This window comes from Zootoca vivipara, chromosome 2 (assembly GCF_963506605.1).
Source record: "Zootoca vivipara chromosome 2, rZooViv1.1, whole genome shotgun sequence".
Classification (NCBI taxonomy): Eukaryota; Metazoa; Chordata; class Lepidosauria; order Squamata; family Lacertidae; genus Zootoca; species Zootoca vivipara.
The window spans coordinates 18729398-18799789 of NC_083277.1; the positions used below are offsets into that span (position 1 = coordinate 18729398).

Here is a 70392-nt window from a genome sequence, read left to right on the forward strand (position 1 = left end):
GGGTTCGGGGTGAATTCGTAATTGCAAATGTTTTCGTTTGTTTTTAATTAATTTATTACAGCCATGGCAGACTAAATTCTCTGCCCCCTTATCTATGGGTGATATGGCCAGAGCAGACTTAATGATATTCAACATTCTCACTCATCTCAGCCTCACCATCTTCCAGACTAATTCTTCTGGCCTTTATGTACAGGGATGGTCAAGGCTCATTCTGCTTGATTATGAATTTGTATGTGCTTGAACTGTTGGGTGGAGTTTTGCAGTTAAAAAATAGCTGACAATATGGTGGGGGGGGGGGAAAAACACCAGACATTCATTTCCAATGTATGATATACCATCTCTACCTCTTTCTAAGTGGCACCTCAAACTCTTCATGCCAAACTTTAAAAATCTGTCTTTCCATCCTTCTCCACCAAAGAGTAAAGCTTGACTGAATTCAGGCCATTTCACTAAGCCACCAGAGTTTAAACTCACTTTTCAGTGCTTGAGTAATCTAGTCCACCCCTTCTGAAATATGGGGATCTCAACACTATCACCGCCCTTAGGATACACATACATTTGAGTACAGATGCCTGACTGGGAAGGAAACACGGGCTATGCCCTATCACGGAAGCACACGTGTGTACTAAGGGAAAAATAAGGAAGGGGAAGATTAAAAGTACCAACGTTATATAGAAGCCTTTAGCAAATCTTAAGATTGGATAAAGATTGGGAAATGTTCAAGACTTTCATATGTGCTTAAACTTTAAACCTTAATAGAGAAAGTGATAAAAACTTATATAATCACTCCATAACAACAATGACACTCTTGTTCCAACTCTGAAAACCAATAATCTTTCCTTGCCAGAAAGCAGAGCTGGGCTGAATTTCAACCCATCACCACATCAGACACATTGCCTTTCACATAGCTCTAAAATGGAAGTTAGAAGGGACCCTGAGGTCATTTAGTCTAACCCTCTAAGATACAGGATTCACAAGATTTGAATGAAAATACCAACTTTATACAGAACCCTTTAGCAGATGAGTTTTTTTCCTTAAGAGACTGATATCAGGAGCCCGACAATAACCCTTCTGTCCAACACAATCAAAGTTAAAACTAGACTCAGATAGACAATTCCTGGCTATGGAAGCTCTACTTTTGACAAACAAATCACCTTTATAGGAATAGCTGTTCAATTTTCCTTTAGTCAATATTCCTCTAGTCACTTGGAGAAAGACTCCCCTTTGTAGCCTCTCTCAATAACAACATTTGCACACCTCATTCTCATATTTATCATGTTTAAGATTGATTGGTTCAACATTGTTTCTTTATACTAGAAATTTAAAACAAGTTGGCAGTTTTAACTATGCACACTTAAGAAGGCAGTCTATGGATGTTGTGGCCAATCTAAACACAACCCCACAACATTTCTAAACATTGAGTACATCTCTTATCCACTTATAGCTGGAGTTTATGAAGTGAATATTTTCAAGTTTCGAAATTTTTTTCAAAGCATTGAGCAAGCATTTTCAAAGTTACAACTCTTTATTTTCTTCCATCCTGCCCCTCTTTTCTGTTGAAAAATGGGTAGGTACACACACACACACCTCTTTATACTTTTGGAGAGAGAAAAAAAACCCTTCTACAGCCTCTTTAAAACAAACCTTTACACACTACTTCCACTCTTTTTAATATTTGCCATGTTTTTGGGTTGATCAAGCCCTTACATAAAAATTATTTAAGCAAGCTTGCATTTTGTTTTGGTTTTTCCTTTTGTTTTTTTTTTAGACCCTGAAACATTTCTTAAATACAATTGGAGGCGTTTATCAGAGTTCAGACGGGAAGTAAGCTCTCCTTGGGCTTATTTCTCCCCTGAAGCCTGCAGAGTTGTCTCTTTGGACAGGGGTGCACCCATTTTTGCCCTGGTCAGTCTCCGAAGGGGCACTTGCGCAAGTTCTAGCCCTGGGCAGTCTCCGACGGGGCTGTGGGGTCTCTCGGGGTTCTGGGGACTCCTTGGGAACGTGGGGCACGTCTAAGGAAAGTGGACAGACTCCGATAGGAAAGTGGACCGACTCCGATAGGAAAGTGGGCTTGGGAAGGTTTGCTAAAGGGCTCTCTAAGGGAAAAATGGGGTTTGGAAAGTCTCCTTAGGAAAACGTTCTAGGAAAGTGGGCACACTCCGAGGAGGACTCTTATTCCCACCCACAATTTAATAGTGCCACAGCAATCTCCCTGCCTCTTGCTCTCTAGACTCAGGTCCTACTGAATGCTTGCCTACGCAATGCCAGATCGGACCTGAGGAATGAAAAGTAGGAAAAGGGAACGGGCGCACTTGCAATCTCTGGTCATGGGTCATACCTAACAAAAGGTCGCCATGGCAGAGGGGCGTCTTCACCCGGGATAGCTAAGCGAGAGAAGGAAGAGTTGCCAAGGCTCGCTATCTGGGCAAAACTCCGACGGACAACAAGCCTTGGGGAGGAAAAGGGCAGCCGCAAAACCTCCAGCCTGGGCAGACTCCGACGGGCTTTGGGCTTTTTGGCTATGAAAAATAGGAAAGAGTTTGATTGCTGTGACAATTCCCACCCCGAAAAGCCAATTTCCCTATTGATACTCACGTCGCAGCGCGCTGCCTTCTTTTCCTGAAGCTTGATCACCTCGCGACAACAGGAGAAGAAAAATCTTGTAAAATCAACCCCCACGGCCGTCTGGATCCTGTTTGTTTTCCCTGTGTGGTCCCGCTAAGGATCCCAGTTAGGCCAGAACTCCAGGGACAGTCGGGGAAGGGGATCCCCCCTGCAAATGGCTGGGTGCGCTTGGGCTCCCCAACCACGGCGCCCCAAGAGTACGGCTAAACGGAGCCTCCTGCCCTGGCTCGCCATATTGTTATGAAAAAATGTACCCCAAAATGCGTTGCCTTTTAAGAAGGACAAACGCGGGTCGGAAGCTCCAAAATTTGCACTAAGTTCAGCTCCGCCGGGAAAATGACAGAGACCACACGATGCTGTCAGGAAAAACAAACTGATCCCTTTATTGCAGAATGCAAAGCTACAGCTGTAGGGTCCCTGCCTCTGGAAAGAAGGAAGGAACCCCGGGAAATGGTGAAGTCCCCCTATATACCCTCCTGTTCATGCATGGAAATCTCTGGACTAGGAGGGAGGGGGAGACAAGGGCGACGGGGTGCGGAGATGACTCTTCCTTTCAGATGGAGAGATGTCAATCTCTCTTCTCCTGTCGTTGATGGTGCTCCCTGTTGTTTGGCAGGAAGGGCAATCAGTCAAGATGGGTGCAGAGGTGGGGCAGTTCCTGGCGATTTCCATGGGGTGGAAGTCCGCCCGGCAGTGTTTTCCTCCAGGCCATGGAAGGGTGGGCTACGTTGAGGATGGCAATTTATTTGAATAAAGTTGTCAAGCTAATCTTTCTATTGTCCGTGTCTTCCTTCGTTGGGTATGGGACGGTGATGGGGAGGTTTCAGGGGGGCTTGGGGTCAGAGAAGGGTTGCACAGAAAATAAGTATGGAAAACATTTCTAATACATCCTGACGTATACAGTTCTAAAATATAAAACAGTGGTTTTCTAATACAAAGAGATACTAACAAACCTATTTTCTAATACAGAGGAACACTAGTCTAATTAATCAAGAGTAATACTGAGGTTGTGGTTAGGTTCTTAGGCATATAGGGAGGGACGCCTTTCAAGGGATATAAGGGGTTTCTCACATTTAAGGCACATAAGGCCAGCAGACATATAATCACAAGAAGCAAGCATATAATCACGAGAAGGTAAAAGTTCATAGCAAGTTTGTATAAGGTTTGTATAAAATGGTAAGGCTGTATAAAAATGGGCTGCGTTACTTGGTGGAGTTTATGATAATTGTCTGTGATAATTGTCTAGGCGAGGGTTGCATATGCTTGTCCTTAGGCGAAGGGGAAATGCAGATGTCTAGGCAAGGGTTGCATATGCTTGTCCTTAGGCGAAGGGGAAATGCAGAGTTTATGTTGGATTTTAGGAGGTGTTTGAATATGTTAATCCCTGCGGAGGGGGTGCGGGTCTGTGGAGGGAAGGAGAGCCAAGCTGTGGCGGCGAAATGGTGGTGCGAAGGACTCTGGGTAGCCGTAGCTGTCAAGCTGTGGTTACCCCTCTCTGTTCATTAATAATGGTGTCCTGCAACCCCCCCAATATGATTTTATAACAGGTGCGAAAGGGTCAGAGAAGCACTCTGGCAAGTGTCACATAATTACAATAATTGTGCTTTCAGATCTGCAGAGGAGACCCATCACCCAAGCCCACTGATGAACATGGCTCATGGGATAGTAATACGGGGAGGACCTTAGAGCTGTCACCCACCCAGTTGTCTCCTTCCTTCCTGAGTTTCAGGCATGGCCTGAAAGCACCCCTCTTTAAGCCAGACTGATGCTGTTTGTTTGTTTTTATTAGGATTTCTGCTGCATTTTTAAAAATGGTTTGTATTCTTTAATAGCAGGACTTCTTAGTTTGCATTTTACTGTTTTATCGTGCACGTTGCTATTTTAACTGGAGGGATGTGTAAAATCCCCTGGGTTCTTTCTTTTTTTTTTTTGGATGAAGGGTAGTAAAAACACTGAAAACAAATAAATATTTTGAACACACAAGCCTGGCACAGATGCCTACAGTAAGCGTAAAGTCAAGCCTCAAGCGTAAAGTCAAGCCTCAATCAACTACTGTACTGCTCTGGCTGTAATGAGCAGGGCTGGGTGGCGCAGGGCACAGGGCCACCAGGGGGCGCTGTGCGGTTGACCCTGCGGCAGCCGCGCTCCACCCACCAGACAGCCGCGGTGGGAAACGGGGTGGGGAGGTGGGGCGCCGGAGCGATCTTCACACCAGGGCACCATATATGCTTAAGACGGCCCTGGTAATGAGCATAACTTATATTTAAGGAAAAGAAAAGAAAAATGGTACGCTGCCAGAAGACAGAATGGCTTGTCAAAATTCAAGCTGTTTTCTGGTGACCTGCTAAAGTCTGTGGATGTTAGAACCACACACACACACACACCTTTCCCAGTGCTGGCTGGGGCAGATAGTAGTTCAAAAACTCCAGGAGGGTGCCAGGTTGGCAAAGGCTGCCTTAAAGGTTAAGGGCTGTGTGAGCAATGAACGTATTACTATAAGAGCCAGGCTCCATGCACAGTGTGGCCAAACCAGTCATAAAGGTAAAAGTAAAGGGACCCCTAACCATTAGGTCCAGTCGTGACCAACTCTGGGGTTGCGGCGCTCATCTCGCGTTATTGGCCGAGGGAGCCGGCGTACAGCTTCCAGGTCATGTGGCCAGCATGGACTAAGCCGCTTCTGGCAAACCAGAGCAGCACACGGAAACGCCATTTACATTCCCGCTGCAGCAGTACCTATTTATCTACTTGCACTTTGAGGTGCTTTCGAACTGCTAGGTTGGCAAGAGCTGGGATCGAGCAACAGGAGCTCACCCCATCATGGGGATTCGAACCGCCGACCTTCTGATCGGCATCCCTAGGCTCTGTGGTTTAGACCACAGTGCTGCCCGCTAGCGAGAATCCCCACAACTGGTATTCAGAGGCACAGAGCCTCTGGTTACAACAGCCACCATGGTTAATATTTTATTTATTTACCGCATTTATATAATAATATAATCATAATAATTTATTATTTATACCCCGCCCATCTGGCTGGGTTCCCCCAGCCACTCTGGGCAGCTTCCAACAAAATATTAAAATACAGAAATCCATCAAACATTAAAAGCTTCCCTAAACAGGGCTGCCTTGAGATGCCTTCTAAAGGTCTGGTAATTGTTGTTCTCTTTGACCTCTGGTGGGAGGGCATTCCACAGGGCAGGTGCCACTACCGAGAAGGCCCTCTGCCTGGTTCCCTGCAACTTGACTTCTTGTAGCGAGGGAACCGCCAGAAGGCCCTCAGCACTGAACCTCAGTGTCCGGGCAGAACGATGGGGGTGGAGACGCTCCTTCAGGTATACTGGCCCTTTCCTCCAAGGTGGTGTACCCGGTTCTCCTTGTTTTATCTTCACAACAACCCTGTGAGGTAGGTTAGTCTGAGAGGAAGTGACTGGCCCAGATGTCACCCAGTGAGCGTGGGATTTGAACCCTGGTCTCCCAGGTCCTAGTCCGACACTAACCACTAGGTTCTCAAACTTTTCCCTCAGGGACCACACTTTCAGAATAAACATTTGCTCACACCACACCGAATTTGTCTGACCCCCCACCCCACCCTGGTCCCTTCCAACTACAATTCTATTGTAAGAAATACATTGGAAAACCAAAAAGAAACAAGTCATAGCAGTGCTTGATTTATAACACAGAACACAACTACTTCATAATATTATCACGGGACATTCAGAAAGTATAATAAAACAATACAGCTACCTAAGTTCATGAATCATTCCCAAAATATAATTATAAACAAGCCTCATACATATGTACCTTAAGTATGTATACAAAGTCAATGGGAGGTGTGAGCTTGCTTTTGCCAGGTAACCTCATTTATATTGGGTCCTAATTCTCATCTCCTGATCAACACGAAGAAACCTCCCCCCCCCCCGGGAGTTTTCTCATATTTGTAAGTGGAAAATCCCCGTTCACAACAATATGTCATGGAGAACTGTAGAAAAATAGCTAACATTCTCGAAGAGAGGTGTGGCTCCTCTTTATGGTTGTACAGTATATCCAACAAATTCTTTTGATATACAATACTAGGGTTGCCATATTTCAAAAAGCAAAATTCCGGACACCCGCAAAACTGGGGAGCTTTTAAAACCCAAATTGGGGAGCTCTTTTTGGGTCAACCTGGCAAAAGTAGTGGTTTTAAGCTACACATTCTACTCATGTAAAAACATGCTGATTCCCGGACCGTCCGGGAGCCGGATTTAGAAGGTGATTGGGCCTCATCCGGCCCCCGGGCCTTAGTTTGGGGACCCCGCTTTAGGAGCTGTTTCCAATTATTTTCCCATCGCGTTGCCATACATCCGATTGGGCAAAAATACCCCCTGACGTGGTTTTTACACCAGGACGTGCCAGGAATTTTCCTGACATATGGCAAGCCTAGATATACTCTACTGCACTGCAATGTTTGCATGTTTCTTTTATTGCCTTTGAATATTCCCGCCGCACTCGCTATCCTCTCCCGCCAAGCTCTTTGAGAGCCGCTGCTCTAACCACTTCACCACACTGTCTCGCAAGACCCATCCCTAAGTTGCATCTATTCTCCGAGAATCCTTCCCAGCCAAAACACGAAGGCTGTGAGGTTTTATGTCTTTTTGTGTCTTTCTTGCCGGGAAGAGTGATTTTATTCCTTCCTCCCCCCCCCCCAAGAGCTCTTTCTCCGCTGCCACCAGAGGGCTCTGGCCAATTTAAAAAGCTCAGGAGCCTGCTCTCTCTTTCGATCTCTCCCTCTCTCTTTGTGTGTCTTTTTTTCGCTTTTACGCGCAGCGTTCCTCGGGATGAGTTTCCTGTACCAGGAGCTCGCTGCATCCGGATCAGCGGGAGCGAGCCTCGCACCGGGAACTGGAAGGAACAGCCGCCGCCGCCGTTGCTCGGACGAAGCGACGCCCGATCCCTTCCCCTGCCTCCCTCCCCCCATCCCCCAACCCAACCCCCTTCGCCGGACCGAGGTGGGAACTCCCTCCGGCCAAAGCGGCTCCAGAGGGCTCCGCCCAGGCTCTCTTCTGCAGCCATTCAGCCAAATACGCCCCACCCTCCTGCGCCCCGGGAGGAGGGATGGAGAAAGCCGCCCAGGAGGAGGATGGCCATTTGTCCGACACCCCCGGGGTGGGGGAAAGGAATAGGGCGGTGGGGTGGGGTGGTGTTCTGAAGGGAGGTGCAATTCGCTAGAGAAGCGGGGAAGGAGCCAGGGTCGCCGCGTAAAAAGCCCAGGTTGTCCTCGGGATCCCAAGAGAGGAGCCGCGTTGTGGAGGAAAAATTCCCCTCCCTTCGCTTCTCTGGCTTTCTTAATCGTGCTGTTTTCAAAGTCTGCCTGGGAGGCTGTTTCTGGCTGGAGAAAAGGGGCTGGGTCTCTTATCCGAAGGATACTGGATAGAACAGGGATAAGGACCCTCTTGTTAGGCTACTGCAGCTTCCGACCTCCCTGGCGATTAGGGCTGGCGTTCCGCAACATCTGGAGGGCCAGAGGTTCCCCATCACCTCTGCAGGAAAACCCTCTTCTGTGAAAAGGGAGTGTTTAAGAGACATGCCCCTCTGGGGAGTCTGGATGAGCGCGGGACCTTCCTTTCCCCCTCCCCTTGCAAAGCATCCCCCCCCCCCAGGGTGGGATCTCACATGCTTTGGGATGCGATGGTTGCCTATGGGCTGATCTGCATTGTTAGTTTATTTAGGGCAGGTATCCCCAAACTTCGGCCTTCCAGATGTTTTGGACTACAATTCCCATCTTCCCCAACCACTGGTCCTGTTAGCTAGGGATCATGGGAGTTGTAGGCCAAAACATCTGGAGGGCCGCAGTTTGGGGATGCCTGATTCAGGGCATTTGGATCCCCGCTCCTCAGCCAAACAGGCTCCCCAGTAGCTTGTGTGCAATCCATAAAAACAAGGCAAAAGCGCCTTCCTGCAGGCTTGCAGTTGAAAAGTCAGGGCACAAAAGGAAAGGGGGACCTGGAGGGAAGAGGAAAGATGCAAACTCCGACAGGCACCTGCTCTTAAAATTAAACATTGCTTTTTCCACCTCCGCCATCAGAGGCAGTGTGCAAGTTTTTCCTGGGTGGGATGCACAGAGTTGGGTGAGGTGTCCTCAAGTGGGTCTAAGTAAGTCATGTGTACATTGAAAGCACATTTCCTCCCCCAAGAATCATGAGAACTGCAGTTTACCCCTTTGCAGAACTATGGTTCCCAGACTTATTTCTTGGAGTTATTTTAAATCAGGCATCCCCAAACTTCGGCCCTCCAGATGTTTTGGACTACATTTCCCATCTTCCCTGACCACTGGTCCTGTTAGCTAGGGATCATGGGAGTTGTAGGCCAAAACATCTGGAGGGCCGCAGTTTGGGGAATCGGATGCCTGTTTTAAATAGTTGGGTGTGTAGGCATCCTCACTCTTGGAAGGCAGGAGGCCTGAGCATTAATTCAGCCAAGCAAGGAGGTGTGTTGCGCAGTCTCATTTCAAAAATGTGTGCCTTGGATTTCAGGTTTCTGTGGGAAGGCTTAGGGGCCCGAAAGAGGGAGAAGCAACAGGCTGTGCACATTTTCAAATGTGTGCATAATCATGAGGCCTAGAGATCGCTTAAAATCCAGGCTAGGCTGTTGCTGTTCTAAGAAATGCAACTCTTGATTCTGTTTGCTGTTTGCACAAAGAACCTTAGTAGACCAAAGTCCTACCTGCATTGTGGGGGTGGGTGGGGGGGTGTCACAGGTGAGTATTAATGGGGTGGGTGTTGCCATGGGTGGGGTAACTTGAGCAGTCCCTCCAGGCTAGATTATCCCCCCCCCCTGAAAGCAGTTGCATAAAGCCGAGCTAATTACGTAAGAAAAGTTAATTAGCCGGCTGAAACAGGCTCCCTGATCAACACCTGCTTAATCAAAGGTTATTTTTCAAAGCAGAATTGGGTATTTGTGCTTTGGTGTGAATTGGGGTTGGCGTGAGATGCAGAGCACTTGCAAGACCAGGCACTTTGCTCCCCCCCCCCACATAAAGTGAGATATGATAGACGGTTTGTGTGTATGTTTTTCCTGTTGTTTTCCTTTTTACTTGAGCAGTTAATTGTATTGGTACGGTAGGTTAGGATCACAAGCTTGTGAGTTCTGCTTTTGCCTTCTGTATTTCCATTTACTCTGGGTATCGGTACTGCGAGAAAGCATTGCTTGCTTAAACAGCCTGTCCGCCTGGTCACCTGGGAGTGTGATAGCTCGGTAAAAGTGTGGCTTTCTTTTAAATTGATGTTATTTCACAAAATCGATAGACCGATTGATCGTAATAAAACCTCACAAAGCGGTCTACAAAAAGAATAAGATTCGCAATGTGGATTTTGCTTTGTGGGTGTGTCCGTCCCATGATTTACGGTACCTTTTGCCTATGGCATCCAAAAGTAAAACCCCTGCCCAGTTGTGAGACCGAGATGCCTCTGCGGGAGAAAATATGGTTGCAGTGGCCCACATGGTCCAAGAATTCTGCTGCAGGAATACAGGAGCTTGCCTTACAGCGAGTCAGACCATTTGGGGGGGGGTATTAATTCGTTATTATTTTGATTTTATATATTGTGATCTTTTTTGCGAACCACCCCGAGACCTCCAGGTATAGGGCAGTATATAAATTCAATCAAAATCAATCAATAATATCACCAGCAGCAGCTCTCCAAGATTTCCGACGGGTTTCTTGGTGCAGCAAGAGTAGCAAACTCCAAAAGCGGCATCCTGTTTTTCATCCTATTCTCCATAATGCAGGTTGGCTACCAACAGGAGAGCCCTGCAGGGTTGGACCAAGGGTTCGTTTCGCCCAGCGTACTGTTTCAAACATTTCCCCGCAATGGGAATTGCGGGATGGCAGCTAACAGATTGAGGTTGAATCCTGACAAGACAGAAGTACTGTTTGTGGGGGACAGGAGGCGGGCAGGTGTGGAGGACTCCCTGGTCCTGAATGGGGTAACTGTGCCCCTGAAGGACCAGGTGCACAGCCTGGGAGTCATTCTGGACTCACAGCTGTCCATGGAGGCGCAGGTCAATTCTGTGTCCAGGGCAGCTGTCTATCAGCTCCATCTGGTACGCAGGCTGAGACCCTACCTGCCCGCGGACTGTCTCGCCAGAGTGGTGCATGCTCTGGTTATCTCCCGCTTGGACTACTGCAATGTGCTCTATGTGGGGCTACCTTTGAAGGTGACCCGGAAACTACAACTAATCCAGAATGCGGCAGTTAGACTGGTGACTGGGAGCGGCCGCCGAGACCACATAACACCGGTCTTGAAAGATCTACATTGGCTCCCAGTAGGTTTCCGAGCACAGTTCAAAGTGTTGGTGCTGACCTTCAAAGCCCTAAATGGCCTCGGTCCAGTATACCTGAAGGAGCGTCTCCACCCCCATTGTTCTGCCCGGACACTGAGGTCCAGCATTGAGGGCCTTCTGGCGGTTCCCTCATTGCAAGAAGCCAAGTTGCAGGGAACCAGGTAGAGGGCCTTCTCGGTGGTGGCGCCCGCCCTGTGGAACGCCCTCCCATCAGATGTCAAAGAGAAAAACAGCTACCAGATTTTTAGAAGACATCTGAAGGCAGCCCTGTTTAGGGAGGCTTTTAATGTTTAATAGATTATTTTATTTCATTTTTCTGTTGGAAGCCGCCCAGAGTGGCTGGGGAAACCCAGCCAGATGGGCGGGGTATAAATAATAAATTATTATTATTATTATTATTATTATTATTATTATTATTATTATTATTATGCTGCTAGCTTAATTTGCAGCCTCTTCTTAAGCCTTCCTTTCTTTTCACACTGCTTTCCTTTCCTGGAACTTTTTGAACTCACACTATGTCCGTTGCACGACCAAATCTGCATCTACACAAACGGGGTGGGGTCTTGTGACTCTGCCTTGCATGCAAAAAGTCCCAGGTTCAATCTAGGTAGGTTTGGGAGTCTCCCTGGCCTGAGTCCTCGGGCAGCTGCTGCCAGCCAGTGTAGGCAGCACTAGCTAGATGGAGCATTGGGCCAACTCGGTATAGGACAGCTTCCTATGTTCCGTCTTTGCTTACAATTGGCTCTGTACACTGCAGAGTGCCATTCCAAAGACACCCCAGCCACTTGCCCTCTTCATCAGGCAAATTAAGCCCTGATAGCGAGTGCCCGGGGGGGGGGGTCCTCTTCCTACCCCAATCTGAAAGTCAGCCTACATTTGCATCTTTAAATATAAATTAGCACGTGTGTGTTTTATGGCACTTTGTGTTAGACTGAGGCTCAAAGTCTTCTAAATACCTAGATCAGGCATCCCCAAACTGCGGCCCTCCAGATGTTTTGGCCTACAACTCCCATGATCCCTAGCTAAGAGGACCAGTGGTCAGGGCTGGTGGGAATTGTAGTCCAAAACATCTGGAGGGCCAAAGTTTGGGGATGCCTGACCTAGATGTTCTCATGGGCGAGACATTGGGCAAGATCACCTCTCAACATGCATGCTCTGCATAATCAGATGTCACATGATGACAGCAAGGAAGGCGTTGGACTCCAGCTCCCATCATCCCCAGTCAACATGGCCAACGGTTGGGGGATTATGGGAGTTGTAGTCCAGCAACATCTATTGCAGGGGTGGCTGATAAGGTTCCCCCCAGATGTTTCTCCCCTCATCCCTGATCATTGGCTGTTACTCTCTTTTTTGAAATAATTTTTCTTTGATTTTACAAATACAAGGTTATAAAAATCCAAATATAAATCCATATACAGAGATTCCTCTGAATCTTGTGACTTCCCCCCGCCCCTCCATGGGGTCCCATTTTGAACATTTACAACTGCGTATTCTTCCATACTCTCACTTTTATATCAATCCACATTGTCCATGGTATTTGTTAGACTACAAGTAAAATCAAAATCCTGCTAATAATAATGCAGTGGTGCCTCGGTTTAAGTACACAATTGGTTCCGGAAGTCTGTACTTAACCTGAAGCGTACTTAACCTGAAGCGAACTTTCCCATTGAAAGTAATGGAAAGTGGATTAATCCATTCCAGACAGGTCCGCGGAGTACTTAAACTGAAAGTACTCAAACTGAAGTGTACTTAAACCGAAGTATGACAATAATAATAATAATAATAATAATAATAATAGAAATAATAATAATAACAATTTATTTATTTATATCCCGCCCATCTGGCTGGGTTTCCCCAGCCACTCTGGGCAGCTTCCAACAAAATCTTAAAATACAATAGTTGTTCATATATTAAAAGCTTCCCTAAACAGGGCTGCCTTCAGATGTCTTCTAAAAGTCTGGTAGTTTCTTTTTTCCTTTGACATCTGATGGGAGGGCGTTCCACAGGGCAGGTGCCACTACCAAGAAGGCCCTCTGCCTGGTTCCCTGTAACTTCGCATCTCGCAGTGAGGGAACCGCCAGAAGGCCCTGCTTACAGTGGTCTCCTAAATAACTTATAATTTCCCCCACATTCTTTTATAATTTTTTGTCCTCTTGGTTTCTGAGTTTTCTAGTCACTTTGGCCATTTCGGCATAGTCCCATCACCTTGGTAGGGACCTTTCTTCTTTCCATCTCTCGGGCGGCTGTTGTTCCATACATAAAAAAAACCATTTTGACCACTGGCTATTCTAGCTGGGGCTGAAAGTCTTAACATCTAGAAAGAACCATGTATGGTCCCTGATCTCTAGGATGGGACGTTGGTTAAAGCGTTTGAGCCATGAACATCCATCACCATGAGCCAGGAATGGCGAGTTGCGGCAGCCCAGATGTTGTTGGCCTCCGCAACTCCCATCAGCCCCTAAGCCAGCATGGCCAATGGTCGGGGATGCCAGGAGCTGCAGTCTAGTAACATCTGGAAGTTACAGGACCACATCTGGAGGTTCCTCTGCCACACAGCAATGGGTTGCCTTTCAGCAGAACATTACTGGTTATCTTGAGCAGGGGTCAGCAAACTTTTTCTGCAGGGGGCCAGTACACTGTCCCTCAGACCTTGTGGGGGGCCGGACTATATTTTGATTTTTTTTAAAATATATATATGAACAAGTTCCTATGCCCCACAAATAACCCAGAGATGCATTTTAAATAAAAGGCCACATTCTACTCATGTAAAAACACCAGGCAGGCCCCACAAATAACCCAGAGATGCATTTTAAATAAAAGGACGCATTCTACTCATGTAAAAACACGCTGATTTCCAGACTGTCCGTGGGTCGGATTTAGAAGGCGATTGGGCCGCATCCGGCCCCCGGGCCTTAGTTTGGGGAACCCTGATCTTGAGCATCTAAAACAGTGTTTTTGGACTACAACTCCCATCGCCCCCTAGCTAGCAAGATCAGGGATGATGGAAACGGTAGTTCGAAAAACAGCCAGAGACCCAAGTTTGGGAAGCACTGATTTCAGAAAACAATAGTTGTGAATATGACGTGACTTCTGGACTCTCCTTGTTTATCCCAGCAGGTGATGGAACAATGAAGGACCCAAAAGGGAAGACTCTTCAGGAGGAGGAAGAGGAGGAGGAGGAGGACTTTGGGCCCCAAGTCGAACTGCACTTCACCATCTTGGAAGAATCCGAAGGCGGCATTTCTCAGGGGAAGCTCTGGCATTGCGAGATCGATGCCGAGCTGCAGCCTGCCGACTCCTCCCAGCCGGAGCTGGACGATGACTCCGTTTACTCTGACCGGTCGCGCTCCCCATCCCCAGAACTCCAGGAGGTCCTCCCGCACCCTGACCGGGAAGCCGGAAAAAGGCGAGCGGAGGCCTACCCTCCGCAAGGTCCTGAGCAGCAGGTGGAGCTTCATTTCACCATCCTGGAGGAGTCGGAAGGGGGCATCTCCGAGGGGAAGCTCTGCGCGAGCGAGGTCAGGCCGGACGAGCCCCTGCAGGCCAGCTACCCCGAGCGCCCGTGGGACGGACCCGTTCCCTTGAGCAGGAAGCTCAGCCCGCCGTTGGAGGCGGCGAAACCTTCGTTCCGACCAGCTGAAGGCCGGCTGGAAGGAGAAACCAAAGGCAAGGCCCCTGCGCAGGAGGCCTCCGACCAGCAGGTGGCGCTGCACTTCAGCATCTTTGACGACCCTGAGGAAGCCAGCCTCTCCCAGGGCGCTGAGGATTACCCGATCTGGGAGAGCCCGTTCAAGCCGGCCATGTACCCGGGGAACTACCCGAAGGAGGACTGGGATATGTCCATCGACAGCCTGGGGGATGTCTTTGAGCAGCAGTTCTACCCTGGCGGGCGGGTGTACCCGTGCACCGAGTGCGGGCGGGTGTTCAACCGGAAGTCGACCCTGACGCGCCACTGGCGGACCCACACAGGGGAGAAGCCCTACTCGTGCCTTGACTGCGGGCGCAGCTTCAGCCTCAACCTGAACCTCCTCACCCACCAGATGACCCACACGGGGGAGAAGCCCTACAAGTGCCCCGACTGCGGGCAGAGTTTCACCCGCAGCACCAGTGTCACCCGGCACCAGCGGAGCCACCGGGAGGAGGACGGGCCCTACAAGGGCGACCTGTGGGAGGAGGCTTTCCCCTACATGTTCCCGGGCCCTTTCCCCTACCCGATGCCCCCCATGGTGGAGGAGAGGCCCTACCTTTGCCCCGACTGTGGCGAGGCCTTCGCGCACAGCGGCAGCCTCAACCGCCACTTGCGCATGCACCGGGGCGAGCGGCCGTACAGGTGCGTCATGTGCGGCGAGGGCTTCTGCTCCATGTCGAAGCTCTGCCGCCACGAGAGGATCCACATGGTGGAGAAGCCCTACCACTGCGAGATCTGCGGGAAGAGCTTCGCCGTCAAGTCCACCCTGACCCGCCACCAGATGCTGCACCAGGCCGAGAGGCCCTACATGTGCCCCCACTGCGACAAGGGCTACGTCCAGCGGAGCCACCTGGCCAGGCACCACCACAAGGCGCACCCCGGGGTGCCCTTCAACCCCGTCAAAGCGAACAGTATGCCCGCCACCATCTTGGATTCCGACAACCTCGTCACCTATTTCTGGGGCGACGAGGAAACGGACGGTCCCGCCGAGCCTTTCCCGACTCAGTTGATCTACTCGGGAGCAGACTCCTGAGAGCTAAGCCTCGTCTGAAGCTACGGGTGCATCTTCCACCCGCCACCCTTGCCCAGGAGAGAAGCACTTTGGACATGCCAGCCTCTTCTGCTCGGTCTTTTTTGGGGGGGGTGCTCAGTCTTTTTTCTGGGGATCCTTTGGATCTTAAGAGCTTGAGGATTCAGCACCCCAGAGTTGATTCCCAGTGCGGGGTTTTGTTACGGTGCCAATATTTCTTTATCGGCTTGCTGCTTGCTTTTTTTTTTTTAACTTGGAGTCGGGATGCCAGCGTGGCGCCTATGGAGAGGCTTGGCCCTGTTGCCAGGGTTTTCTCCACCTGCTCTGACCCATGCCCCCCCCCCGGTCGGTGGCGCAACATCAAAAGTTCTCCTGCCTGTTGCGGGAGCTGGACACCATCCAGCGATGGACAGACTGGGTTCACACTGACCGCTTCTCGTGCTGCTTAACAGATCATAAGCAAAAGCGCCCCCCCCTTTTGGAGGGGGAAAAGGGGGAGCAGCCTGCCCTGTAGCAAAATGTCTAGTGTTAGGGGAGGTGGGCAAGACCTTGGGAGTTCACCTGAGTTTGTTTTTCATTTGTAGTAGGGGGGGTTATTATTTTTCCTGAAAAGAAAACTATGCCTTGTTTTATCTCCTTAAGTTTCTAGTGAGAATGCTTGGAAAAAATTAGTAAAATATGGAAATGGAGAGAACAACAACAACAACAACAACAACAACAAATACCCCAGAGCCAAAATTCAGATGGCAGTGGTTTCCTTGTCATTTTTTTGCAAGGAGTCAGGGATGCAGAACCAAGGCTTCCCTCAATTCATCCTCAAATGTGGTCCCTATCTTTTCCACCCCTCCCCCTGCACAGCTGTAGCAGATTTTTAGGAGACCACAATGAAGGTGGAAAACACTCTTGCCTTGAGATCTGTGTCCTCCATAGGCAGACTCCTAGGGATCATAGGATCGGGGCCCTTAATGCCTATGTTGACTTTCAAAAGGTGGGATTGGGTACCCTTTTTTGAGGATGCAGACTGGGGGAGACAGAGAGAGAGAGATGATTTGTCATCAATTAAATATGGTGTAGAAAAGAAAGAGTAATATTTTCTGTTTTGAAATCTAGAATGTTTCCCTTTTTTCTGCACAGTACCAAAGCCAAAATTGGTGGCTGAATTCCATCAGTATTGTGGGGAGGTATAGGTGCAAAATTTCTAGCAAAATCATTAGCATGGTTATATCTACAGTGGTGCCTCGCTAGACGAAATTAATTCGTTCCGCGGGTCTTTTCTTATAGCGAAAAATTTGTCTAGCGAATCCCATAGGAATGCATTGAATTTTTTTGAATTTTTTTTTGCCCATAGGAACGCATTAATTGAATTTCAATGCATTCCTATGGGAAACCACGATTCGCTAGACGAATTTTTCGTGAAACGCATTCGTCTAGCGAGGCAACCTCCGCTCGAAAAATCCTTTCGTTAAGCGGAAATTTCGTTAAGCAGGGCATTCGTTAAGCGAGGCACCACTGTATATCACACTAGCAGCCTCACAACTGGCGTTTGGGGGAATTCTGGGAAACAGAAAAGAATCAGTACAGTGGTACCTCTACTTACGAATTTAATGCGTTCTGAACGCACATTTGTAAGTCGAAAAAATTTGTAAGTCAAATCCCATAGGAATGCATTGGGAGAAAAAATTCGTAAGTAGAAGCAACCCTATCTAAAAATTCGTAAGTAGAAAAAATCCTATCTAAACCACATCCAAGATGGCGGACGGAGCTCCATTCGTAAGTAGAGTTTTTCGTAAGTAGAGTACCACTGTACAAGATTTAAATCAGTGGTAAAAATCAAAGCAAGTTTGAAAGGTTCAACCTGGCACCTTGATTCAAAATTGTGCCCAGTTGTATGCTAACATGGAGAAAAATCTGCCCCTTGATTTCAGGAACGATCCTGCAAAATGTGGTTAAAATCAGGGCACTTTCTGGAAGGTTCAGTCGGCTGTCATGATTCAAAATGGCATCCGATTGTATCCCGTCATAGACAAAAACTTGCACCTTCACAGGAATCCACGTTTTGTTACAGTATCTTCACAGGCGTCCACATGCATAACGAATTAGCAGCTTTCCAAAATACATAGTTGATTTAATTTATGACCCGTTTCCTTTTATGGTAAACCTCGTGGTGATGTGTAGAGGGTTACTGTGCGTGCCAGGGCTGCTCAGACCCCTGGCCTGATCGGCTTCAACAAGGTTTCTGCCTGTGTCTTGTGCCTACAGACCATATTGCCAAGGGCATTTAACCTTTGAGTCTTACTGCTAGGAGGAAACTCTCGCCTGGGTTTTCACCAACAGACAAAAAATACAGTGGTACCTTGGTTCTCGAACGTAATCCCATTCCGGAAGACTGTTCAACTTCCAAAACATTTGAAAACCGAGGTCTGCAGAAAACTGAAAAAAGTAACATGCACGGTCTGCAGAAAACTGGAAAAAAAATAACATGCACGCAGTTCGAAAACGGAAGCATTTACTTTCGGGATTTTGGTGTTTTGAAAACTGAAATGTTCAGCTCCCGAGATGCTCCAAAACCGAGGTATCACTGTACCTGCTAGCTTTGGATACAGTACAAACTTGAAGAAAAAAACCTCCAGGTTTCTTTCCTCCATCAGAATAGGCACAGGCAGGGGAAAAGCCTGGCACATTTGTGCAAATTGCACAACACACTACACAGTACCGCCTGCCTGTGAGGTGTTGTCGCTCTTGTTGCTCCTGTATGCTGAGATCATTGGTGCATCTATGGGCTCTCTGGATGTCGTCGAACTACAACTCCCATCAGCCTCAGCAAGCACGGCCAATGGCCAGGGGTGATGGGAGCTGTGGTTCAGCCACAGCTGGGAAGGCCAGCAGTTCCCCACACCTGGTCTGCAGCCAAGTGCAGAGAAGCCGTGGCCTTGCAGATGTTGGGCTGCCAGCTTCCATCAGTCGGGATGGCTGAGAGTCTGTGAGTGCCTTGTCCTTGCTGTGTAAAGCAGAGGGTAGGTCACTTTGCCTTTCCCATGGGAGAATGGCGTAGCCTTGGGGGGGCTTTCTCAGCGAAGCAGAAAATGAGAACTGATCATATGCTGGAATCCTAGAACTATGAGTGGGAAGGGACCACCCCCTGGTTATCAATGCAGGATTTTTTTTGCCCAACGCGGGGCTCGAACCCATGACCCTGAGATTAAGAGTCTCATGCTCTTAACAACTCAGCTATCCCAGCTTCCAAGAGTGGATGTTGCCGTCGCAGAGTGTGGAATACACAGCACGCTGTCATCGACTTAGGTCGCTTCTACCAATGAACGCTTGAGGAAGGATTTGAGCTGTACAAATGCAACATTTGCGAATGAAGCACGCAGACAGATAAACTGAGATTTCTTTTTTAAAATAATAATATTTATTTGGTTTTTCAAATTACAATTTTACAGTCACATGTCCAACTGACAACATAAAAACAAGATTCCAAGGAATTTCTTAGACTTCCCTCCTCTCCTTTGTGGGTCCTATTGTTAATCATTTCCTCCTGCACCTAAATCTTTTACCTCTCCATTGTGTCCAAAATTCATTAAACTACAAGTGATATTCCAATTCTACTAACAATCTTAACTGTTTACAATGGTTTTTAAGAGAAGTTATAAAGTTCCCCCGTTCCTTATTAAAATTATGGTCTTCCTGATCTCTGATTCTTCTGGTCATTTTGGCAAAATCCATCAACTTGATCTGCCATTCTTCTCTGGTAGAGACTTTATCTCCTTTCCATCGCTGAGATTTTGACATGACAACACAATATATTACACCAGCAGCCTTGTTCCTGGAGTTCCTTGGGACTAAGAAAAAAATTCTTAGTCATTTTCATGAATGGACATATTGATGTTTCCGTATTCTAAGAACACAAGAACTGGCTGGATGAGGCCAATGGCCCATCTAAGCCAGCATCCTGTTCTCATAGTTGCCTCCCAGATGCCTTTGGGAAACCACCAGGCAGGACCCGAGCCCAAGACCCCTCCCCCCTCCCGTGGTTTCCAGAAATTTATATTCAGAAGTTCTACCTCCTCTGACCATGGAGGCGCAGAGCATAGCCTTCGTGTTTCCCTTACAGTGGTACCTCGGTTTATGAACACAATTGGTTCCGGAAGTCTGTTCATAAACTGAAGCGTTCATAAACTGAAGCGAACTTTCCCATTGAAAGTAATGGAAAGTGAATTAATCCGTTCCAGACAGTCCGCGGAGTAAGCGTTCATAAACTGAAGCAAACTTTCCCATTGAAAGTAATGGAAAGTGGATTAATCCGTTCCAGACGGGTCCACGGAGTATTTAAACTGAAGCGTTCATAAACTGAAGCATGGGTGTAATTGGTTCTGGAAGTCTGTTCATAAACTGAAGCGTTCATAAACTGAAGCAAACTTTCCCATTGAAAGTAATGGAAAATGAATTAATCCGTTCCAGATGGGTCCGCGGCGTTCATAACCTGAAAATTCATAAACCGAGGTGTTCATAAACCGAGGTTCCACTGTATTTACGTTCCGAGGCACTGTGTGTTTAAATGGAATTGCATATATTTGAAACGCCGTTGGAAAAAACCTGCAAATGCCCTCTAAACCCCTGGAAAACCTTTGAAAAAACCAGCAGTACTTACCAGAACAGCCAAATCCCACCACAATTCCTCCCTCCAAAACTTCCTTGCTCAAGCTCCCAACTCTCCACAGGACTCAATGGTCAGTACAATGGTACCTCGGTTTAAGTAGACAATTGGTTCCGGAAGTCTGTACTTAACCTGAAGCGTACTTAACCTGAAGCGAACTTTCCCATTGAAAGTAATGGAAAGTGGATTAATCCGTTCCAGACGTACTCAATCTGAAGCGTACTTAACCCGAAGTATGAGTGTAATTGGTTCTGGAAGTCCGTACTTAACCTGAAGCGTACTTAACCTGAAGCGAACTTTCCCATTGAAAGTAATGGAAAGTGGATCAATCCGTTCCAGACGGGTCTGCGGAGTACTTAAACTGAAAGTACTCAAACCGAAGCGTACTTAAACCGAGGTATGACTGTACAAGGGCTCTTGGGGTTGCAATTGCAAAGGGTCATGATGGGACTGCCCACAGGGGTGCCCACCTGAATAAAATGGGGGGGGGTGCAGGTAAGCTCCACCCCACATAATTGATCACAAGACACAGCACACACACTATTTGAATGGCAATGCCCATCAACCTTGGGGGGGGGACCTGGCCCCCTCCAATATTTTATTGGGAAAGGGGGGCAAAGGCAACTTGGTCCCTAGGAGTTGACCCCTGTGATCTCTAGGCACCTTTATTAAACCTTTCTGTGCAATTTTAGGGCCGTTTTTCACCATTTCCCCACTTCCACGTTCGGGCTGATGTGCGTATGTGCAGTTGTGCACTAATCGGACAACAGGACAAGCGTAAATGGGGAGCTGCCTGTATTGTGAACTGCAAACAACTTGGGGGGAGGCGTGTATCAACCACACTACCCTGTCCTCTGTTAGCTAACTGTGAGATGAATATAATAATAATTATTTATATCCCGCCCATCTGGGGTATAAATATTAAAATACAGAAATCCATCAAACATAGAATCATAGAATCATAGAGTTGGACGAAACCACAAGGGCCATCCAGTCCAACCCCCTGCCAAGCAGGAAACACCATCAAAGCATTCTTGACATATGCCTGTCAAGCCTCTGCTTAAAGACCTCCAAAGAACGAGACTCCACCACACTCCTTGGTAGCAAATTCCACTGCCGAACAGCTCTTACTGTCAGGAAGTTCTTCCTAATGTTTAGGTGGAATCTTCTTTCTTGACATTAAAAGCTTCCCTACAAGGCTGCCCAGAGATGCCTTCTAAAGGTCTGGTAATTGTTGTTCTCTTTGACCTCTGGCGGGAGGGCATTCCACATGATGGGTGCCACTACCGAGAAGGCCCTCTGCCTGGTTCCCTGTAACCTCACTTCTTGCAGGGTGGGAACCGCCAGAAGGCCCTCGGAGCTGGACCTCAGTGTCTGGGCAGAACGATGGGGGTGGAGACGCACCCTGAAATGATGATGGTGATTTATTTAGTTTATATACTGCCCTAAACATGGAGGTCTCAGGGCGGTTCACAGAAAAGATCACAACATATATAATCAGAATAAAAACAACCCAATAACATCCCCCCCCCAAGAAAAGAGTCACATTTTAAAAGGGTATAGTATAGGATGTCAAACAAAGGCATGGCTAAAAGGGAACGTTTTTGCCTGGCCCCTAAAGGTGTGTAGTGAAGGCGCCAGGCGAACGTCCCTGGGGAGAGCATTCCACAGACAGGGAGCCACTGCAGAGAAGGCCCGTTCTCGTGTTTCCACCCTCCGGACCTCTCAAGGAGGAGGCACACGAAGGAGGGCCTCAGAAGATGATCCGTTGATGAAGGGTAGTATACAAATTGAATAAATAATGGTAATAACCGCTGCTGTTTTCCTAGAAAAAGAGGTGCCGGAGCTCGCTCACCCTTATTCTCTTAGAATGGCAACAGCACCTACCTGGGAGGTGCCGGAGCTGAGCTCCAGCAAGTTCCGTCGGAATATTCTGGAATATTCTGGATTCTTGCTCCCATGAACTTGTTATTGCCTGGCTGTAAATGCGTCAAATGCCACTCTGAGCAAAAGCCTCTGTGCTGAACTTTGCACAATGGAACTTGGCACGCTCCCCTAGCAATGCCTTTCTGCCACACAGCGCTACCTTGCCCTGGCACAGAGCCCAGCAATGGGCAGCTGCGAGAAGAACCAGCAGCTGTGCTTTCGGTTCTGAAGGGATTCCTCAAGCGAGGGAAACGAAACCTGAGCAGCCTGCGCTTCCTGGAGGGCAGAGATGGCTGACGCTCCTGCTTCGAAACCGGCCTTCAAGCCCAAACCCCGGAGGCCTGTCTGTGCCCTATGCCAAGGGCCCTACAAAACTGCCGTGGTCGTCGCAGGACAGAAATTGTGCCGGTTCTGTTTTTCTCGCGTGAAGAGGGAGGCCGCAGCCAGCGGGACTTCCCCAAAGGATGACCGGGAGGAGAAAGGGGAGCAGGAGCAGGAGAGAGGAACTGAGGAAGAGGGGGAATTTCAGAGTCTATGTGAGGAGCACCGAGAAGACCTGACATGGTTCTGCACAAAGGAAAAGGCTCTCTTATGTGAGACCTGCAAGGCCTCCGAGGCTCATGCCTCTCATTCCGTGGTGCCTGTTGAAGATGCTGCCCAGGAATACCAGGTGGGTTTTTCCCCCTTCCTTCCTACAGTCCCATTGCGTTCCCTTCCTAGCCTGCCCTTCCGTAGTTGTAAATATCTGAGGCAGCAAACGCAGGGTTAAAACCGAATGGAATGTCCCAACTAAAATGAGAAAACCCCTCAGACATTCATAGAAGTTAGGGAATCAAGCTGCATTTTCCCTTTCTGCATTTTTCCTCTGGAGACAGTGTTCCGAGAGCAGGGTGCCACCACAGGAAAGGCCCCGTCTCTGGTTGAACACCTGCCTAATAGTGCCTTGTCCGCTGGCAGCTGGGCGGAAAGCCTCTGAAACAGACCTTGAGGGGAAGGGGTGTAGCTCCGTAGCAGAGCATCTGCTTGGTTCCAGGTTCAATTCAGGGCGTCTCCAAGTAGGGCTGGCAAGACAGCCCTGTGTGAAAGCCTGGAGAGCTGCTGCCAGTTGGTGTAGGCAGTGCTGACCAATGGTCTGACTCATTGAATAGTGAGTGAGGTTATTAAATTGAGTTATGGAGAATGTCAGCAGCTCAGGTCACCCTTAAGGTATTTTTCACTGTTATAAGGTGCTTTTGGGGGGAAAGGGCGGTATGTTTAAATTCTTCCCTGGCCTCCACATTTAAATTCTTCCCAGGTCTCCTTGCTGGCCCTAGTAGGACCAACTTGGCCAGTTAGCCCTGGTGATCATTTGATGTCTACTGACTGGGTTTCTTTTTCCCAAAATGACCCCTGAATTTTTGAATTTTATTGATATCGATGCTGCATTTTATGTTGCATTTTATGCTGTTTTAAAGTCACATTTTAATCAATGTTTTATATTTGCTGTTAGCTGCCCTGAGCCCAGTTTCTAAAATGGGAAGCGCAGGGTATAAATAAAGAAATAAATAGGAATTTTAAGTATATGTCAGGGATCAGCAAACTTTTTCAGCAGGGAGCCAGTCCACTGTCCCTCAGACCTTGGGGGGGGGGACTATATTTTTTAAAAAAATATGAACGAATTCCTATGCCCCACAAATAACCCAGAGATGCATTTTAAACAAAAGGACACATTCTACTCATGTAAAAACACCAGGCAGGCCCCACAAATAACCCAGAGATGCATTGAAATAAAAGGACACATTCTACTCATGTAAAAACATGCTGATTTCTGGACCGTCCGCGGGCCGGATTTAGAAGGCAATTGGGCCGCATCCGGCCCCCGGGCCTTAGTTTGGGGGGCCCTGGTATATGTAAAGCCATGATAAACGTTAAAAGAATAAGGAATGAATATAGAAATGGAAAATACAATGAACATAGAAATGGAAAAACTTAATAAAATTTATTGCAAAAATAAAATAAAATAAATGTTGTGGTGGAAAAATAACAGTGGAATCACACACACACACACACACACACACACACACACACACACACACACACACATGTCAGCCCCATTGAGTTCAGTGGGACTGACTCTCAGGGACTGACATTTGGGTTTGTCGCCTAAGTAACACAAAGTAGCAGTCGCTCAGTTTGATGGGTGGAAATCTGCGAGTCACTTGGCCCATGCCAAACCAATGGGCTGAGTATTTTGGTACCAACTGAGGTTGCATACACCAAACATTTAAGGTGCCTGGGTTCTCCCAAAGAACCCTGGTGTGTTCAGGGTGCTGGGAATTGTAGCTCTATGGGGCAAAATAGAAGTTCCCATGGTTTTTGTGTAGGGGGTGTGTGTGTGCTTTAAATGTATGGTGTATACGCAGCCTTTGCTGAGCTACGATTTAAGCTGCCAGGGTTCTCTGGAAGCGGCGAACTGGGCTGAAAGTACGTACTGAATAGAATTGGCCTGGGGGAAACCAAGCTGGAATAAACAAACCTGATTTGCTCGTAATTCTCTTCCCGTTTTCCTGCCAGGGGAAGCTGCAACATGCCGTATCTTTGCTCACTCGACAACTGCAAGCGTCTGTGGAGCAGAAATACAAGGAAGGGAAGAAAACAGCTGTGTGGAAGGCAGGTGCCAAGTTTGCAAACCTCCAAAGATTTCCTCCTGCCGTAGGGCGCAGGTGGCACTGCCGGAAATTCTCCTCCTCCTTAGTCTCAGTATTAATCTTTGCAGAACTCGCAGAGCAGGAGGAGGAGGAGGGTGGGAACAACACAAAAATTAGTCGGCTCTGTCCTTGGTTCTGGTGCAACATACTTTTGGGCTCCCTGCCAGCCTCAATGAACATCAGCCACCACGGGGTACAGACACACACCGGTTCCCTGAGGGCTTTTCTGAAAATAGCCCCTTTGGAGGCAGCAGGCAGGGATGGCCCTGCTGTTAAAGCAGTGCCAGATTACCAAGTAGGCAGAGCAGACATCGGCCTAGGGGTCCCACAACAGTGGATCAAAATGATAAAGGTAAAGGTAAAGGGACCCCTGACCATGAGGTCCAGTCGTGACCGACTCTGGGGTTGCGCGCTCATCTCGCATTATTGGCCGAGGGAGCCGGCGTATAGCTTCCAGGTCATGTGGCCAGCATGACAAAGCCGCTTCTGGCAAACCAGAGCAGCACACGGAAACGCCGTTTACCTTCCCGCTGTAGCGGTTCCTATTTATCTACTTGCATTTTGACGTGCTTTCGAACTGCTAGGTTGGCAGGAGCTGGGACCAAGCAACAGGAGCTCACCCCGTCACAGGGATTCGAACCGCCGACCTTCTGATCAGCAAGCCCTAAGCTCAGTGGTTTAACCACAGCGCCACCTGGGTCCCCACAACAGTGGATCAAAATTATATTGTGTAATAAAATGGGTAAAAAAAGAAGAAGAAATGTTAGCAGGTAATTTGTGAGATTTCGACCGCCTAGGGACCTCCACCAGGTTTAATTCGGCACTGCATTAGAGACAGAATGAGACAATTGCTTCAGTGTTGGCAGCCCTGTCCATAGGTGAAAAAAAGGTAAATAACCCCTGGATGGTTAAGTGCAGTCAAAGGCGACTCTGGGGTTGCGGCGCTCAACTCGCTTTTCAGGCCGAGGGAGCTGACGTTTGTCCACAGACAGCTTTCCAGGTCATGTGGTCAGCAGGACTAACCCGCTTCTGGTGCAATGAGACACCGTGACGGAAGCCAGAGCACACGGAAACGCTGTTTACCTTCCCGCCACAGCGGTACCTATTTATCTACTCGCACTGGTGTGCTTTCGAACTGCTAGGTTGGCAGAAGCTGGGACAGAGCAATGGGAGCTCACTCCATTGCGGGCATTCGAACCACCGGCCTTCCAATTGGCAATCCCAGGAGGCTCAGTGGTTTAGACTACGGCGCCACCCGCATCCCTGTCCATTGAAGGGCTGATAGGGCTGACTAGTTGATGCAGAAGAACCCACACAGCCCAGGCAGTTCCCCTTTGCAACTGGCCATCATAATCCTATCAGGGGCTATTAGCCACAATGGCTATGTGCTCTACCTCCAGGATACCAGTTGCTGGAAACCTTAGGAGGCACTTGTGCTCAGATCCTGCATATAGGTTTCCCTCAGGCATCTGGTTGCGCACTGTGAGAGCAGAATGCTGGCGTAGGTGGGCTGTTGGCCTGATCCAGCAGGCTCTTCTTATGCATATAATATTTATGATTTTCAGTTTTATACATTTCAATAACTTTACAATCATTCTACCATTTCAAAACTTGACTCTTTTTGTGGTTCCTTAAATTTATTCTTAATATCTTCTGCATATCCAAGTTAACTTAATTTGCTCATTTATTCATCTACTTTAAATATATACTCTTATAAAACTGCACGTTATTACAATGATCCTGCCAATGTTCTTATCTGTTTACAGCTTGTTTGTCAATATTCCATAAACTATTTCCATTCTTTTATAAAAAAAAGTTTGTTTTCTTGATTTTATTTTAATTTTTCCGGTACGTTTTGCCATTTCTGCATATTCCGTAAATGTTTGTATCCATTCTTCTTTTGCTGGGACTTCTTCTTTTTCTTAACTCTTCTGACGGTCTTAACCCTGGAGCCAAGAGCTGGAAGCGCTGCTGAATCTCTCCATCTCCATCTTTCTTTTTCTGATGAAGGACAAGGTGCACAGTCAGAAGGAGCGGGTGGAGAGCGAGTTTGCAAAGCTGTACAACTTCCTAGTTGAGGAAGAGGAGGAACTCTTGCAGAGGCTGAAGGCAGAGGAGAGGCAGACCCTGAAGAGGCTGGATAGAAATTTAACCCGACTCTCAAAGCAAAACTCCTCGCTGAAACAGCTGGTTAAGGAGATCAAGTCAAAGAGCCAGAAGGCGCCTGCTGAACTTTTGAAGGTGAGATTAGGCATAGAACCAGATTTGTAGAGTTGGGAGGGACTGCGAGGGTCATCAAGCCCAACCCCCTGCATTGCAGGAATCTTTTGCCCAACGTGGGGCTCGAACCCATGACCCTGAGATTGAGAGTCTCATGATCTACCAATTGAGCTATGGAGGGTATCTGGGAGGCAGCCCCACTGAAACCAATAGGGTTTGTGAGTAAATGTTGGGTTTCCTGCTTGTGCGAGTTCAACTTACTTTTAATTGCTGCACACTGAAGAAGTGTGCGCATGCACCCAAAAGCTCATACCAATGACAAACTTAGTTGGTCTCTAAGGTGCTACTGGAAGGATTTTAAAAAAATTTGTTTCCTCTTTTTTCAGTTTGAAATGTATGTAATAACACACGCACGCGCACACACACACACACACACACATTACTGGCCTCGGTCCAGTATACCTGAAGGCGCGTCTCCACCCCCATTGTTCTGCCCGGACACTGAGGTCCAGTACTGAGGGCCTTCTGGCAGTTCCCTCACTGTGAGAAGCCAAGTTGCAGGGAACTAGGCAGAGGGCCTTCTCGGTGGTGGCGCCCGCCCTGTGGAACGCCCTCCCATCAGATGTCAAAGAGAAAAACAGCTACCAGATTTTTAGAAGACATCTGAAGGCAGCCCTGTTTAGGGAGGTTTTTAATGTTTAATAGATTATTTTATTTCATTTTTCTGTTGGAAGCTGCCCAGAGTGGCTGGGGAAACCCAGCCAGCTGGGCGGGGTATTATTATTATTATTATTATTATTAATATATTATTATTATTTCAAGTTTATACATTTCACTAGTTTTGTACATTTCACTAATTTTACATTCATTTTGACATTTCAAAACTTGACTTCCTTCCCCTTAAATTTGTTTTTAATATCTTCTGCATATCCCAATTAACTTAATTTGCCCATTTATTAATCTTCTTTAAAAGTATACTCTTATAAAACTGCAGGTTGCTACAGTAATCCTGCCAATGTTTTTATCTGTTTGTAATTCATCTGTAAATATTCAACAAACCACTTCCATTCTTTTATGAAAACTTTGTTATCTTGATTTCTTATTCTTCCGGTAAGAAATTCGCAGTTTCTGCATACGTATTCCATAGGTTTTCGTATCAATTCTTCCTTTTGCTGGGACTTCTGCTTCTTTCCATTTTGGGGCCAGTAACATTCTTGCTGCTGCAGTAGCATACATGAATAAGTTTTGATACATTTTAGGTAGTTCTGTCCCTATAATTCCTCCACAAAAAGCTTCTGGTTTTTATTTTTACAAAGGTTATTTTAAATTTAATTGCTGCCTCTTATGGGGAAGGACCACACAACTCAGTGGCAGGGCACTTGTATAGTAGTAGTAGTAGTAGTAGTAGTAGTAGTAGTAGTAGTAGTAATATATTATGTATTCCCCACCCATCTGACTGGGTTGCCTCAGCCACTCTGGGCAGCTTCCAGCAGAATATAAAAACACAACTAAACATCAAGCATTGAAAACTTCGCAGTAGAGGCTGTTTGAAGACTCAGCTGTTTATCCACACTTCCCTTTGCAGCGCTGCTTTCTCCTTGGAAATCCGATCTTTAGCGCTGAATCGGAACAAACAGCAATCGGGTTTTCAACAGATTGCCATTTGTTCCTATTTAGCACTAAAGAGCTAAATAGAAAGACCCCCTTCTGCTTAAAGTGGCATGGCAACTGCAAAATCGCTTGGATCTGTGCCTAGAAAGAGTGAGATAAGCACAAAACCACTCAAATCCTGCGACAAACCAAAGTGTGAACGAGCCCCGAGTCCTGGATTCAAACTATGCAGTGCCAGATTTATGTATATGCAAAACAAGCTATAGTTTAGGGCCCCACTCTCTTGGGGGCCCAAAAAAATTTAAAGGAAGAAAAAAACCTGGATGTACATTTACAAAATATAAGATAAAAAACAAATAAAATAAAACCTACATACAGCAACAGTGTTTTGTGCTGTGTAGGCTCCTATGATGTAAGTAATGTGCCCTGCCTGCTCGCCTGCACCCTAAAATATCATTGGTTTCCTCATTTCTATATATAGGGTGCCTACATTATGCTATTTATAATTATTACTAGTTTGCATCATATATTTACACCTATTATTTCATGATATAGCAAGTTTCTAGAGACTAGATTATGTGTCTTTGTAAATTGTCTTTCTAAAAGAACTTTTGTTATTGTCAAATGCCAATGTGTTTGCATTGTTAAGTTTGTTATGAATAAAAAAATCATTTTAAGTTAGAGCTTAATAATTATTTCACTATTAATAAACTTCTTAATTGTATTTCATTATTAATATACTTTTTTCTTAATTGTATTTCAGTTCAACAATTACTTTGATTAAATACATATTTTGCTATGTGCAAATGGCTTTAGATACCTGTTAGGCCCATAAGTTACCATATAGCATATATCCAACACAAAAAACAGCGACCATTTGTTGTTGACAGAGGACAGCTGGACATATAAAAGGCCCCATTACCTTCAGTAGCTTAGGGCCTCATCAAACCTAAATCCGGTCCTAACCCAACACATAATCTGGAGAGTGGAGATGTATAGTACATCTTTATTTCTGTGTTAGGCATGATCATTTCTCTTGCTTAGTTTTAAGCTGTTAAATTAGATTGGCTTGTTTGTATACGCAAACTTGAAAAGCGCAACAAGCCTTTGGGCTTGTTGAAATCATCTTTAGCCAGGCCCAGGGAGGTGACCGTGAAAATAAAGTTCATAGGCTATTTCAAAACTAGCAAGGCTATTTCAAAACATTGCATGCAGCTGATTTAAGAAAATAGATGAAGTACCGGTATACTTTTAAAGGCATTCAACCATTTATTTTTTTTACAAAAAGAAAATAATAACCACTAATTTCTCTTTTCATTTTCCGGTTGCCCAGGATGTGGAAAATGTGTTAGCAAGGTAAGCGTGTCAGTTTGCTTTCCACTTAGAAGGTTTGAAACATCCGGAAGAAATGTCACAAACTAATCAGGCCACAAAGTATGGCTTCTAGTTGTAGAATTTGAGCCCTTTCCTCTAACTGATTCATTTTAAAGCATTTCTTTTTACTCCGCTCTTTAGCCGAAAAGGCTTCGAGAATGGCTTGCAATCATTCATATTCGGACAGTTCTCCGCCCTCAAGCTTATAATTTAAAAGACATGACACACAAGGAAAAGGGGATGGGGAGGGAAGAGGGGGCTGGAAATTGCGAAAGCTTAGGCACCAGTTCTTAAAGTTACTTTTCTTATCATAAGCATACATTTCTTATCATAAGCAGTTCTGGCAGCTTGATGGCATCGTAGCCTACAAGGTGACATTTGAGGGAGCCAAAGGCAGCTGGTCACTGAGCAGAGGCAATGCTTCTCCTCATCCTGGAGAGTAGTGACTAGTGGGGTGCCACAGGGTTCTGTCTTGGGCCCAGTCTTATTCAACATCTTTATCAATGACTTGGATGATGGGCTTGAGGGCATCCTGAGCAAGTTTGCAGACGACACCAAATTGGGAGCGGTGGCTAATACCCCAGAGGACAGGATCACACTTCAAAATGACCTTAACAGGTTAAACAACTGGGCCAAAGCAAACAAGATGAATTTTAACAAGGAGAAATGTAAGGTACTATACTTGGGCAAAAAAAATGAATGGCACAAATACAGGATGGGAGACACCTGGCTTAAGAGCAGTACATGTGAAAAGGATCTAGGAGTCTTGGTAGACCACAAACTTGACATGAGTCAGCAGTGTGATGCAGCAGCTAAAAAAGCCAATGCAATTCTGGGCTGCATCAATAGGAGTATAGCATCTAGATCTAGGGAAGTAATAGTACCACTGTATTCTGCTCTGGTCAGACCTCACCTGCAGTACTGTGTCCAGTTCTGGGCACCACAGTTCAAGAAGGATACTGACAAGCTGGAATGTGTGCAGAAGAGGGTAACCAAAATGGTCAATGGCCTGGAAACGATGCCTTATGAGGAACGGCTTAGGGAGCTGGGTATGTTTAGCCTGGAGAAGAGAAGATTAAGGGGTGATATGATAGCCATGTTCAAATATATGAAAGGATGTCATATAGAGGAGGGTGAAAGGTTGTTTTCTGCTGCTCCAGAGAAGCGGACACAGAGCAATGGATTCAAGCTACAAGAAGGAAGATTCCACCTCAACATTAGGAAGAACTTCCTGACAGTAAGAGCTGTTCGGCAGTGGAATTTGCTGCCAAGGAGTGTGGTGGAGTCTCCTTCTTTGGAGGTCTTTCAGCAGAGGCTTGACAACCATCTGTCAAGAATGCTTTGATGGTGTTTCCAGTCGTAGTCCACGATGTCTGGAGCCCACAGCAGAGGCGGTTTTAGGGTAGCATGGCCAGTATGGCCAGACTGGGTGTGGGCGTCGCAACAGTGGTGTCAATAGTGAAGGGGGGGGGCGAAGTTTAGCGTCATGCAGGGCGCCACTGAAATGGGAATGTCCGAAGTCCACCGCTGTCCACAAGTTCCTCCTAATTACAGTGGTAGCTCGGTTACAAAATCTTCGGGTTACAAACGCTTCAGGTTACAAACTCCGCTAACCCAGAAATAGTACCTCGATTTAAGAACTTTGCTTCAGGATGAGAACAGAAATCGTGCTCTGGCGGCGTGGCGGCAGCAGGAGGCCCCATTAGCTAAAGTGGTGCTTCAGGTTAAGAACAGTTTCAGGTTAAGAACGGACCTCCGGAACGAATAAAGTTCCTAACCAGAGGTACCACTGTACTTTAGAACACTCTCTGCTCCCCCCTCCCCGTTAGCCTCCCATTAGTCGGGAAATGCATATATAAATGAAATGGATTATGCCTTTGTGTAGGACGGAAAACGTGACGCTGTTCGAACCGGAAGTCGTTCCTACGGAACTGAAGAACGTTTACAACATTCCTTGCCTTGACATGATTCAGATCTTAACCAAATTCAAAGGTACGCGCACACTGGGGCTTTGGTTTTCACTCAGCATACATTCCCATTTGCTTTAGTGAAAGGATAGGGGGAATGAATGGGCCTCCAGAAGGACTACAACTTCCATCATACCTGATGATTGGCCTTCTTGGCTGGAGCTGTTTTGACCCAATGGCATTCATAGGGGGGAAGGGGGACACAGGTTGCCCAGCCGTAGTGTAGACAAAACTGAACTAGATGGGCTAAATAAGATTCCCCCCCCCAAAAAAACCTGGTGCCACCCAGACGCTTTGAACTACAATTCCCATCAGCCATACCCAGCATGGGATAAATGGTATGGCGCAGTATGTTAGCCAGTGCAGTGTAGTGTCCAGAGTGTCAGACTAAGTCCTGGGAGACCAGGGTTCAAATCCTTGCTGGGGCCTGAAGCTCAATGGGTGGCCTTGGCCCAGTCACCAGCTCTCCACCTAAAACCTACGCACAGGGTTTCTGCGAGGATAAAATGGCGAGGGCAGGGAGAACCACAAACACCACCTTGACCTCCTTGGAGAAAATGTTGGGATATATACAGGTGAAACTCGGAAAATTAGAATATCGTCGAAAAGTGCATTGATTTCAGTAATGCAACTTGAAAGGTGAAACCTATATATGAGATAGATGCATGGCATGCAAAGCAAGATATGTCAAGCCTTTATTTCTTGTAATCATAATTGGGTGTCAGGGGACCTCCGTACAGGGAACCTCCGCCTCTCCTGTTGACCAGCACTGCGCCCAGTGAGAGCAGCAGCAGCGGGTCAGGTGGGGGGAATGAGGAAGTTAGCGAGTTGGAGGAACCAGGGCTTGGCTATGCTAGAGAGCCATTGCAAGGCCCTGACCAACAGGTGGAGGGGAACAGGCAGCCCCTTCTGGCGCCCAATTTAAGGCAAACGTAAGGTCGAGAGGAGGCGTTTCGGGGTGCCCAAACTCTTATGCTGGGCACGTAACAGGAAACGTCCACTCCCGGATTCTGCGAGTGACTGAGAGGTCATGTTTTCTGCTATCTCTGCACTGTGAATACTATGCACAATAAAACTCTTAAAGACAGAGCGGACTTTACTCAAGAGTAGCCACAACAGCACCATTAAGGGTAAAGGGACCCCTGACCATTAGGTCCATTCGTGACAGACTCTGGGGTTGCGCGCTCATCTCGCATTATTGGCCGAGGGAGCCGGCGTACAGCTTCCAGGTCATGTGGCCAGCATGACAAAGCCGCTTCTGGCAAACCAGAGCAGCACATGGAAACGCCGTTTACCTTCACGCTGTAGCGGTTCCTATTTATCTACTTGCATTTTGACGCGCTTTCGAACTGCTAGGTTGGCAGGAGCTGGGACCGAGCAACGGGAGCTCACCCCGTCACAGGGATTCAAACCACCGACCTTCTGATCAGCAAGCTGTAGGCCCTGTGGTTTAACCACAGCACCACCTGGGTATGGGACCATTACAGTGGGTCAATTATAAATGGAATGTAATTGTTGAAATGTAATAGCAATGTTTATTTTTGTATTATTGTAACTATTTGTTTTATTACTGTGGAATTTCCAAAAGAAAGCATTTGTAAAAATTAAAAGAAAAAGAAAAAAATAGTAAGTTGCATCACTGAAATAAATGCACTTTTCGACGATATTCTAATTTCCCGAGTTTCACCTGTACATGTGTGTGTGTGTGATGATGAAATAAATATATAGAGGAAGCCTAAACAGATGGAGGGCACCAGGTTTGGGGCTGGACTAGAGGATCGCCTAGGACCTGAAGGAGTGTCTCCACCTCCATCGTCCTGCCCGGACACTGAGGTCCAGTGCCAAGGGCCTTCTGGCAGTTCCCTCACTGCGAGAAGCCAAGTTGCAGGGAACCAGGCAAAGGGCCTTCTCGGTAGTGGCACCCGCCCTGTGGAACGCCCTCCCACCAGGTGTCAAAAAGAAAAACAACTACCAGACTTTTAGAGGACATCTGAAGGCAGCCCTGCTTAGGGAAGCTTTTAATCTTTAAGAAATTACTGTATTTTAATACTTCTGTTGGAAGCCGCCCAGAGTGGCACCAGATGGGCGGGGTATAAATAATAAATTATTATTATTATAGGATCATTTCCAGCAGTTCTGTTACGGGTTTTGTGCCTGTCCCCTGTCCCAATTCCCCCTTTTCCTATATCTCTCTCTCTGACCATCCTCTAGTGGACGTGTCTCTGGATCCAACCACAGCGCATCCAAGTCTTTTGGTCTCCACAGACAGGAAAAGTGTGGAATACAGAGGATCCTGGCAGCTGCGGCCTCCAGACGACAATAACAACACAGAGAGATTTGACACTTATGTCCTTGTCCTGGGCTCCGAGGCGTTCACCTCCGGGAGGCACTACTGGGAGGTGGAGGTGGGAGACAGCCCAGAATGGGACCTGGGGGTTTGTAGGGAATCGGTGAGCAGGAAGGGGCAGCAAACCATTTTCTCCCCCATAAGTGGGTACTGGAGGCTGTGGCTCCGGAAGGGAGACCAATACAAGGCTTTGATTTCCTGCCCTACGCTGCTCCCCGTGAACACAAGGCCAAAGCGGGTGGGAGTTTTCCTGGACTATTCCGAAGGGGAGGTTTCCTTTTACGACGTGACCGAGAGAACCCACATTTACACGTACATCGGGACCTTCTGTGGCCCCCTGCGGCCCTTCTTTAGCCCCAGCCGCCAACAGAAAGGGGCAAACGGGGCCCACCCCTTGCTTATCTGCCCAGGCCCAAAAGCAAGAATGAGCAAAAAAACGGCTACCTCTGCACTAAACTAGAGCTTCTCCCAACCCGTGTCATTCGTGTTGATTCAAACAGTAAAAGGCAGCCATTGTCCTGCTTGCCAGCTGCCTCCCACATCCCCTCCCGTCTTCAACTCTATCCTGACTGACAGTAGGCCCCACTGTTGCATGGTCTTGCAGCCCCCCCCTAATTATCGTCCCTCGCTTTTGATAGGGGAAACGGCCACTCTAGACTCCGAACTCAGTGAGTGTGTTTCGAAAGCCAAAACAGCCCCCATCTGTTTCCGCTTTCCATTCAAGTGGCAAGAGAACTTCCTAACAGTAAGAGCTGTTCCGACAGTGGAATTTGCTGCCAAGAAGTGTGGTGGAGTCTCCTTCTTTGGAGGTCTTTAAGCAGAGGCTTGACAGCCATTTGTTAAGAATGCTTTGATGGCGTTTCCTGCTTGGCAGGGGGTTGGACTGGATGGCCCTTGTGGTCTCTTCCAGCTCTATGATTCTATGAGAAGCCTTTTTCTCCCCTCTCTCCTCCAGACAACTTGCACTCTTAGGAGGAAAATCCGTAGCAAATTTGTCTTGAAAATCCATTTATGACGACACTACAACTCCTAAATATAATCATCCCCCACTTTGAGGTTTCAGTGTGACAGTGGCGGAGGAAGCCGCTGCATCACCCAGGGCAGCAAATCGCCGTGCACTGGGGGTTGAGGGCGTCGCTCGTAGGGCGCATGCATCACTACGTAATAACGCATGCGTCGCTACGTAACGAAGCTGCGCATGCGCACCACGTAGAGGGCGAGCCTCCAGGCAAAAAGCCCGCTCAGCGGACCGCCCCTACGCCCCTGCAGTGAGATAAGAATGAACAGCTTCCCTATAGACCTGTAGGGCCCTGCCCTGGTTCTCTTCACCTGGCTTGGGGCGGGGCCTGACAGGCTCCATAAACATAAAGGATTGCGACTGCTGCTGCTGCTGGGCAGAGAGGGCTCAGTTTTTGTTTTCTAAATTGCTTTTATTTTTCATCTATATCGTTTTAAATTGTGATTGATATTAATGCTGTATTCTTAGTTTTAGATTTTATGATTCATGTGGAAATTTTTTTCCACTTGGTTGTGTACTTTTTGATGTGTTATTCATTGCTTGAGACTTTTGTTATGTTGGTAATTATGTAAATCTTGTCATGTTGTAAGCCGCCTTGAGCATTGTTTTAACTATGGAAAGGCGGCATATAAATAAAATGATGATGATGATGATGATCAGTGGGTATAGGGCAGTATATACATTTAATAAATAAATAATAATAATAAAGACTTGATCCTACCTTATTCTCTGTATAATAATAATAATGAAACCCTTATCATGAATCTTCTTGGTAAAATTTTCAGTGTTGGAAGGGCCATCTAGCTCAACCCCCTGCAATGCAGGAATCTTTTGCCCAACGTGGGGCTTGAACCCACGACCCTGAGATTAAAAGTCTCATGCATCTTCATTCCAATTTACTTAATAAGGACAAGCAATGGATCATTAGTTAAGTGTCTGGTATTTCCTGGCACAGAAGACCAGCACTGTATTCAACATTTGACCCATTTTATTTATTTATTTTTAAACTACACACACACACACACACACACACACACACACACACACACACACACCGGACCTCTACTGGATCAAGCCAAAGGTCAGCATTCGTCCCGTCCTGCCCCACCCCTTAACTCAAATCCGTGACTTCTTCCCCATCGCCCCTGCATGAGTCCTCTGGTGGATAGTGAGGTTCGAGGACCGGCTGAAGCGCTTTCCGCACTGGGGGCAGGGGTAGGGCTTCTCCCGCGTGTGGCCCCTCTGGTGAATGGTGAGGGTGGTGCTGCGGGTGAAGCTCTTCCCGCAGTCGGCGCACCGGTAGGGTTTCTCCCCGGTGTGGGTCCTCTGGTGCGCGATCAGGTTGGAGTAATCGCTGAAGCGCTTGGCGCAGTAAGTGCAGCTGTAGGGCTTCTCGCCCGTGTGCAGGCGGTGGTGGGTGAGCAGGACCCCAAACTGCCGGAAGGTCTTCCCGCATTCGGGACATGGGAAGCATCTCTCTTTCCTCTTCTGGGCAGCTGCCTTCGTGCGCCCTCCCTTGGGCCGTGCGGGCTGACCTGCGCCCGTTGCCAGATTAGTTCCTTGCCACCTTCCTGTCGCAAAGGCGGCTTGACCTGCACCCGCCCGCTCACGACTCTGGGGAGTGCTACCTTCTGAGCATGGCGGTCTTGTGGCGGGCAGTTCCGCCAGCTCGTGACCGTTCTGTTGTGGGTTCTCTTCCTTAATTCCGCCTGACAGTGTAACGCCTGCTGGAATGAAAAGTGCACAAGGAGCCAGGGGATGAACAAGTAGGAGAAAAACGAGCTTGGATAACCATCAAATGGTACCCAACAATGCTTCCTCTAATTTTTTTTTAAATTTTAAATTTTAATTAGCTTTCTGTTATGTTATACAGTGGTACCTCGACTTACGAACAACTCGACAACCGAATTTTTCGACTTACAAATGGGGCTAATGGCCGCGCGCTTATGAATGTCTCGACATCCGAAAGGAAACTGCGGCGGTTTTAGATAGGGATTTTTCGACTTACGAATTTTTAGATAGGGTTGCTTCGACTTACGAATTTTTCTGTTTCCAATGCATTCCTATGGGAAATCACATTTTTCGACTTACGAATTTTTCGACCTATGAAGGTGCCTTCGGAACGGATTAAATTTGTAAGTTGAGGCACTACTGTAATTGATTGGCATATATTACATTACAAATCCATTAATTCCACCACCCTTTCCCAATCTACTTCCCTCAGTCCCCGCTCGATTTCCTTCTATTATCTAGATTTACATTGATCTTTGCATTCTGTAATTTCCCGTTAACCTGTTTCTACTTTCTTTCTTTACTGACCTGTCTTCTATCTCATACCTCACATTTTAATCTAGGCATATTGGCAGGTCTTTTTCCGAGCACTGCTTTGCCATACATTTCCACTGTTTTTTTTAAAAAATATATTATTTGACTGATTTCTTATTATCGCAGTTAGCTTTACCTATGTTATGAGATATTCATTTAACTTACAAAATTGCATCCTCTAATGGTTGCTGGACTCCAACTCCCATCATCCCTGATCACTGGTCCTGATGCTTGGGGCTGATGGGAGTTGGAGTCCCCAAATCCCACCTCAGTGAAACAAGTGGGGTCTGGGCCGCCTACCTGCAGGGATCCCCGCTTCCTCCTCCTCTTCCTTGATCGTCCTGGCGATGGCAGCAGTTGTGAGGGGCGAGTCCACCAGCAACTCCTCTGAATGCACTGCAGCTCTCTTGCAGGTTGTCAACTCCTGAAACATCAAGAACAGGGATGGGAAACTTCAGGCTGGGCCGGAAGGGCGGGCACAACTGTGGCCCCCCAAGTCTCTTTATCCGGCCCTGGGCGCTGCCCCCCACTGACCCTGCTTTAAGAACATAAGAACTCTGTGGTTCCCTTACTGCAAGAAGCAAAGCTACAGGGAACCAGGCAGAGGGCCTTCTCGGTGGTGGCCCCCGCCCTGTGGAACGCCCTCCCATCAGAGGTCAGAGAGATAAACAACTACCTGACATTTAGAAAATACCTAAAGGCAGCCCTGTTCAGGGAAGTTTTTAATGTGTGACATGTTAATGTATTTTAAATCTTTGTTGGAAGCCGCCCAGAGTGGCTGGGGAACAAATAATAATAATAAATAATAATAAAGTTATTATTATTATTATTATTATTATTATTATTATTATTATTAATATTATTATCTGCTGAATCAGTCTCACAGCCCATTTAGTCCAGAATCCTATTCCTACAGCAGCTGCCCACATGCCTGTGGGAAACCAGCAAGCAGAATTCGAACACAAGAGCCCTCTCCCTTCCTGTGGTTTCCAGCAATTCAGAAGCATCGCTGCCTCCGACCAAAGAGGCAGAGCACAGCCATCAGGGTTAGTAGCCACCAATAGCCCATGATTTTGTCCAATCCTCTTCTTTTAAAGCCATCCAAGTAGGGCCCATCACTCCTGGGGCAGTGAGTTCCACAGTTTAAGTATGCGATGCATGAAGAAGTACTTTCTTTTATTCATCCTAAACCCTCCAACATTCATTGGGTATCCACAAGTTCTAGTGATACCCCATTCCATTCCCCGTGGTTTTCAGTTTCCCCACCAGCAGTCAGGGCCTTCTCGGTAGTGGTGCCCGCCCTGTGGAATGCCCTCCCATCCGATGTCAAGGAAATAAACAACTAGCTGACTTTTAGAAGACACCCGAAGTATATGGATTTTTAAAAAAAATGTTTGATGTTTTACTGTGTATTAATTTGTTGGAAGCTGCCCGGAATGGCTGGGGCAAATCAGCCAGATGGGTGGCATAATAATAATAATAATAATAATAATAATAATAATAATAATAATAATGCATTATGTGTTAATGCATTCCGTGTTCACTGAGAACACTTGCTTCTCAATGGTTTTGTGAACTTCTGCGAACCTTGGGGTTCCCCTAAGCCTGCAGATAAATCCCCTCTTGTGTGGATGATGCTGTTTTTTCCCTATACAGGGGTGCCTTGGTTCTCAAACTTAATCCGTTCCGGAAGTCCGTTCCAAAACCAAAGTGTTCCAAAACAAAGGCGCACTTTCCCATAGAAAGTAATGCAAAAGGGATTAATCCGTTCCAGACTTTTAAAAACAACCCCTAAAACAGCAATTTAACATGAATTTTACTATCTAACAAGGCCATTGATCCATAATATGAAAGCAATAAACAATGTACTGCAGGCACACAATCAATCAATCAATCAATCAGTAGTTGAACTGGGTTCCACATAGTCACACAAAAAAATAAGAGCCACAAGAACAAAAATGCAAAATAAATAGCAAGAACAGACAGACAGCGTAACCCTCAAAATGGAAGTGTGGCACTCAAATCGGAAGCATAACACTCAAAACAGAGCAGGTTCGGCTTCCAAAAAAAGTTCGCAAACTGGAACACTTACTTCCGAGTTTGCAGTGTTTGGGTTCCAAGCTGCTTGAGTACCAAAGCGTTTGAGAACCAAGGTACCACTGTATAAGGATCCATACTCACCTCTGAACTTTGGAAACAGAACAGTTAAGCAACATTTAATAGGGAAGGGTCTTAGCTCAGTGGAAGAGCATCTGGTTTGTATGCTAAAGGTCCTAGGTTCAATCCTCGGTTCATCTTCATCCGGGGCTGGGGTGTTGCTGCCAGTCAGTGTTGACAAGACTAAGCTAGATGGACCAAGGGATCAGTCTTCCCAGATTCCCAATACTTGCTGCTCTCCAAAAACCAGATACCTGGATCACGTTCGCTGCAGATTTTTCGCTTCTGTCTTCCTGGGGAGGGTGGATCGGCACGGACTGAAATGAGGGTGTTGTTCTGTAGCCTGCTTGAGCAAGGAGGGCAAAGGGTGAGAATTTGGTCCATAGGAGAGGAAATAAATCTTAATTTATTGGGCTCTAACTCTATAGACATGGGACGGGCATTTTATTCAGCACAGAGGCCTAGGAAGAGGAAGCAACATGGCTAGCCAAGTGAAGGCAAGCCTTTGCTTGGGAATTCTGTTTGCTTGCAATTCATTAGCTCCCCTGAACATCAATGGGTGGGAATGAAATTTGGTACGCATATTTGGGACACCATTTTGCATTTCAGGTTCAAATGTCAGCTCAACCTCCCCGCCTGCCCGCCTGCCCTCAAAGTGGGGTGGGGGGGAGGAAAGAAAGCAAAATACCATGCAATGCCTCCCACAAATTATATAAACATACACACAACAACAGAATAGGAATTGGGGTAAGCGTCCAGAATGAAGATATGGACCACCCACCCCTTCTATTTCCAGTGGGGGAGGGGGAGAGAAAGATCTAACCTACATATTTCAGAATATCACTATTTTAAAAGGGGTCCCACAACAGTGGATCAAAATGATAAAGGTAAAGGTAAAGGGACCCCTGACCATGAGGTCCAGTCGTGACCGACTCTGGGGTTGCGCGCTCATCTCGCATTATTGGCCAAGGGAGCCGGCGTACATCTTCCAGGTCATGTGGCCAGCATGACAAAGCCACTTCTGGCGAACCAGAGCAGCACACGGAAACGCCGTTTACCTTCCCGCTTGGAGTGGTACCTATTTATCTACTTGCCCTTTGACATGCTTTCGAACTGCTAGGTTGGCAGGAGCTGGGACCGAGCAACGGAAGCTCACCCCGTCACAGGGATTCGAACCACCGACCTTCTGATCAGCAATTTACGAGACAAAAAAATCCTTGTGGTCTGCTGATCTAGGCGACTAAGATTGGATCTTTCTGTAGGAGGAGTCAAGAATGGAACCAAGGGCTTGGATCTGAATTACTTAACTCCCTCCCAATGAATTATTTCTCCAGCATACATATAACAAGCAGCAGCACAACCCCATATGTGTTCATTCAGAAGTCAGTCTGCCTGATTCACACACAATACTAAACCATATTTTATTAAACCATGGTTATATGAACCATGGCTGAGCAATATGTATAAACCCAGCCCTAACTATGGTTTGTTCACTGTCTACAAACCAGTCTGAAACAAAGGCTTGCTGTTAGTAAAGACAAAGCAAAGTTTGTAAGTTTGTAAAGCTTGGCGTTATGTGCAAACCCAGCACTGTCCCATAACCATGGTTTGATTCACCACACCAGCTGCTGACGCTCACCAAACTGCAAAGGAACGAGGCGAAAGCAGCTGGAGACAAACCTAACTTTGGAGAAACAAGTGATGGTTTGTTTGATAATCTGTGGGACAAGTTGTGGTTAAATGTGTGGCTTAGCATGGTGGGCAAACCATATCAGCTCATAACACAGACGCTCCCAGCAAAGCTTTTTTTTTTTAAAAAAAATACCCCGCCCATCTGGCTGGGTTTCCCCAGCCACTCTGGGCGGCTTCCAACAGAAAAATGAAATAAAAAAATCTATTAAACATTAAAAGCCTCCCTAAACAGGGCTGCCTTCAGATGTCTTCTAAAAATCTGGTAGCTGTTTTTCTCTTTGACATCTGATGGGAGGGCGTTCCAGAGGGCAGGCACCACCACCGAGAAGGCCCTCTGCCTGGTTCCCTGCAACATTGCTTCTCGCAACGAGGGAACCGCCAGAAGGCCCTCGGTGCTGGATCTCAGTGTCAGGGCAGAACGATGGGGGTGGAGCCGCTCCTTCAGGTATGCTGGACCGAGGCCATTTAGGGCTTTAAAGGTCAGCACCAACACTTTTCAGAAAATAACCCTCAAGCTGCCCGGCAAACTAGGTTTTTCGTGCTGCTTTTTAACATTTGGAATATCAGAGATGAGGAGAGTTGTAGTCCAACAACATCTAAAGTCCAACATGCTGGCAGACTCAAAAACCCACAAAAATCAACCCCACCCACATGGCTGCAGGCATCACACAAATAACACAAGTCCCATGAGGCAGTGCCGCAGCAAGACTCCTGCTTACCTTTGAATTGCAACAGCACCTCCTGCAAGACGGCCCGTTTCCTGGAGAAGTTGCAGAGTCTCTGCTTTAGCTGTGCTACAGCAAGGTCTGTCTTCCACATGCCATCTTCCATGCTGAAGGGTGAGGAAGTAGAGGGATGATCCCAAAACCCAACATCCATTTCTCTGCTTGTTACAAAGCCAGCAGAGATGCAGAGGGAAGGGGTCAATATTTACCTGCTCCTAGTTCTTCCAACACCCTAAAAGGAAAGACAAAAAGAGGTTTATGCACACAACAGTCAGGGAAGCATACCAACCAGAATGCGGCAGCGAGACTGGTGACTGGGAGCGGCTGCTGAGGCCATATAACACCAGTCCTGAAAGACCTACATTGGCTCCCAGTACGTTTCCGAGCACAATTCAAAGTGTTGGTGTTGACCTTTAAAGCCCTAAATGGCCTCAACCCAGTATGCCTGAAGGAGCGTCTCCACCCTCATCGTTCAGCCTGAGGTCCAGCACTGAGGGCCTTCTGTCGGTTCACTCACTGCGAGTAGCAAAGTTACAGGGAACCAGGCAGAGGGCCTTCTCGGTAGTGGCACCAGCCCTGTGGAACGCCCTCCCACCAGATGTCAAGGAAATAAACAACTATCTGACTTTTAGAAGACATCTGAAGGCAGCCCTGTTTAGGGAAGTTTTTAATGTTTGATGTTTTATTGCTTTATTATTATTATTAATAAATACTGTTTATTGAACAAATAAAAAAATTCCTTCAGTAGCACCTTAAAGACCAACTAAGTTTTTATTTTGGTATGAGCTTCCGTGTGCATGCACACTTCTTCAGATACAGTGTTTATTGAACAGTAAATAATAATAGCGATCACTGGGCCATCGTTAAAAGTACAACAGCTTTACTAAAAGTAGGAACCAGCTTCCGAATTGAACAAGACATTCAAGCTGCATTCAGATGTTATAAAATATAAATACAATTATTATTAATTAAATAACCAGCAAATAACCAGGAAAAAGCACCTGATTGTAGCTTTAGCCCAAGGTTCCCCACCCCTGTTGCAGAACTTACAGGCGACACTTGGCCGGGCTCCCTGTACGGTTCCTGCTGTAGACGATCCTCACTGAGCATGTTGGGGGCTCCCTGGGCGATGTCTCTCTTGAGCTCTTCCAAATGGTTCCGCAACTGCCTCTCCTGCTCCTCCAAAAACCCACGCAGCTCCTTCCATTGCTGGGTAAGCTGCTGTCCTTCCACTTCCGCCTGCTTCTACAGTGACAGGATCAAGCAAAACAAATCGAGTGTGTGGCCAGTCTCCATCTCTCAGCCTAACCTACCTCACAGGATTGTTGTGAGGGCAGCAAGAGATGGCAGGGAATCACACACTTCCCTGAGTTCCTTGAAAGAACAGTGGTGTGTGTGTGTATATAGAATTCAACAAGGGTGTCCAGATGCAAAAGCGGTTGTGGCTTCCGCACTTTTAATTGCTGTGCAGAAGAGGAAATTTGCCGTGCAAGTGACGTTTACTGGAATCCCCACTTGTGCATATGATTATTAAAGGCGCAGGAGCCCTGCTCTCTTTTGCCTCTGGCTATCCTACTTGCAAATCTCATTTAAAAGACCCACCAGCAGCTCGCCTCTCTGCTTCTCTTCAATGGTGCTGGCTTCTCTCTCTAGCTTCAAACCAGACTGGTCCACCACCAGCATTCCCTGAAAGACAGATGTGGTTATTTTTGTGAACAGCTGCGCAAAGCGCTGCCAACTCCCAACACTACGCCGTGCTCTCATGTCTTTATCAAATCTCTACTTGTTTCGAATGTTCAGGGTGCTGCTGGAGCAGGCTAAGTGATTTTATTCCTCTGGCCACCTAGCAACCCTGGCTTTAAGATGTTTCATAGAATATATGCAGGAGCCTGATGAATGGTCCCCATGTCAATGAGAAATTGTTCCTTCACTTTCCCTGCAAAGTTTCAGGTGTCAAGTCAAAGCAGTTTTATTCCTTTGCATCATGAATTCTATTCTAATTTTCTGATGCTTTAAATTTTGCACATTGCATGTTTTGTTTCTTCTTCTTTTTTTGTAAGCTGCTTTGACAGGCACATGAAAAGCAGGGCAAAATTTTTAAATACATTCCAACAGTTTGTGGTGATCCTTGGACCTGTTTGCCACTGCTCACTGGGGGGGACGGTGGACGACCAGGGGACCATCATTCTGGCTGCAACGCTATAAACCAGAGATGAAGAACCAGTAGTCCTCCAGACATTGTCGGACTCCAACTCCCATCAGCCCCAACTAGCATAGCCAAGGGTCAGCGATGGTGGAAGTTGGAGTCCAATAACATCTGGAGAGCCACAGATCAGTTCCCTTGCTAGGCTTATCTGAAAGGAATCCCTATTGAAAGCAAAACAATTTACATCTGACCAGACATGTGAAGCTAGCATTAGCCAAGGCTTGTTTGGATCACGCTGCAGCTTACAGCTCAGAGGCATATTAATAAGCAATAAGCAATAGGCAGGGGAAGCCCAGGATATTGTAAAGGAGGAGTTCCCCACGGCAGGTAAAAGCATCATCCACTCAAAGGTCCTCCAGGCACCTATAGACCAGGCATCCCCAAACTGCTGCCCTCCAGATGTTTTGGCCCACAATTCCCATGATCCCTAGCTAACAGGACCAGTGGTCAGGGATGATGGGAACTGTAGTCCAAAACATCTGGAGGGCCGAAGTCTGGGGATGCCCGCTATAGACTTTGATCACAGTGATGATACCAGCAAGGCAAGGTTATTTTTTCCCTTAACTCAATAATGTCTTTGCATTTTTTAAATAAAAACAAAACCCAACACATTATGACAATATTGCTGCAGGCTTAAAATGTTGCTCAGTTTTTCAGCGAAAAATCAGAGCCAAAACAGCATTTTTTAAAACCTGGCAGGATCTGGTCCAGGAATCTGCACTCACAGGGGCCAAGCCTCTTGGAAGACATGGGGAGAACAGCAGTAAACTGCCCAGTGAACTGCCTCTGACAGTGGAGATATAGCAAAGCCATTGTTCTTTGTTTTATGGCTCAGAACGCTTCATTTCCAAGTGACCCGGATACCCCCCTCCCCCCCAAAAAAGAAACAAATACTCTTATAGACATCTGGATGCGTGCTTTTTCTGTTTCTTTTTAACGACGGCTGGAAACTTTTGAGATCCTGGCTTCATTTAAACGCAGACACGTCCAAAGGATGGAGCAAGAGGCAGACCTCAACCCGCCCCCCAGCCCCCGCCCCGTCGGACCATCGAGGTTTCTTAAACCCCGCCACGCAGCTTCCACCCACCCCATCCCGGAGTATCTTTCCTGCTCACAGACATTCCCCCAAACACCCCCGCCGCCGTTCCCACGATCGAGGCCGAACCAGGCGCAATGCTGAACGAGGATCCTCCGTCCACGGAAGCAGCTTCTTTCAGGGGGCGCTTCTCTCCCTCCAGGGGCCCGGCAGCAAGCGGCGGCGGCAGCGTGGGGCCACGGGGGCTCCGGAGGCGCTCCGCGAGGCTGCCCAAAAGAGGGTTGGGCTGCAGCAGCCGATGCAGCGGGAGGAGATCCCTGCAGAGCGGGCAGCGCAGGCTCCTCTCCAGCTGCCCCCAGCAGCGACTCACGCAGGCCCGGCACAGGTTGTGGCCGCAGCCGGACACCATCACCGGGTCCCGGAAAAGGTCCAGGCAAACGGGGCAAGAGAGCGCGCTCCGCAGGCCTCCCAGATCGGCCATGGCCGCAGTTTGGAAAGCACAAAAGGATCCCGGGCAAACAGGGTGGGATTGGGGGAGGTGGGCGGGCCCTTGTGTTAGCCCCGCCCTTTCGGGTGGGGGGTGTTTAAGGGGGCGGCAGGCAGCTGAGTTTTCATTGTTACCCCCACTTCTGAGCTTGGCGATCGTTTTTGCGCGTAGGAGCATGAGAAGAACGCGGCTGGATCATGCCAATGGCCCAGCCAAGGCCAGTCAGTGCCGGATTTACGTTTAAGCTAAACAAGCTACCGGTATAGCTTAGGGCCCCACTCTCTTGGGGGCCCCAAAAAAATTCAAAGGGAAAAAAACCTTGATGTACACTTCCAAAATATAAGATAAAAAACAAATAAAATAAAACCTACAATTGCACTGTACAGGTTATAACACTTAATTTCATATTAATAAAGCTATTTATAATTATTACTAGTTTGCATCATATAGTTACACCTATTATTTCATAAAAATAAAAAAATAAAAATAAAAATTCCTTCAGTAGCACCTTAAAGACCAACTAAGTTTTTATTTTGGTATGAGCTTTCGTGTGCATGCACACTTCTTCAGATCCAGACCAACACGGCTACCTACCTGTAACCAGAACTATTATTTCATGTTATAGCAAGTTTCTAGAGACTAGATTATGAGTCTTTGTAAATTGTGTTTCTAAAGGAACTTTTGTTATTGCCAAATGCCAATCAATGTGTTTGCATTATTAAGTTTGTTAGGAATAAAAAATCATTTTAAGTTAGAGCTTAATAATTATTTCACTATTAATATACTTCTTAATTGTATTTTAGTTCAACAATTACTTTGATAAAATACATATTTTGTCATGTGCAAATGGCTTTAGATACCTATTAGGTCCATAAATTACCTTATAGCAACATATATTCAACACAAAAAACAGCAACAATTTGTTGTTGACAAAGCACAGCTGGACATATAAAGGGCCCCATTACTTTCAGTGGCCAACCAGTGGGAAACTAGTGAGCGGAGCAGGAGCGCAAGGGCTCCTGTGTTTTCCAGCAACTGGGATTCAGAAGCATTACTGCCTCTCAATGCCAGAGGCAGAGTGTAGCCTTCATGGCTAGTAACCATGGATGCCTTTTGCTCCATGAATCCCCTTTTAAAGCCATCCAAGTTGGGGGGCCGTTGCTGCCTCCTGGGCGCGCGAGTTCCACAGTTTGAGAGGGAAAGATATGCTTTGGCAGATCGTAACAAGTGCGGGTGGCGCTGTGGGTTAAACCACTGAGCCTAGGGCTTGCCAATCAGAAGGTCAGTGGTTCGAATCTCCGCGACGGGGTGAGCTCCTGTTGCTCGATCCCAGCTCCTGCCAACTTAGCAGTTCGAAAGCACATCAAAGTGCAAGTAGATAAATAGGTACCGCTCCAGTGGGAAGGTAAACAGTGTTTCCGTGTGCTGCTCTGGTTCGCCAGAAGCGGCTTAGTCATGCTGGCCACATGATCCAGAAGCTGTATGCCGGCTCCCTTGGCCAATAATGTGAGATGAGCGCCGCAACACCAGAGTCCTCAGGGACTGGACTTAATGGTCAGGGGTCCCTTTACCTTTTAACAATGCTTAACAAAACAGGTTAAGCAAAACAAAACAAAACATGGGGTCACGAAGAGTCGGACACGACTAAACGACTAAACAACAACAACAAAACAAGTAGCGCACACACACAACCTCTGAATAGGGTTGCGAGAGAATAAGCAATGGGAGAGAGGGCTGCTGCTTCCCCGGGCCATTTGTAGAATAAAAACCGATTGGTCTTTTAATTTAAAGGCACTACTGTATTAGACAATTCCTGTGAACTGGACAACGCAAGTGCCAAGAACAATGTACACTGCCATCTATTGACAAAGGTACTTATTTGCACTTACTATAACAATACAATTGGATCAAAACCAACAAAGAATCTTGTGGTGCTTTAAAGATGAACAAAGTTTAAGCTTCCATTGGCTATTTATTTATTTACTGTACTACGTTTATGTCCCTCCTCCAAGGAGATCAAGGCAGTGCACATGGTTCTCACCTCTCCATCTTATCTTCACAACAACCCTGTGGGGTAGGGTTAGAGACTGAGAAATTGGCTGGCCCAAGGTCATGGCTGAGCAGGGCTTTGAACCTCCTCGGCCTCCCATTTTATCAGATGGAATAGAGTAGAATTTCCTGATTACTGCAATTGTAACCCAGCAGTTTCACACTGGAGCTATTGTAACAACAGCAACAAATTTATTTTTATATATTTGCCCCTGACAGGATTCAAGGCAGTTTACAGATTAATCTCATAATTCTGGGTGACTGCAAAATATAGAAACAAAATTTAAAAAAAAATTCCTTCCAGTAGCACCTTAGAGACCAACTAAGTTCGTCATTGGTATGAGCTTTCGTGTGCATGTATCTGAAGAAGTGTGCATGCACACGAAAGCTCATACCAATGACAAACTTTGTTGTTGTTTAGTCGTTTAGTCGTGTCCGACTCTTTGTGACCCCATGGACCAGAGCACGCCAGGCACTCCTGTCTTCTGCTGCCTCCCGCAGTTTGGTCAAACTCGTGTCAAACTCATGACAAACTTAGTTGGCCTCTAAGGTGCTACTGGAAGGAATTTTTTTATTTTGTTTCGACTACGGCAGACCAACCCGGCTACCTACCTGCAAAATATAGAGTTAGGGAGAAAGAGGAGGGATTTGGCAGCCTGACTGATTCACTTCCACTGACAGGCCGCATGTGGAAATAACTAATTTGCTGGAAATGTTTTGATATGGAGGTTTTTAACTCCCTGCAGGGAGTGCAGCTCCTGAGGGCCATGTTGATGTTGTTGTTGTGGTTGTTGTTGTTGTTGGTTCTATTATTCCTCCATTAACTGCCCTGCTGGAGATAAACCTGCCTCATTCCTGGTTTAAGTACTCCTTCTCATAATGGCTTTGCATGGATTGGCCTCCCTGAAGACCCCAAATCTTCAGGCTGTAGAGATTACTTAAATAACAAAAGAGAACTGCTGAAAGGCATGACAACCTAAGCAGGAAATGCTGGTGGTCTTCCTCCTTATTGCTTTTCATAAAATAATTCAGGGTCATCTCAAGAAGCAGCCATTAGTGAGTTTTTAAAACTTCCCTTTTGCAGCCTGAGGCTCTGGATTAATTTTGATACTGTCTTTAAGTATTAGGGGCCAGGGAGAAAGTGTGGAAACTTTAGGCTCCAGTCCTCCCCCTTTGCCCAGGCTTTCTTTCTCCTGTTGGCTTTGGGTCCTATTCCTGGTAGGAAAGAAGCATGTTCGTTTTGCCTCCATCATGCATTTTGGGGATGTTTAAAAATATATATACCAGTATCTTCAGGCGAGTTGCTAGAGGTTTTCCACCACCACCACCCCCTTTTAGGGAAGTAGAAAAAAAATCTTAATATGCAGTCCACTATTCTGTTCTCTGCCAGCTACAGGATTCAGGGAAACCCCTGCCAACCAGAGTTCCCTGGGAAGAGGGACTGATTGTTAAACTGCTCTAGGAATTGTAGGGCTCCAAACAATTCTCAGCACCCTTCACACGCTACAGTTCCCTGGGGAAAGTTATGACTCTTTAAAGCAGTGTTTCTCAACCTTTGGTCCCCGGCTGTTATTGGACTACAACTCCCATCATCCCCAACCCCTGCTAGCTAGGGATGATGGGAGTTGTAGTCCAACAACAGCTGGTGGAGAAACACTGCTTTAAAGTGACATTGCACTGCTCTAAATGTGCAGCTGGAGTGCAGATGGGTGGCAGGGCACATGCTAGGGTTGCCACATATTGGAAGTGGCAAATTCTGGGGGAACCTTTTTTTTAAGATTTTGCAACTTTGGTCAATGAAACTTTGCCTAAAAAAGCTCAACAACTTTTGTGTCTGGATTTTCAGTTTGCTCTGCAGGCAAATTTGGGCAGAGGGTCCCTAATTTGATCAGGTAGCAAGCGATAAGAGAGGCTTCAGGGTGAGACCTCCAGGTGTTACTGAAATACAGCTGCCAACAATCCCCGACAGATGACCACAGTTAACGGGCATTGGAGGCTATCAAAATCTGGAATGACATATCCACAGCAGAGGGTTGGGCGGGGCTTACTATGTCACTCTTTTTTTTATTCTCTCCTTTGACATTCCTCTATCTCATTCTGAAAGCTCAGTTAAGAACAAAACATCTGGAAGGCCGCAGGTTCATCTCTCGAGTCCATAATACTGGGCTAAATGGACAAACCGTCTGAACCTAGCATAAAGCAGCTTCTGTGTAAAATAAAAAAAATCCTTCAGTAGCACCTTAAAGACCAACTAAGTCTTTATTTTGGTATGAGCTTTCGTGTGCATGCACACTTCTTCAGATACACTTGAAACAGAAGAGTCAGACCCTTATGTATAAACAGAGGGTCTATATACAGTATGCCATCAAATGCCAACAGTATATATAGTATGCCATCAAATGCCAACAGTGCCCTTCAGCTCTCTATATTGGACAAACAGGCCAAACCCTACGCCAAAGGATAAATGGACATAAATCTGACATCAGGAACCATAAGACTGAAAAACCAGTAGGAGAACACTTCAATCTCCCAGGACATTCTATACAAGATCTCAAAGCAGCTGTTTTATTACAGAGAAATTTCAGGAACAGACTGGAAAGGGAAGTTGCTGAACTGGAAATCATTACCAAGCTTAAAACCATGGAAGCACCTGGGATGAATAGAGACATCGGATTCTTATCTCATTATGCATGATCAAGCTTTCTTTAGCACCTCAGCCCAGGACTAATTGCAGCCATCAGCAGCCATTAACATCCATCTACAGGTTTACCACTCCCATCAGCCCATCTCCCATTCCCACCCACCCCCCACCCTCTGTATATATATAGGGTCTGACACTTCTGTTTCTAGTGTATCTGAAGAAGTGTGCATGCACACGAAAGCTCATACCAAAATATAAACTTAGTTGGTCTTTAAGGTGCTACTGAAGGAATTTTTTATTTCCCATTGAAAGTAATGGAAAGTGGATTAATCCGTTCCAGACGGGTCCGTGGAGTACTTAAACTGAAGAGTACTCAAACCGAGGCATACTTAAACCGAGGTATGACTGTAAATATATAAATCACAAAGTGAGGTGGGAATGTGGGGCACTTAACATAAGGTTAGAAAAAATTAAAATAAAAAAAATAAAATAAAAAAAATCCTTCAGTAGCACCTTAAAGACCAACTAAGTCTTTATTTTGGTATGAGCTTTCGTGTGCATGCACACTTCTTCAGATACACTTGAAACAGAAGAGTCAGACCCTTATGTATAAACAGAGGGTCTATATACAGTATGCCATCAAATGCCAACAGTATATATAGTATGCCATCAAATGCCAACAGTGCCCTTCAGCTCTCTATATTGGACAAACAGGCCAAACCCTACGCCAAAGGATAAATGGACATAAATCTGACATCAGGAACCACAAGACAGAGAAACCAGTAGGAGAACACTTCAGTCTCCCAGGACATTCTATACAAGATCTCAAAGCAGCTATTTTATTACAGAAAAATTTCAGGAACAGACTGGAAAGAGAAGTTGCTGAATTGGAACTCATTACCAAGCTTAAAACCATGGAGCCACCTGGGATGAACAAAGACATAGGATTCTCATCTCATTATGCATGGTCAAGCTTTCTTTAGCGCCTCAGCCCTTGCTTCCCCCCCCCCCCCGCAGGACCAATTGCAGTCACCAGCAGTCGTTAACAGCCATCTACAGGTTTACCACTCCCACCAGCCCATCACCCATTCCCACCCACCCCCACCACCCTCTGTATATAAATAAGGGTCTGACTCTTCTGTTTCAAGTGTATCTGAAGAAGTGTGCATGCACACGAAAGCTCATACCAAAATAAAAACTTAGTTGGTCTTTAAGGTGCTACTGAAGGAATTATTTTATTTTGCTTCGACTCAGACCAACACGGCTACCTACCTGTAACTACAGCTTCTGTGTAGTTCATCACTTTTACCGTATTTTGTATGTGTTTATATCAATATATTTTTTTACATTAAAAAAAACGGGTTTTGACACTTAGGAGGATTTGCATTAAAAAAAAATTGACTGCTTTGTAAAAAAATCTAACCTTAAAAAAAGCTTATGTGTGGCAGTGACTACACAGGCATGATTGAGTTTATACTACTGCTCTGCCTCTTGAGAAGGTCGGACCATGTTCCACTCAGCCTCCTTTTCACTGATGGCTCCTACATGTGGCCTTTTCAGCAACCAGGTAAAAATACTTGTTTTATGCTCCCAGGCTTCTAAATAAGCATTTTAGGATGTCTTTGATCTTTTACACCACTGCTATCCACAGCAGTTTTTTATTCTGCTTTAGGTATTATTTAGATATTAGATATTATTACGCGGGTGGCACTGTGGGTTAAACCACTGAACCTAGGGCTTGCCGATCAGAAGGTTGGCGGTTCAAAACCCCGCAACAGGGTGAGCTCCCGTTGCTTGGTCCCAGCTCCTGCCAACCTAACAGTTTGAAAGCATGTCAAAGTGCAAGGAGATAAATAGGTACTGCTCTGGCGGGAAGGTAAACGGCATTTCCGTGTGCTGCTCTGGTTTGCCAGAAGCGGCTTAGTCATGCTGGCCACATGACCTGGAAGCTGTATGCCGGCTCCCTTGTCCAATAATGCGAGATGAGCACCGCAACCCCAGTTGGTCATGACTGGACCTAATGGTCAGGGGTCCCTTTACCTTTACAGTCATACCTCGGAAGTTGAATGGAATCTGTTCTGGAAGTCCATTCAACTTCCAAACCGTTTGACTTCGCAAACATTCACTTCTGGGTTTGCGGCATTCAGGAGCCAAAACATTTGACTGCTAAGGTGTTAGTCTACCAAGGTACGGCTGCATATTTTCCATGTCACGGTTATAACATTGTACAGTCAGCTAGAAAACGTCGGTGGTTGAGTGGTAAAATAAATTGCAGGAAATAAATAAGTAAAAGCAGGCCTGTGAGGGGTGTGGCCTGGGGAGAATTCTGAGGGCCAGATAGGGGGACCCAAAGGGCCGCATTCAGCCTTGGAATCTGAGGCTCCCCAGCCCCACTGTATACCTCTCACTAGCAAGGACAGACGAGATATGACTCTTGATAATGGCCAGAATATGAACTTGCTGAGGTGACTGAGCTGCTTGCTCTCAAGACAGAATGTCAACAAAGAAAGGGCAGGCGTCTGGTTCAATCTAGGAAAAATTCCTGCCTGAAACTCTTGAAAATATTAAGCCAGGCAGGTTAATGGTCTGACTTAGCACAAAGTAGCTCCCTAAGTTCCCATGGACCAACAATATAAACCTGTGATGTATTTTTGTGTGACAGAGGCAAAGACACTGATCTGTATGTAACAGGTTTTTATTCAGGCGGAAACTCCGTTTTCCTACATCCACATGTGTTTCAAGGCCATTAAGGGAGAGCCCGTCAGGACTGAATTTCTTGTCGGAAGGGCAGAAGGTGTATGGCAGGCATCCCCAAACTTCGGCCCTCCAGATGTTTTGGACTACAATTCCCATCTTCCCCGACCACTGGTCCTGTTAGCTAGGGAACATGGGAGTTGTAGGCCAAAACATCTGGAGGGCCGCAGTTTGGGGATGCCTGGTGTATGGTCTCACCGAGCTTTGTTCCGTGGCAGATAATGGACTACAACTCCCCATCAGCCCCGGCCAGCATGGCCAATGGTCAGGGGGTGGTGGACGTTGTAGTCCACCAAACACCTGGAGGGCCAAAGGCCCCCCTGTTTCCCTGCTCTAACGCAGGAGGTATGAAGTAGGAGAACAAAAACGCACAGGATAAATCCCCAACTTGGGGGCAGGGGCGAGGGGGTTGTTTTTCCCCCAGATATCCTCTTCCCACTTTGGAGGTTATATGTGCCATGGATAGGGGTGGCTGGTGCAGAAGCGGTGGGGGGTTCTTATCAGGAAAATGACATTTTCGCAAGAACTAACAACCAGACAACAGCCGGGTCAGGCAAGTTATGTCACATACAGGCAAAGGAGGAGGTAGGCTGGATGATAAACATTAAAAAAACCAACCTTACTTTATGGTGGAGCAAAAAAATGTCTTTCAGATCAGCAGTGCAAATGGGAGTGGGGGGCGGCGGCATTTCTCAACCCAGAATCCCATTCTCAACGGCTGCATGACGTGAGAGACAAGGTCAGGCCAAAAAAACCCCATCAGTGGCAGAGCAGGGATCTGTATACCCCTTTCCAGCAGACCTGCCAAAGGACACATCAGAAGGGACGAAAGCGCACATGGGAGAGCCATTGGAGATAAAGTCGTTCTTTCCTCCCTCCCTCCCTGCCAAGGTTCAGGAACGCAAATATCCCTCCTAATCATCTTGCCAAGGGCTTCCCCTGTCCTTTCACCATATAGAGCAGACACCCCCAAACTTCGGCCCTCCAGATGTTTTGGACTACAATTCCCATCTTCCCCATCCACTGGTCCTGTTAGCTAGGGATCCTGGGAGTTGTAGGCCAAAACATCTGGAGGGCCGCAGTTTGGGGATGCCTGATATAGAGGGTTGTGGGAGAGAATTATTGTGGCTCAACCTGCCCCCCCCCCAGTTCCTGGTGCAACTGGGAGAGATGCAAGAAGGGACAAAGCTAGCATAGTCCTGAGTCAGGATGTGGCCGTCGCAAGAGCACGATCAAAACAGCCGCCAAACCTACGGCGTGCAAGTGTGCAGATTGCAAGTGTGCAGATTGCAGTCTCAGCTTAGGTTGGGTCTGTTGCGCCAAGCATGTGCCCTCGGAGCTGACCTCTCCAGGGGAAGGGACAGCCCAGTTACACAGCTTCCGACTGGTGCTTGTACCTCCTGTGCAGAACGAGCAAGTTCTTGCGCAGGAACATCTGCCCGCAGTCGGCGCAGGCGTACGGCTCCTTCCCGCTGTGCAACTGCAAGTGCACGGCGAGGCTGTGGCTGAACAAGAAGCTCTTCCCGCACAGATGGCAAAGGTGGAGCCCCTTCTGGATGTGGGTTCTTTTCCTGTGCTTGTTGAGGTTGGCGCTCGCATTGCAGCAAAAGTCGCACTCGGGGCATTTGAACGGCTTCTCCCCCGTGTGGGTTCGCATGTGGGCGTTCAAGGTATGTACAGAAGGGAAGCCTTTCCTGCAGTGGGTGCACAGAAAGGGCCTGCACTTGTGGCTCCTCTTGTGGCTCTCAAGATAGGCTTGGCTCTCGAAGAACTGGTCACACTGGCTGCACTCATACTTCGGCTGTGTTGTCTCTGATTTCCGCTCACTGGAAACACCCTCGTCCCAAGGAGCTGGGCTTGTGGGTTCTGCTGCTATCGCGGTCTGTGGCTCAGCACTGCCTCTTTCCTCCTTGCAGCTCTGCGGACATGTGTTTCCTGCTTCTCCAGACAGGGTCAGCTGTACTTTGGGCTGCTGGTGGGCATTCTGGAGTTCATTTGCAGCTTGGGCTCTTTCACAACTCTGCAAAAGGCTTCTTTCAGGCACTGGTGGCAACTCCTGCAGGTCGTCTTGCCCACCGATGGCAACGGCATCATATTTTCCTGCCGTGCAGCTCTCAGAGCCCGAGTTGCCTTTGCATTCACTTTCCAGAACTTCCTTTGGCTCTTCCTTCAGTTCAGCAATGGGCAACATTTCAAGTGCTGAAATTTTAGCAGTCTCTGGTTTGGATGTTGGGGAGAACGTCATCTGGGATGGTGGGCAGAAGCCCAGTTCTCCTGGTTCGAAGCCCTTTGGGGCACTTTTGAGCAAACTGGAGGAAGCAACTGTGTGCTGGTTCCTTTGAGGACCACTGCAAGATTCTACCTTACAGTCTCCTGGAGGGCTGGGTTTCCATCTTGGCATCATCTCCATGTTCTGAAGAGACTCCTTCTGGAGTTCATCTGCAGGTTGGGCTCTTTTGCCACTGGGCAAAAGGCTTCTTTCAGGCACCGGTGGCAAGTCCTGCAGGTCTTCTTGCCCACCGATGGAGACGGCATCGCATTTTCCTGCTGTGCAACTCCCATAGCCCAAGTTGTCTTTGCATTCCCTTTTCAGCACTACCTTTGGCTCATTCTTCAGTTCATTCTTCAGTTCAGCACTGGGCAACGTTTCAAGTGCTGAACCTTTAGCAGTCTCTGGTTTGGATGTTGGGGAGAACGTCGTCTGGGATGGTGGGCAGAAGCCCAGTTCTCCTGGTTCGAAACCCTGTGGGGCACTTTTGAGCAAACTGGGCTGCTGGTGGGCATTCTGGAGTTCATCTGCAGGTTGGGCTCTTTCACAATTCTCCAAAGGGCTTCTTTCAGGCACCGGTGGCAACCCCTGCAGGTCTTCCTGCCCACCGATGGCAACGGCATCATATTTTCCTGCCGTGCTGCTCTCAGAGCCCGTGTTGCCTTTGCATTCCCTTTCCAGCACTTCCTTTGGCTCATTCTTCAATGTACAAGTGGCCAACATCTCTAGTGCAGCATTTTTTATAATCTCTGGTTTGGATGTTGTGGAGAACGTTGTCTGGGATGGTGGGCAGAAGCCCAGTTCTCCCTGGTTCTGTGGCTCAGCACTGCCTCTTTCCTTCTTGCAGCTCTGCGGAGATGTGTTCCCTGCTTCTCCAGACAGTGTCCTCTGCACTTTGGGCAGTTGTCGGTTCTTCCAGTTGTGGGTTTTTCTCCTGTGCCTGTTGAGGTTGGCACTCACATTGCAGCGATAGTCGCACTCGGGGCATTTGAACGGCTTCTCCCCCGTGTGGATTCGCATGTGGACGTTCAGGGTATGTACAGCAGGGAAGCCTTTCCTGCAGTGGGTGCACAGAAAGGGCCTGCACTTGTGGCTCCTCTTGTGGCTCTCAAGATAGGCTTGGCTCTCGAAGAACTGGTCACACTGGCTGCACTCATACTTCAGCTGTGTTGTCTCTGATTTCCGCTCACTGGAAACACCCTCGTCCCAAGGAGCTGGGCTTGTGGGTTCTGCTGCTATCGCGGTCTGTGGCTCAGCACTGCTTCTTTCCTCCTTGCAGCTCTGCGGACATGTGTTTCCTGCTTCTCCAGACAGGGACAGCTGTACTTTGGGCTGCTGGTGGGCATTCTGCAGTTCATTAGCAGCTTGGGCTCTTTCACCACTCTGCATAAGGCTTCTTTCAGGGACTGGTGGCAACTCCTGCAGGTCTTCTTGCCCACCGATGGCAACGGCATCATATTTTCCTGCCGTGCAGCTCTCAGAGCCCGAGTTGCCTTTGGATTCGCTTTCCAGAACTTCCTTTGGCTCTTTCTTCAGTTCAACAATGGGCAACGTTTCAAGTGCAGCACTTTTAGCAGTCTCTTCTTGGGATTCTGTGGAGAACATCGTCTGAGATGATGGGCAGAAGCCCAGTTCTCCTGGTTCGAAGCCCTTTGGGGCACTTTTGAGCAAACTGGAGGAAGCAACTGTGTGCTGGTTCCATTGAGGGCCACTGCAAGTTTCTACCTTACAGGCCGCTGGAGGGCTGGGTTTCCATCTTGGCATCATCACCATGTTCTGAAGAGACTCCTTCTGAGGTTCATCTGCAGGTTGGGCTCTTTCGCAAATCTCCAAAGGGCTTATTTCAGGCACCGGTGGCAACTCTTGCAGGTCTTCTTGCCCACCGATGGAGACGGCATCGCATTTTCCTGCTATGCAACTCCCATAGCCCAAGTTATCTTTGCATTCCCTTTTCAGCACTACTTTTGGCTCAGTCTTCAGTTCATTCTTCAGTTCAGCACTGGGCAACGTTTCAAGTGCTGAACTTTTAGTAGTCTCTGGTTTGGATGTTGGGGAGAACGTCGTCTGGGGTGGTGGGCAGAAGCCCAGTTCTCCTGGTTTGAAGCCCTTTGGGGCACTTTTGAGCAAACTGGGCTGCTGGTGGGCATTCTGGAGTTCATCTGCAGGTTGGGCTCTTTCACAATTCTCCAAAGGGCTTCTTTCAGGCACCGGTGGCAACCCCTGCAGGTCTTCCTGCCCACCGATGGCAACGGCATCATATTTTCCTGCCGTGCTGCTCTCAGAGCCCGTGTTGCCTTTGCATTCCCTTTCCAGCACTTCCTTTGGCTCATTCTTCAATGTACAAGTGGCCAACATCTCTAGTGCAGCATTTTTTATAATCTCTGGTTTGGATTTTGTGGAGAACGTTGTCTGGGATGGTGGGCAGAAGCCCAGTTCTCCCTGGTTCTGTGGCTCAGCACTGCCTCTTTCCTTCTTGCAGCTCTGCGGAGATGTGTTCCCTGCTTCTCCAGACAGTGTCCTCTGCACTTTGGGCAGTTGTCGGTTCTTCCAGTTGTGGGTTTTTCTCCTGTGCCTGTTGAGGTTGGCACTCACATTGCAGCGATAGTCGCACTCGGGGCATTTGAACGGCTTCTCCCCCGTGTGGATTCGCATGTGGACGTTCAGGGTATGTACAGCAGGGAAGCCTTTCCTGCAGTGGGTGCACAGAAAGGGCCTGCACTTGTGGCTCCTCTTGTGGCTCTCAAGATAGGCTTGGCTCTCGAAGAACTGGTCACACTGGCTGCACTCATACTTCGGCGGTGTTGTCTCTGATTTCCGCTCACTAGAAACACCCTCGTCCCAAGGAGCTGGGCTTGTGGGTTCTGCTGCTATCGCGGTCTGTGGCTCAGCACTGCCTCTTTCCTTCTTGCAGCTCTGCGGACATGTGTTTCCTGCTTCTCCAGACAGTACCAGCTCCACTTTGGGCTGCTGATGGGCATTCTGGAGTTCATTTGCAGCTTGGGCTCTTTCACAACTCTGCAAAAAGCTTCTTTCAGGCACTGGTGGCAATTCCTGCAGGTCTTCTTGCCCACTGATGGCAACAGCATTGTATTCTCCTGTTGTGCAACTCCCAGAGCCCGAGTTGCCTTTGGATTCCCTTACCAGCACTTCCTTCTTCGCTGCACAAGTGGCCAACATCTCTAGTGCAGCACTTTTGATGATCTCTGGTTTGGATGTTGTAGAGAACATCGTCTGAGATGATGGGCAGAAGCCCAGTTCTCCTGGTTCGAAGCCCTTTGGGGCACTTTTGAGCAAACTGGAGGAAGCAACTGTGTGTTGGTTCCTTTGTGGGCCACTGCAAGTTTCTACCTTACAGTCTCCTGGAGGGCTGGGTTTCCATCTTGGCATCATCTCCGTGTTCTGAAGCGACGCATTCTGGAGTTCATCTGCAGGTTGGGCTCTTTTGCAACTGGGCAAAAGGCTTCTTTCAGGCACCGGTGGCAAGTCCTGCAGGTCTTCTTGCCCACCGATGGAGACGGCATCGCATTTTCCTGCTGTGCAACTCCCATAGCCCAAGTTGTCTTTGCATTCCCTTTTCAGCACTACTTTTGGCTCAGTCTTCAGTTCAGCACTGGGCAACGTTTCAAGTGCTGAACTTTTAGCAGTCTCTGGTTTGGATGTTGGGGAGAACATCGTCTGGGGTGGTGGGCAGAAGCCCAGTTCTCCTGGTTCGAAACCCTGTGGGGCACTTTTGAGCAAACTGGGCTGCTGGTGGGCATTCTGGAGTTCATCTGCAGGTTGGGCTCTTTCGCCACTCTGGAAAAGGCTTCTTTCAGGCACCGGTGGCGACCCCTGCAGGTCTTCTTGCCCACCGATGGCAACGGCATTGTATTTCCCTGCTGTGCAGCTCTCAGAGCCCGAGTTGCCTTTGCATTCGGTTTCCAGCACTTCCTTTGGCTCATTCTTCAATGTACAAGTGGCCAACATCTCTAGTGCAGCATTTTTTATAGTCTCTGGTTTGGATTTTGTGGAGAACGTTGTCTGGGATGGTGGGCAGAAGCCCAGTTCTCCCTGGTTCACAGCCACATCTATCGCGGTCTGTGGCTCAGCACTGCCTCTTTCCTTCTTGCAGCTCTGCGGAGATGCGTTCCCTGCTTCTCCAGACAGTGTCCTCTGCACTTTGGGCAGTTGTCGGTTCTTCCAGTTGTGGGTTTTTCTCCTGTGCCTGTTGAGGTTGGCACTCACATTGCAGCGATAGTCGCACTCGGGGCATTTGAACGGCTTCTCCCCCGTGTGGATTCGCATGTGGACGTTCAGGGTATGTACAGCAGGGAAGCCTTTCCTGCAGTGGGTGCACAGAAAGGGCCTGCACTTGTGGCTCCTCTTGTGGCTCTCAAGATAGGCTTGGCTCTCGAAGAACTGGTCACACTGGCTGCACTCATACTTCAGCTGTGTTGTCTCTGATTTCCGCTCACTGGAAACACCCTCGTCCCAAGGAGCTGGGCTTGTGGGTTCTGCTGCTATCGCGGTCTGTGGCTCAGCACTGCCTGTTTCCTTCTTGCAGCTCTGCGGACATGTGTTTCCTGCTTCTCCAGACAGTACCAGCTCCACTTTGGGCTGCTGATGGGCATTCTGGAGTTCATTTGCAGCTTGGGCTCTTTCACAACTCTCCAAAGGGCTTCTTTCAGGCACCGGTGGCAACTCCTGCAGGTCTTCTTGCTCACTGATGGCAACAGCATTGTATTCTCCTGTTGTGCAACTCCCAGAGCCCGAGTTGCCTTTGGATTCCCTTACCAGCACTTCCTCCTTCGCTGCACAAGTGGCCAACATCTCTAGTGCTGCACTTTTAGCAGTCTCTTCTTGGGATTCTGTGGAGAACATCCTCTGGGATGGTGGGCAGAAGCCCAGTTCTCCTGGTTCGAAGCCCTTTGGGGCACTTTTGAGCAAACTGGAGGAAGCAACTGTGTGTTGCTTCCTTTGAGGGCCACTGCAAGTTTCTACCTTACAGGCCCCTGGAGGGCTGGGTTTCCATCTTGGCATCATCACCATGTTCTGAAGAGACTCCTTCTGGACTTCATCTGCAGGTTGGGCTCTTTTGCCACTGGGCAAAGGGCTTCTTTCAGGCACCGGTGGCAAGTCCTGTAGGTCTTCTTGCCCACCGATAGCAATGGCATCATATTTTCCTGCCGTGCAGCTCCCAGAGCCCGAGTTGCCTTTGGATTCCCTTTCCAGCACTTCCTTTGGATCTTTCTTCAGTTCAGCACTGGGCAACATTTCAAGTGCTGCATTTTTAGCAGTCTCTGCTTGGGATTCTCTGGAGAACATCCTCTGGGATGGTGGGCAGAAGCCCAGTTCTCCTGGTTCGAAGCCCTTTGGGGCACTTTTGAGCAAACTGGAGGAAGCAACTGTGTGTTGGTTCCTTTGTGGGCCACTGCAAGTTTCTACCTTACAGGCCCCTGGAGGGCTGGGTTTCCATCTTGGCATCATCACCATGTTCTGAAGAGACTCCTTCTGGAGTTCATCTGCAGGTTGGGCTCTTTCGCAACTCTCCAAAGGGCTTCTTTCAGGCACCGGTGGCAACTCCTGCAGGTCTTCTTGCCCACCGATGGAGACGGCATCACATTTTCCTGCCGTGCAGCTCTCAGAGTCTGAGTTGCCTTTGGGGAAAGCAGCTGTGTGTAGGTTCCTTTGAGGGCCACTGCAGGTTTCTACCTTCTTGCAGGCCTGCAGGAGGCCGGGTTTCTTTCTTGGCATCATCTTTGGCCCTTCCTGCTGACAGAAGCAGGATCTGGCCTGCTTACCAACTAGCTGCATCTTTTGCTTAGATCTCCTCCTTAACATCATGGCCTGTGATCTCAATTGCCACCTGACACAGACTTTTTCCCGCTCGTGACTCTGGAGACGGGCCCTTTTGCAAGAGTGTCTTTGATGAACCTGCTCACCTTCGCTGTGGTCATCTTGCTTGTAACGCAGAATAACACCGTCTTCTCCTGATAGCTTTCTCTCAGATTCCACTGGCTGGCTGACAGAGACATTCCCTTCTCTGCTTTTCTGTAAGGAGTTTTGTTGGGAGTGTTCGGATAATTCCACTTGCGCCTGAGCATGGTTTCCTCCCTGCTCAGAAATGTCCAGAATTTCCACCTCAGAAGCTTCTGCCAAGGCCACCAGAGAGTGTGTGTTTTCTTCTTCAGTGTCCGGTAAAATGTTTCTTTCTACTGTGCTCGATGCTGTCGGTGGCTCAGTGTTTACGGGTAGCTCTCCCCGATTCTTCTCCTCAGGGTGGACGCCATTTGCAGAATTCAAAATGGCACGTTTCCCCTCAGCCCCAAGGAGCTTTTTATGGCACTTCTTGTTCAGCTGGGTTGTCTCATGTCTCTTCAGATGCCACATCTCAACAAACCCTTTCCCACACACACATTTGAAGGGCTTTTCTGCCAAGTGGGTCCTTTGATGCCTGGTGAGGTTATATTTACAATCGAAGCGTTTCCCACATTTAAAGCATAGCCATGGTGCTTTCCTTCTCTGAGGATTTGCACGCTTCAGGGAGCGGGGATTGTCTGTGGTCATTTTTTGGTCGGTGTTTGAGCATTTGGAGAGCTTTTTCCTCACATGGCCTCTCTGGTGGGAAGCAAGGTAGTTCTTCTGATAGAAGCTTTTCCCACACTCCAAACATTGGTAAAGCTTCTTTGTTCTCCTGTGGATTCTCTCATGATTGACGAGCAAACTTTTTGTTCTTGTGTGCTCCCCGCAGTACTGGCATTTGTAGACTTTGCCCTCCGTGTAGCTTTTTGGGTGCTTGGAAAGGCTTAAGCTACGAGCCACGCTGCGAGTGACAATGCAGTCCCTCAGGTCTGTACGGGGCTTCAGTTCTGTGTGGATTCTTTCAGGTTCAGAGCGGATACTCTTCAACCTGGGCCTTCCGACAGGTTTCTTGTGGGTTGCCCTGTGTTGGAGAAGGTTGTCCTTCCGAGAGAAACATTTCACACAGTCGGGGCATTTATAGGATCTCCCTCTTCTGTGGAGTTTCTCGTGGTTGGTGAGCGGACCACTTCCACTCAAGCATTTCCCACAGTACTGGCATTTATAGACCCGTTCCCCGCCTGGAGTTCTGGGGTGTTGGGAAAGGTTAAAAACATTTGTGACTTTCCCCCCATCCGTCGGAACTGCAGAGGGATTCCCTGCTGTGGGGGTGATTCTGGAAGCAGAGTGGGTATACTTGGCGCTCATCCTCACGGGGCGCTCACAGGCTGCCTTCCTCCGGTGGGTCGCCTCATGCTGGAGAAAACTGTTCTTATGAAGGAAGCTTTTCTGACACTGGGAACATTTGTAGGGCATCTCTTCCCTGTGGATTCTCTCGTGGTCAACGAGCAAAACTTTGGTCCGCATACACCTCCCACAAAACCGGCACTTGTAGAGATTTGGGGGGATCCCCTGCTGTCTATCAGCGCCAAGGCCCGATAAGAAAGTTCCCTCAGAGACAGAGGCTGCAGAAGAGTTCTCCTCAGGAGCGTCAAGGGAAATGGCTGCCCTCGCTTCTCTCTCTCCCTTGGGACGCCTGCCACCCTTCTCCCTCACGTGGCTTCTCTGGTGTCTTTCAAGGTGGTCCTTTCGGGTGAAGGCATTCTCGCATTTGGGGCATCTATAGGGCCGCTCTCCTGTATGGATATTCAGGTGAGCTGTCAGGGTGCTCTTCCGCTGGAAGCACTTCCCACACGTGGGGCATTCAAAAGGCCTTTCCCGCAGGTAGGCCTTTGGGTGCTTCCTTGAGCTGGGGTGTTTATAACCCCTTTCTTCCGCATGACCTCTCTGGTGACTGGCAAGGACCTTTTTGGCTGTGAACCTTTCCCCACAGAAAGAGCATTTGTACGGCCACTCGCCAGAATGAGATGCTTTTGCCTTGAAGGCCTGGCCGCAGTTCCCTCCAGGAGCCTTCTCTTTGGCTATGCGCGGAGCAACATCGCCCACTTCTGTCGCGTTACACTTCATCTTCCCTAGCTGGGCTCGTGGGTGCTTCTTCAGCTGAGGCCTATTCTTGGAGGCTCCTGTTTGCTTCGCGCTCTGGGATCCATTCCCCTTGAAGTTGCCCAGTACGTTTCTACGAAGGATCGTCAGCTTGTGACCTCGACGTGGCCGTTTCTCTTCTTCATCTTCACTTTCCTGCTCATCCTCTGCAGGCCACAGAAGGGAGGAGGATATACAAAAAGTGGGGTCGTTATGAGAGCAGAGAAAAAGCCATCCACCCCAACAGCTGTCACCACATCTCATGGCAGTCACCATTTCACAAATTATGCACTGCGTGAAATAATTTTGTGCGTCTCGATGGCAACAAATTCCCATGCATAAACCCACTATGTTCTGGTAAAGGGAGTGGGGAGACAACACTCTCTATTCACTTCCTTTACCCACAGGCAGGCAGCCTGAAAAATCTCTAAAACTGCTCCTTTATTCCATCCAATCAAGAGTTCTTTCCTCCCTCCATTTCTGACTTATTCTTCCTGGCTTTTAAAATGCTTCTTCCCTTCTTTCTATGTAATTTTCAGCAAAGGCAATATTTTATTTGGTAAAAATATTTTTTTTATTTTGCTTTCTTTGGGGGGGGGAGGGAGAAGTTTTTCCTGCAGGTGTCTGAGAAAAAACGGGTAGGTTGCCAAACATATGTGTGGCTTAATGGTTAGAGCAGGCATGTCCAACAGGTAGATCGTGATCTACTGGTAGATCACTAGACGTCTGTGGTAGATCACTGGTAGATCACTGGCTTCCCTCAAAGCTCAACAACTTTGACCTGAACCCCTAAAAAAGGGCTTTCCTCCCTAAAAAAAAAAAAGCTCAACAACCTGAACCCCCCAAAATGGGGTAGATCACTGCCTCTTTTTAACTCTGAGTAGATCGCAGTCTCTTGGGAGTTGACCACCCCTGGGTTAGAGTGTTGGGCTATGACCTGAGAGAGCAGGGTTCGAATCCCCAGTCAGCCAGGAAGCTCGCTGGATGACCTTGGGCCAGTCACCTTCTCTTAGCCTAACCCTACCTCACAAGGTTGTTGTTGTGAGGATGAAAGGGGGAGGAAGAGAACCATGTACACAACCTTGAGCTCCTTGGAAGACAAAGGTGGTATATAAATGTAATTAATTAATGAAAATGTGCATGTTTATATAGAAAGGAATTACTTTCACTTGCTATCCAAAACAGTAGCTGTATTGGTCTCTTGCACTAAAAATAAAAATAAAAAATCCTCAGTATACTTATTTGAGAGAAGCCCTGCCTGATCCAGTGGGTTATATCCAATGTAATATTAAGACAGGGCACAAGGTTTTCAGCTAGCAGAATGGTACTTCCCCTCCCCTGCATGTCTCCTGTCTGTTCTAGGGGTATCTCCCCCCAAAACGCTTCAGAGTAGATTTGGGGAGGAGCACAGGCAGGGCAAGGAAAGGGAGGAAGCCCCACTGTGTCAGCAGTAATGTTTATGTTGACAGGATGAGCAAGTGGAATACCTCCCAGCGAGGCTTACTTCTGTGTAGTTCAGTTTAGCATTCAGAAGTCTAATGCCTGGTAGCCATTGGAAGTATGTGCAATGAATATGCACTGAATATTGCCTGGATTCTTGTGCCAAGAGAGACGGCGTTCTCCTCCCATTGTGCAGCAGTATCGGAACATGAATTCGAACAGACAATGTCTGACTGCATCAAAAAGTCCCAACGGCGACTCTTAACCCTGGCTTTTGATGCAAGCAGGGTCGGATTCAGGTTTGATGCTACTGAAGGTAATGGGGCCCTTTATACGTCCAGCTGTCCTTTGTCAGCAGCAAATTGTCGCTGTTTTTGGTGTTGAATCTAGGCCATAAAGTAATTTATGGACCCAATAGGTATCTAAAGCCATTTGCACATAACAAAATATGTATTTTATCAAAGTAATTGTTGAACATGCAACCAGTCCATGCAGAATGTAGGCACCCTATATATAGAAATGAGCAAACCAGTGATATTTTAGGGACCAGGCTAGCAGGCGGGGCCCATGACTTACATCACAGGAGCCTACACAACACAAAACACTGTTGCTGTATGTAGGTTTCATTTCATTTGTTATTATCTTATATTTTGGAAATGTACATCCAGGGTTTTTTCCCCTTTAAATTTTTTTGGGGCCCCCAAGAGAGTGGGGCCCTAAGCTATAGCTTGTTTAGCTTATACGTAAATCCGGCACTGGACGCAAGAGATGTGCATCCTTAGGACTCGCCATATTTTCGTGGTTGTACATTGCTTTCAACTGTTTCCATCAACACGGTGCTTAAATGGTTGTAACGTGCCCCGGGAACCTTCGAGTGAAGGCTGGATAATAAGTTTAAATAATAATAAATAATAAAATCCATCCACGCCCCCTTAGGAAGAAATGCTGGGATTTGGAGCACGGCCAAATGGTGGTGGATTCTCCTTCCTCGGAGGTTTTTAAGCAGAGGTCGGGTGGCCATCTGCCATGGACGCTTTAGCTGAGATTCCTGCATTGCAGGGGGTCAGACTGGATGACCCTCGGGGTCCCCCTCTTCCAAATTGACAGTTCTGGGATTCTATGACGTTCCTTGGGGGGGGAGGGCATCTAAACACAGGGCTTCTCTAGACAATCCTGACCTGAGCTGTCTGATGTAGTGGTGTATTTCACTGGGCTCCTGTACACATCCCACCACATCCCTGCCTTCGGCCATCGCTTCAGCGTCGGTTTCACCGGGCCTTCGTCTGCACTGTCGTCAGAGCTCCGGAGATCTGGGACCCAGGCGTCTTCCCCTCGATCCAGCCGGCTGAGCAGTTCGGAGCCTTGGGCAGGGAATGCGCCTGAGGTGGACACAAAGAGGAAGACAGAGTTGAGCAGAGTACGAGAGCGAGAGAGAGAGAGAGAGAGGGGGGGGGAACTTGGGTGAAGGGCAAATAAAATACAAAATCTGACAGCAGCTCTATGGAGCTGACTGCAGCCACTGCCTGAGGGACCTCCATCTCCCCTCTACCTGCTGGATCTGTGGCCTCTACTGGCTCTCCAGACCAGGACCTGCTTGCAGCTGTGAAAGTGGGCCAGGTACCAGGAACCTGGGCAGGCAAGCAGCATTGGAAAAACCTCCAGCCCCGGTTAGGTGTGCATCAGTTGCTGGGGAAGCTCTATAAAGCCTGCAAACCCTGGCGGCAGAAGAAGAGTACGAAGAGTTTGGATTTGATATCCCGCTTTATCACTACCCGAAGGAGTCTCAAAGCGGTTAACATTCTCCTTTCCCTTCCTCCCCCACAACAAACACTCTGTGAGGTGAGTGGGGCTGAGAGACTTCAGAGAAGTGTGACCAGCCCAAGGTCACCCAGCAGCTGCATGTGGAGGAGCGGGGAAGTGAACCCGGTTCCCCAGATTACGAGGCTACAGCTCTTAACCACTACACCACACTGGCTCTCCCTTTGATGGTGGAACAAGGGTGTTGGCCAGGCCCCTATGGTTTTAATGGGGATGGGGTTTTCGCTTGGGTGAGTGTTGTTTTTTAGGGGCGGGGTTGTTTCAAATGGGATTTCAGGTCTTTCCCAGCCCCAACACATGGGAATGCCGGCTCCAGATTTTGGCAATCTCTTGGGCACGACTCCCTCCATGGGCTGCAGCCGCAGTGCCAGGGGACTCTTGTCTGTGGGGTGGGCCCCTCAGTAGCTGCCAACCTGTGATGCCAGCCCTGTGCCAGCAGGAACTAATTCTGGGGTCTTTCACGTGCCAACAACAAACTCTGCTGCTGAGCGACTGCAGGTTTCGCCTATAGGCGAGAGGAGGGATGCTCAACAGCCTCATGAAGCTCCTGAAGAACTTGAGAGACAAGCTGGTGACTCGTGCCTCCATTGTTTAATCTGGAGTGGACTGATTTTGTGATTTATATATTTGTTAAAGAATCCTTACCGAAGGAGACCATAGAGCTACAGTTCTCCTGCATGGCTTTCCTACACAAGGCTCTCTGGCGACGGCCCGCAAGCAGACACGGCCCTTCAGTGGAGTGCACGGTCACCTCTTGCAAGGCTTCAGGTACCTGGAACAGCAGGATTGGAAAAAAGAAAGATCCTCACTCAGAGTCTGCAGTGATAGCTCACGAGAGACAGTGTTGTGTAGTGGTTAGGGGTGGGTGGGTGGGTAAATGGGTTCAAACCCTCATGTGGCCATGAAGCTCCTGGGTAATTGTGGTAGCAAAGGTATTGATGGATCTTAAACGAAGACTTATACAACAGAAAATAATATTTAGACTCCATTATGTTTGCATAGAAAAGGACGGTCAAATGCAACTCTTTGTTGGAGATGTGATAAGGATAATGCCTCTTTGAAACAGATGTTCTTACAGTGTCCTGCTCTCACTAAGTTCTGGGAGAAAGTGTTGAACTGTATAAATTTGACAGTACAGATTTTAAAATTTTCAGAAGAAAATATTATTTTGAATTATATACCTATTATATGGAAGTAGACAACTGAACAACGAAAATGGATTCTGTGTGCCCTAACTACAACCCAAAGACTGGTAATTGATAAACTGGAAGAACAAAAATATGCTCCCCTTTAATAATCAATGGATTGAAAACATGACAACACTCGCAACATGTGAACGGCTTGCTTATTGACATGCACTTTGTTTAGATAAATATATTGATATGTGAAACAAGTTTATACAGAACACAGTAGATTATTAAGAATTTATGTATTAGTGCATATAAGAATCGTGTGTGTGTGTGTGTGTGTATAAAATATGCATATATTACACCTTTTCACTTCATTTTGTATAACTGAAAAAACTTTTAAGTCTTTAAAAAAGAGGGATAATTCCAGGGTAATACTTCAATATTAAATAACATAATGTAATAGTATTATTATTATTAAGTGTGCAGGGCAATTTCAGAAAGGTGGCGCTTTGTCCTGTATCTTAGACAAGTCAATAGAAAAATCGCGTTGTTTTTGTTATAAAAAGCTCTACAACTTTGGGGTCTTCCTAAAAAAGCTCAACAACTTTTGGAGTGACCTGGTTTTTACTTTTTGAAATATGGCAAACCTAGAGTAGCAGCTATCCCAGCATGCCCTGGGGCCAAGCCAACCAAGGCTAACTTTGAATAACAGGAAATTAGCTAGGGAATGTGATGCTCTGCCGGATGTCCCCTTTTTTCACGGAAAAGTACTCCATGCTTTTAATTGCTGCATATTAATTGTTGCATAATGGGCAGAAATCTAAATGGTCCCCCCCCCTCCATCCTCTACCCCCATACACAGGTTTCTCATTGAATTGTTGACCGTTAGAAAGCTGTTAACATGTTTGAAATCTCTTCCATCCAAAAGGCAGCTGATTCCTATGGGGGTGTAAATTTTAAATCAGCACAAGCCTCATGGGGCTTGTAGTGCTGGGAGACTTTGGCCAAATTGCAGTTTACTCATCAGATTCTCTGGGGGGCTGGACAGGGCATTATGTCTCTAAATGTAGAATATGAACAATTATGACTTTTAGGATTTTTTATTAAAAGTGAATGCGATAAAACTATTTATATCCTACCTTTCTGCTTTGTTTCTATGGTGCCTAAGGCAGCTGTAAGGCACTTTGTCACAGAGTGTGTCAAATAATATGTAATAATAGTGCATATTCTCATTACTTCCCCTCTATTCTTTTTTGACTGACAAAAGCAGCTCCCTCCCTAACCTTTCAACTTTGCTTTAAAGCAGGGAGAGATGCAGAGCCCAGACTGGATTCTGCCCCATTCTCTGCCAAAAAGTTAGGATTCAGCTTATGGCTGCCACCACACCTGCCCCCCAGGGCAAGCTTTCTCCCCCCCCCACACAAATGCCCCACTTTTCCTTAGGGTGTCCCTATTTTCACTGGAGAAATGTTGGAGAGCATGGAGTTATCCGACCCCCAAGCCATCTGAAGGAAGCCCTGTACTGTATAGGGAAGATCTAAAACTGGCATCCCCAAACGGCAGCCCTCCAGATGTTTTGGACTACAATTCCCATGATCCCTAGCTAACAGGACCAGAGGTCGGGGGAGATGGGAATTGTAGTCCAAAACATCTGGAGGGCCAAAGTTTGGGGGTGCCTGCCTTAACACCTGAATCCATTTTGACCTGATGTCCTCTCGGCCTTCCTCCCACCCCCACTGCCCCCACGGGCAAGCTTTCTCCCCCCCCATCTTTCACCCGCCCCACCAGAAACCCCCAACAAAACTCCCCTACCTGAGCCATCTTCGCCACAGCCATTTCTCTTCCTCCGTCAAGAGTTTAGGATGACCGCGAATCAAGCAAGAGGTGTGTCTGAGTCAAAAAGTATTCTTTTTTTCTCTGCAGCCTGTGGAGAAGCAAGAAGGGAAGTTTCAGAAAGGCTTTCCTCCATTGATGGTTCCAAGCCAGGAGACCCCGCAAACCAGATTTCTATCCCTCCTCCAAACACCATACCCTAAAATCTTGCCAGTTCAGGGTGCCGGTTATAGCGTGTGAAGGGGCACTTCACCGCCCACCCTCTTCCCTCAAAACACCAAGTGATGTCCTTTGAAGGTGCTTCTTGCATCTCAAGACCCAACTAAAAAAGCATCGATCAAAATCTGAATATAGGAGCACTAGCTACATAATCCAAATGTTCCC

The 70392-nt window shown here is 47.5% G+C and overlaps 3 protein-coding genes across 5 annotated transcripts; 2 read left to right on the plus strand and 1 right to left on the minus strand.

The window, feature by feature from the left end:
- The first annotated feature begins 7455 nt into the window (after positions 1–7455).
- LOC118080908 (zinc finger protein 436-like) lies at positions 7456–17232 on the plus strand. 2 transcript variants are annotated; one of them, XM_035106928.2, is made up of 2 exons: positions 7456–7610; positions 14056–17232. In XM_035106928.2, exon 2 carries the CDS (start codon positions 14070–14072, stop codon positions 15660–15662), a length of 1593 nt encoding a protein of 530 aa, XP_034962819.1. In that variant the 5' UTR covers positions 7456–7610; positions 14056–14069; the 3' UTR covers positions 15663–17232. The 2 variants fall into 2 exon arrangements, with proteins under 2 accessions (XP_034962819.1, XP_034962820.1); XM_035106929.2 differs by having other exon boundaries at positions 14059–17232.
- A 5171-nt stretch (positions 17233–22403) lies between these two features.
- Positions 22404–36503, plus strand: LOC118080907 (E3 ubiquitin-protein ligase TRIM58-like). Of its 2 annotated transcripts, XM_035106927.2 has the most exons (6): positions 22404–22912; positions 24796–24891; positions 26940–27170; positions 30094–30116; positions 32020–32126; positions 34313–36490. In XM_035106927.2, the coding sequence occupies exons 1-6, from the start codon at positions 22532–22534 to the stop codon at positions 34906–34908; spliced, it is 1434 nt and encodes a 477-aa protein (XP_034962818.1). In that variant the 5' UTR covers positions 22404–22531; the 3' UTR covers positions 34909–36490. The 2 variants fall into 2 exon arrangements, with proteins under 2 accessions (XP_034962818.1, XP_060127218.1); XM_060271235.1 differs by lacking the exon at positions 24796–24891 and having other exon boundaries at positions 34313–36503.
- On the minus strand, positions 36502–46115 carry LOC118080080 (uncharacterized). The gene is made up of 10 exons (XM_060271016.1): positions 45659–46115; positions 45297–45307; positions 43968–44144; positions 43416–43610; positions 42575–42597; positions 42169–42472; positions 41588–41591; positions 40203–40348; positions 38092–38215; positions 36502–37193 (listed from the first exon to the last, which is right to left on the minus strand). The coding sequence occupies exons 1-10, from the start codon at positions 46086–46088 to the stop codon at positions 36583–36585; spliced, it is 2025 nt and encodes a 674-aa protein (XP_060126999.1). The 5' UTR covers positions 46089–46115; the 3' UTR covers positions 36502–36582.
- Between the last annotated feature and the right edge of the window lie 24277 nt (positions 46116–70392).

Bases quoted from the DNA above. Each gene is read 5' to 3' on its own strand.
- LOC118080080 (XM_060271016.1), bottom strand. From the start codon at position 46,088: ATGGCCGATCTGGGAGGCCTGCGGAGCGCGCTCTCTTGCCCCGTTTGC. The intron at 42,598-43,415 runs GTAAGTTCTGCA...CTTTCCTTTTAG, and splicing joins AGCCCGGCCAAGTGTCGCCT to GGTGTTGGAAGAACTAGGAG. The intron at 37,194-38,091 runs GTAGGCGGCCCA...TTTTCATTCCAG, and splicing joins GGAAGCGGGGATCCCTGCAG to CAGGCGTTACACTGTCAGGC.
- LOC118080907 (XM_035106927.2), top strand. From the start codon at position 22,532: ATGGCTGACGCTCCTGCTTCGAAACCGGCCTTCAAGCCCAAACCCCGG. The intron at 30,117-32,019 runs GTAAGCGTGTCA...GCCTTTGTGTAG, and splicing joins GTGGAAAATGTGTTAGCAAG to GACGGAAAACGTGACGCTGT. The intron at 32,127-34,312 runs GTACGCGCACAC...ACCATCCTCTAG, and splicing joins GATCTTAACCAAATTCAAAG to TGGACGTGTCTCTGGATCCA.
- LOC118080908 (XM_035106928.2), top strand. From the start codon at position 14,070: ATGAAGGACCCAAAAGGGAAGACTCTTCAGGAGGAGGAAGAGGAGGAG.